Source organism: Rhopalosiphum padi, chromosome 4, assembly GCF_020882245.1.
Source record: "Rhopalosiphum padi isolate XX-2018 chromosome 4, ASM2088224v1, whole genome shotgun sequence".
Classification (NCBI taxonomy): Eukaryota; Metazoa; Arthropoda; class Insecta; order Hemiptera; family Aphididae; genus Rhopalosiphum; species Rhopalosiphum padi.
In genome coordinates, this window is record NC_083600.1 from 55,328,048 (window position 1) to 55,400,136 (window position 72,089).

Genomic DNA, 72,089 nt, shown 5'->3' on the forward strand with positions numbered 1-72,089 from the left:
AATTTGCAAGAATTGTTGAAGTTGAAAATTCATAAAATTGTTGTGAATTTTAACCTAAGGTTAAAAATCTAATACAAGGTTCTCCATAAGTTTTCATTTAAATAGGTAATATTGTAATAATATAACATATCCTAGACTGAAAAATCATTTCCGTTCAGAATCAGAAGTGTTTTATCTTTTATACCATTGTATACCCTAAATTATATTTTCATAGAAAAAAAAAAAAATAATAGTACCTACTACACTTAATTATGAGGTTTGAATTTTGAGGTGAGAAAACAATTTAATTTTGATGAGTCTTGCAGTCTTTAATTTTAATTTATATCCAAACCAGGGGTAGATTTTAAAGCGGCCTAATGGCCATGCCCCCCACGACATCTTACCCTTTATTTTGTCAAATCTTTTCATTGATTTAATTATGTATAATTTGTAATATATTAATTATTATGTGTTAATATTTTGATCCTTTTTAATTATAATCTGATAACGAAATCATAAAAATTGATAACGTGATAGGATATTATTATAGTTTAAATATATACATACCAAAAAATAGTTCCCGGCAAAGAACTAAAGCCGCTTCTGATTTAAACATTTATTTTATTGAAAAACTTCCTAAAGTATGTGGTTTTATAACTACATGCCATTTATATTTATTTACCTATAAAGTGAAACTTGTCCAAAAACTAAATGATGTGATACATAAGAATTTAAGGTTATTGTGACAAAAACTTTATTATAAGAGCCATATGCCCATATATAACAAATAAACAGAATCACAATGTCGGTTAATGTAATTTTAATAAAATATGGTTTTGGTATCTTTCCCATGACTTTTTATATGTTTGCAATTTGCTCAATTTAAAATGAAAATGTATAGGCGCTACAATAAATTATGTGTTTATTGATTGAATTGTTTTTATATACTCCAAAAAAGGCCAAAACTTTCCTACTTACGATTTACAAATTACAATGTTGCCTATATTTCAGATAATATAGATAGGTAACCTATAGTATGTAGTTAAATCTTAATATAGTACTTATAGGACAACAATTAATTGATTAATTTGGACCTAAATTGTTCTATTATCTTTTAATTTAAATTTAAAAAAATGCTTAAGAACTTGTATTCGAATTAATTTTATTAGATTTTTGTCCTTGATAATTATGTGATCTGTATCTAAGCTATATTCTGTAAACTATATATTTGTCATAATTAAGACCATAGGCGTTTACATAATTTGTTTATGGGGGGGGGGGTTAACCAGTCGGTACCCTACTAATTAAGACCCAATGTTTTTATTATTATTATAAATTAGTTGTAAATATTTTTAATAGGTATACATAATGCAATGTAAAATTACCATAATATTAACTATATCTACCTCCAACTCTTTACTCATAGAAAATTACTAAGGGCTATCATATAAAAAAAGAAAATCCAAGAATTTTTTAAAATAGGGGCTTAATTAAATAAACATAAATAATTAAAATCAATAATATCCCAAAATGTATTAAATTATTTATTTGGGACTTATATTGACAGTACATTAGTACAGTATCAATATTCGTTATGCATATTTAAACTCAAATCTGAAGTAAAAATTAATACTGGAATAACCTGTATATATATATAATTTCTGGTATAAGTAGTAAGTACCAATATATTATGTTGATTGAAGTTAATGTAAATATATATAATACGAATATGATGTATGCATAATGCATATAATTATATGCGATGTGTATATGTGTAAGTATAATCTTTTTTTAAATGGTTTAATTAATAAGTGCGTAAAAATACAATATATCACTACCATAATTGATCCCTTGTTAAACATAACCATATTTATTTAATAAATACTCATAAAATATAATTATTTTTACCAATGTTTATTTAATTTTAGTTATAATTTTATAATGATGCTCATGGGTAATTATTTGAAGATTTGTATTTATAAATATCTATATTATAATATTTACTTAATGTAAGAATAAGTAATATGTAGAATACAAATATATCCAGTATGAACTTAACCGAAGTGCTAAAATGAAGTATTTTAACTAGTTAATTTTATAAGCTTGTGTAAATGTACATTTTCATTTCAATTTTTAAACATAAGAATTTTATATAATACTTAATTACATAATCCAGCGGCTAGTGGTATGTAAATGGCAACCATTTATTTTTTTTAAATTTAGGTAGCAAATATATTTCATTATTTTTTATCTAAATTACCTTCACAATTTTATTTTTATCACTTTAAATATTATTTAATAGTTTTATGACTGCGAGATATTGTATTTTTAGTATGTGCTTTAGTACTTATATGGGTATTGGGTTCCGAAATGTACGCTTATAGAACTGAATACGACACAGTAAATTTGATGATAATAAATTATAGAATCCACCTAAAAATAATAAAAAATGATAAGGTATAGTGTATTTCTTCTCTATTTTTTTAAGGTAAAAATTCATACCTAATAGTGATAATTGATAAGTATAGGTCCCGGATTTCAATGCAAAGTGCATATTTTTTGGTTGATCTTAGACAATGCTTTCCAAGTAAATAATTCATTTCGTGTAATGAGTGTTTTAAAGCTAAAATGTTATTTCGAATTTTTTTTTTATTGAGCCATTTTGTTGGTTTTTAATGCATATTTGTTCAATATACTATACAAATACTTTCATATAATAGAAAATCTTTGGTATTTGAACATTTAAACAATATATAATTCAATGCAATGCTCAAAATTTAGTAAGTAAAATAGGCTTGTTTAGAATTTTAATTTTACATAAATCTTATTGTATATTTTGGTATGTTTATAATGAATAATATTGCCCCCAAGGTCGGTGGTAGCAAATATGTATGGGGAGGGAGGTTATAAGTATATAAATTTGCTAACTACATTCTAAAATTAAAAAAAATATGTTGTGTCTGTCAACTATCTCACACACAAGTAATATTGAAAATGTTGCGTTCAGAATAATTCAATAATTAGAATTATCCATTTAATTATGTTATTTTAAAACTACAGTAAATTTATATATTGTAAAATTTAAAGATAAAATTATTATCCGGGCATACTGGAAAATTTTATTGATATTTTAATTTTGAATAATTTAGAATTTTAAAATTTAGGTAATCTTTTTGTAGATTTTCAAATTATCATAAATTGTTTCATATTTAAAATATCAATAAAACACTCCGAAATGTCCTAGATAATAATCTTAACTCTAAATTGTACACTAATTATACCTATGTACTAACATTATTAATTAATTTATTCTAATTTAAAAAAATAATAGAGTGAAATACATACTGAATGTAAAATTTGTTACGCGTATGTAAAACAGAGTCAACACTCAAGTACTCGACACATGCCGGTGCAGTAGCGGCTTCTTAAGAAGATGTCAGCGCAATATTTGTTTTCTCACTCAGAACCACCCGCAACATAGACACTTTCACCTAAAAATTTTATGATTTGAGTAATCTTAGAACTAAATCACTTATTATAAAAATTATAGAGGATAATATTTTTGAGGGAATGATGAATCGGTTTTATATTTTATTGTTTCAATAATGTTTAAATTGTCTGAGACAATATTTAGACAAATTGATATGTCATACCCTTAAAAATATTATTTTCTATCGTTTTTGTAATAGGTGATTTTACTCAAAGGTTAGGTACTCAAAAAAAATGATTCTGCATAAATGTGTTTAGTCTATATGTTGCACATGGGCCAGAGAGACAAAACAAATAGTGCACTGACATCCTCTTAACAATTTATTGGGTATTAACTAAGTAAAATAATAAAATAAAAATTATATTATTAGGTATATTCTATAAAAATACAACAAATATAACTTTATAAATAATTCAATAAATCAAATTTGAATCTGATTTTCCTTTAATAAGTTTCGACAAATTGAAACTTTCTTTAGTTTGCGGTTGTACCTATTTATAAATTATAAATCACCATCAGCGTAGAAAAAAGATTATATAATATACGTGGTATACACAAAATGAGTTGATGATGGTGCATAAATAATAAAGGGAATATTTTATAAGTTTAGTTAGGTATGTTGCTGACAAGCAGCAGGCAGTTCATAGTAATATATAAATTCAAGTATCAACTATAAAATCAAATATTTTTGATTACTTACCTATTTTGCTATATTTTGAGTTATTATTATCTTTTATATCAAATATTATAATAAATAACATTTGAATATTCATATATAATCATAAAACATAATAAAATCATAATTGCCGACTTGCTAACTAGCAACTACTATGTCAAAATGAGAAATGAACCAAGTACCTAAAGGGGGGGCAGAGCCGGATTAAGGGGGGGGGCTAAGAGGGCTATAGCCCAGGGCCCCCAAAAAAATTATAAAATTGTAATTTTTGTACAATTTTAAAAAGAAATTATAACAATTTATATTGTTAGATACATTCATATAAATAATTTAAAATTGCCTACAATAGTAATATTCGAATTACATTATACACAATATACTTCATTATTTCATATGTATTATTTTATAGCTCCAGATATGAGGGTTTTTCGCATAAAAATAAACCTGGAATTACAATCATTTATCGTTAATCATAATCGTATCATTTAAAGATTATATCTAATAATTATATCATATATTTTATGATTAATTTTATTATCTTTTAATTTTCTATTATACATATTATACCAATATACCGTAACTGTATTTACCTACTCAGTAACAGTTTGTCGTTCATGCTCGTAAGTAACGTCGCGTCAATCTGTACACCGTGTTATACGTTTATTTTAAAAGTAAATGTTAATTTTAAAATAATTTAATAAAATAAAATGTCCTCAAGAAAGTATCTTTCTGGTGCAGAGAAACGAAAATTAAAACAACAAAAAGATGACGAAGTAAAGAATCATCCAACTATTTTTAAATTTTTCAAACCACAAAACGATACAAAAAGTAATGAAACAATTAATTCTTCTTTTAATAGTAATACTATAGTTAAAGATCTTGAAGTAGAAATTAATTTAAACAATTTAGACGAAATCTCATCAGAATCAATATTAATTAATAACAGTAGTGCTTCCATAAATAATCTATCTATATTGCATTCCAATTAAATAAAAATATCAAAATATCCTGGTCTTTGGCCTGAAACAATAAATACTAATTTTAGAGAAGAATGCATAACATTAGGATCTGTGTATTATCAAAACAGAAATAAAGAATATCCGGCTTCGAAACGTTCGAATTTTACATAATCTTCTAATTGTATAGTTATTTGTAATTTTTGTATTATTGCCTTTTTATATATTAACATTTTAATTAAATTATATTTTAAATAAATAAATAATTTAATATAAATTTACTTTTTAAGGGAGAATGTTTTTTTATTGTTGTTGAACTACTAAATATTAATAAGTATATGAGTATAAAAATGTATTTTTAAAATTAGGGCCCCTAATAATATGTTAGCCCAGGACCACTCATTTTATTAATCCGGCTCTGGGGGGGGGGGGGTGTAACACCCGATCCCCGCCCCACGACAACTACTAAATCCGGCCCTGATTGCCCCAAAACATATGCGTGTCTACATCATAGCTGCATTATCAAGTCAATTTTTCCAATTTTCAGTTTTTTTTTTTAATAAATAAATAAATAATAATTATATCTTATTTATACATTCCAAATTAAAATACCAAATTGTATATAAAAAAATTAAATGCTATTTTTAGGTCATTTTTGTGGTGAAATGCATTTTTTAAGGGCATTTACGGCTATTTTTTAGAGCACATTTGTATGGTTTACTACTTAGTGTATGTAAATTTAAATTTCTAACCCACTTTTATTCAATTGTGAATTTAATTATTTTACCACACTTTAGATATTAATTTGTTTTTTACTTTTTTCTGAGACTACCGATAAATATAAAGGCTGCTAAAGGTACTATTTTGAGGTACTTTTTTCTTTGTGGATTAATTTATTGTTTTATTCTATATATTTTGTATATAATATAAAAATATAATAGTTTATTGACCAATATTACACAGGAAATTTTTCGTCCGCGTAATATAATAATAATTTATTTTTTATTTTAAGTTCCTTGAAAAAGCTTTTTTACTTTTTAGCTTGGTGAGCCTGAAAAATTTATTTTTGTCATTAATATTGTTCATATAGTGGAAATATTGTCAAAAGAGGCAATGTTAGTCAAGTACCAATTATAGAAAAAAAAAGCTAATTTAGATTATTCTGTAAGAAAAATGATTTTAATGAAAAAATATTTAAAAAAAAAAACCTAGAACAAAGTTTTTTAAATTAATACAAGTATTTAATACAAAATCTAACAGTGCTTAAATAGTTACTATACAATTTTATTTTCTGAATAAAGTGAAATATTTTCTAATTTCAATAATATTTTATCTCAATATTTAGTGTTATATACTTTATACTTATATTAATTCCTTGTATTAGTATTTAATGTACCATTCATATTGTATTGAACTACAATTCGTTTTTATATATTAAGATTAAAAAATAATAATTTATGACAATTAATACTATCAAAAGGTATATATGTATTATAAAAGTTTTAAAATTTAACAAGAATAATCTGAATTTAACGTTCTCGGAAATAGGTTGAAAATAATTTTGTTTACATATTTTTTGCTATAAATTTGTCAAAATTGTTCATAGCTATTATTTAAACATGAAATCTAAAGTACGAAACTATAAAAGCATAAAATTAAATTGTATTGTTAAATACTTTATTCGTTTTTCTCGAAGGTGAGCTTAATATATCACTATACATATTATACGAAAAAATATAAGAATTTTTGCAGTTTAAAAAAAATATAAATGTTTATTATTACAATAAAATGTATAGTAAATAAAATATATACATAGTAAATATTATCTACCTGTCATGATAAAATTGCACTTTTTTAAAAGTATAATTTTTTCAAATACTGTTTCACCTTTAAATTTTAGATCGGCTTTGGCATTATCATTTTTACAATTTAATATTTTATTAATTCTTCTTATTCAATTTTATATTACATAGCATTTCATTTAGGAATTTAATTTTGGAGGTTAGTGGATAGTGGATGGAAAATTATAGTTCTTCGTTTTCTGTTATAAATGTATCTTAAAATCCACCAATATATTCCATACCCAATCTACATTTGTTTAATTTTAATGTAAGTAGTTTTCTAAAAACTTAATCATTTTAAATAAAGAGTGGAAATAGGTGGCCAAAATAGTTTGTTTATTTATATGTATTTTTTTGTAAAATGTATAGACATTTTAGATTTTTGACTTTTTTTCGATCTAAATATAATCAGTGATCACATTTTTATTATAAGTAATAATTTTGATAATTTTATAATACAAAGTAACTCATAAATTCCTAAGAATTAATACTAAAATTAATGTTAATAATTATATAAGTCAATCATTATTACGTGATCTGTAAAATATTTGTAAACCATATTATAATATAATAACTATCTTTATATAGTTAATTATATCTATGTATTCATAACTAGACATAACGCTGTTCTTTTTCTTCTCTTTGTTTTCTATGATTTTGCTGTTTTATTTGTTTATTATTGTATATTAGATATTAATAATATTAATACAATTTAACTCAATTACCATAATAACTCTCTACCTCCAACACAAATTGTTCTTATAGGAGGTAGATAAAAGGTTAGGTTTTTTTAAAAAAAAAAAACATTCTAACTTCATATTCGATGTTTCTTACGCTTTCCCAAATAACTTTTTCATTTTTTATTTTTTCTATAAGGTAAGGGATTTGTAAATATGTTTAATAATATAGTTGTTTTGTTTTTATCATAGACCTTATAGAGCGTATCATAGATAACGTTTTTATTATTTTATTTTTCAAACTTAACAAAATACTTAGGTTTCATTGATATAGATACATATAATATATTATATATATTATATTCAAATATTCTATTCATATTATAATTCTAGGTGGATCTCGTTTGATTGTAGTTATATATTTATATAAATGTTGTATATTATCTTGTTCTTCTAGTTAATACTTAATTCATAACTAACATTAAAATTGTTATCATAATAAATCACAAAAAATTAAAATACATAACATTTCGTTCATCTTATTTAAGAGAAGACTACACATTTATGTAGAATAATTTATAATTGAATTATATATAGATAAGTCTATTGCAATTGGATAATTGCGAAATGCGAACTACCTACCTAGGTTTAGGCCGTCTTATCATTGAGTAATTACATTGTATTATTGTAACTATATTTGGTTGCGTGTGAATGTCATTAAGTGTATAGGTAGCAGCTGGCCAGCAGTGCTCCGACAAAATTGTGAGTTATATTTATTATATATATTTAGTATTATATTATTGTCACATTTACTCTGTTGAGCCAAAAGGGCTTTCTTTTTTTGATACCTATTTAAATTTTATTAACGTAATTGTATACGAGTACAGTTCTAATAGCTGCACTTATTATTATATTTTATTCTGTTAGGCGGCCAGAAATGTCTCATATTATATATATATATATATATATATTATTTTTAGTATTATTTTATTTTATTCGACCATAAGGGCAGTGCAGCTATCTTTCACGTTTTATTATTTGTATTTTTTTTAATTTGATTGTTTATATATATTTGCACTTTAACATATTTATTTTGTTGAATGAAAATTTCCTTGTTTTTTTATTAATGATATTACTATGTTGACTATCTATCTTCTTACAATAAGATTTCTGCTTTTACGCATTATTACGCATAATATATTTTTCTCCAAGCTGTTACTTTTGGTATAATTTCTTTTTATCGTTATTACAACACAAAGTCGTTAAAAATCATGTTGTAAGTGGTCTAGTAATTGGGTTGCAAGGAAATTGTTGTTTTGTAAATGTGATATCACAAAGAATAGTTGTGGTTTATTGAACCGTATAAACAAAATTGAGTTTATAAACATAAGTAGTTATTGTTCAACATTTGATTAAAAAAATAAATTACATTTTCTCAAAAAAAAAAAAAATGAAGAAATTGGCATAATGAATTATAAAATTATTTTAAGAATATCTTTTAACTTTAATTTTTATTTCCATAATCTGTTACTTATAATTTACTATGACATTTTAGATGGATTTTATGTTATTATTGAAGTTGTGAAATAGACTGATTAAAGAATCATCCCGTTAATAGACTTTGCCAAATATAAAAGGATAATAATATATATTTTATCTTATTAATATATATATATATATAATAGTGGATAATTTTTTATCATTTTAATGCGTATTATGTTTTTCTATGGTTTTTCTTCTACTCCCATGCTATTAGCAACGCTCATTATTTCTTTATTTTTATTTGTGTTAATATAAAATTAGTGATGCTTCTTTTTATTTAAGTTAAGTAAGTATGACAAGTATACATGTATCTAAGTATATATCTATACTGTTATTTTAATATGTACGCTCCGGTACTATTTATTATGAATTAAAATATTGTATTGTTGTTATAAAGCTGATATATCTGGTTGTGTTATAAGAGCTAATATAATTAAGTGATTATGTATGTATGTATGTATGTATAACAAATAAAGTATACAGAATTACAGAGTGATTCTTTTATAATGAACCACTCATTATTTCAAAAAGTATTTATGTTTTTGAAAACATTTTTTTACATGATAAAAGAATCACTCTGTTTTATAATTTATAATCATGTAAATTCATAAGTTTACAACTAAGCCATTTGTTATTTACTATGTTTAAACAGTACACGATCTGAAACACAGAAAGGCATACTCAAATTATGTCTTATCGGTATTGTCACAGCCCACAGGATAATGAAACAGGAAACTATTGGATGTAAATTACCATACATTCTACTTAGTGTTAGGTAAATATAAACCCATTCGCAGGGTTACACTTCCATTATAACAATAGATGAAACACGTTTAATGACTTTTGATAACACAGTATTTATCGTTTTAGAGATATGAATACTGTAATTACAATATAATTAGGTGCTCGTGAAGAATAAATATCTACTCGTGTTACCTAAAACCAAAATATAATTTTTCATGAATTTAACTCAATATATTATTATATACAATACAAAACAAACTATCACATACTTTTCCCGAAGATTATGAAATCGTTTTTAAACAATGATGTGTGTTTAAGTAAAAATGTTTCGATTTTCAACTTTAACGGAAAATTTTTGATAAAAATTTGTTTTAGTATATATTTACTTTGGATGGTCTAAAGCAGGCATGTCAAACACGCGGCCCGCGGCTCATTTTTTTGTGGTCCTCGGCTACCAATTTTAATGGGAAAAATATTTATTTATTTTTAATAATATTATTTGTGTTACAACTGGTCAGAATATCAGAATGGTTTATTTGGTATACATTATTATACTGTCTTATCTTCTGATAAACTATAATTATATTATTATATTTATATCTATATACATTATAGATTAATATAAATATAATCAGGGCTTGAATCGTAAATAACGTACAACGGGATTTTTTTTTGAAATGCAAGCCATGGTTGTAATATTGCTGTATTCGTGAACATATAAAGAATAAAATTGAAAAATTTTTACAAAACATTTATTTTTTCGCTAAAATTTTATGTGTGGCCCGCGTAGTAAACTATATATTTGGCCCACTTGATACTTTGAGTTTGACATGCCTGGTCTAAAGTAAAAATATATATCTTACCCAACTTAACATATTGTTTAATTTTCAAAATATCAGCTCTTTTGATATAAAAGATAGATAGACATTTAACATTTAATTTTTTAAATTCTTTTTAGTTATTTTTTCTATACATTTCAATAAAAAAACTCATTACTATTATTCATATGCCAATTATAAAATATCAAATTTAAAGGTAAGAATATAATCTAGACAATGACATATGCTTTTATTGATATTATCATTTTAAAGTGAGTTATGAACATTTTAAAGTTGTAATATTGTACATAGCTATAACTCACTTTGAAATAATAATATTAATAAAAGCATATGTCATTGTCTAGATAATATTCTTACCTTCAAATTTGATGATAGGTAAATTTACTCTAATATTAAAGCTAACATCATAAAATGTATTCTTCTGAACGAAAATTTGTTATGATTTACGTTAGTAAGACAGAGACAACACACGCGGGTATGGCGTCCTCTTAACCTGACCTTACGTTATATACAAATACAAGTTACAAGTTACAGTTGTAGTTTATACTAGAAAAATTGTATTTTAATATAAAAAAAAAAAAAGAACTATACTGAAAGAACTTAAGATAATTTATTTAGTAATAAGTGAATGTTTCAAGAGTTGAGATTTAGATGATCATTTAGTTCTAGATATTGATTGTGGAGATATAAATTAGAAAGACATCTCGCGGAAGAAGATATTTTGTTTCAGTCTGCAAAGTTTTGTTCTTTTACCAATTTCATAGCGAATGGCTTCTTCAATCGAGTTTAGTCGTAAGTGAAATTTTTTAAACATTGGTCTTGGATCAATATGTCCAAGTAAGGTATTTTACTGTCGTTTTGGAGCTGGTTGTAACGTGTGAACCAAGGTTCTTTATGAGCTATTCTGAAGGGTGTCATCACAGCTTTTTTAAACATTTCATTATTTTCTACAGTTAATAATTTTAAATTTCTTAAACAAAAAAAAAAATTACTCATGTCAAATTATTTATTTACAGTATTTTTTTTTTATTTTAGTGGTTTCTGATTACCAATTGGATATAGTATTTTTTAAGGTCAAAATTGAAAAATTCTTTCTAAATTTCTTAATAATATGGAAAAACAAAAAAAAATTGAATGAAAAATTAAAATATTTACATTAAATCAGTTTTCAACAAAATTATTTTGTTTGAATTGAAAACGAATAACCGTAGAAATTTGAAATGTTCATAGTGTTTATATTGCTATTTTCTCGAATCTTTTTACAGTATTTTTGAACAGTTTTAATTTTCAATTTTTTTTTTAGTTTATGATGTTATATATTATATAATAATATGTAATAAATACACAATTTATAAAATCTTAAATTCAGTAATTTCTCATGTAGACTTGCTTTTATTTAAATTTAAAATCTATTATATTTTATAACAGAAGAATTAAAATGTTTGTAATTTTGGTAGGTATAGGTATATCTTGACATTTCATAATCGTTTAAATGAAGATAAATCACAATATAATTTAAAACTGATAATGATATTAAATTTCACTAATATATTTATTAATCAATGATGATTTAACAATTATTCCATTAATTATTTTATTTTTTCCATTTTCATATTAATTATCTTATTTTTCTCACCTGAACAAACAGATATTTGATGGACAGTACGATACAAGTTTAACATACATAGAATAGCATATAAATCATGCACCAACTTTGATACCAAAGTAATTTTGTGTGAAAATGAAAACTGTAAAACTTTTTGAAAGCTGCTGTTGTTGTTTTATTTTTTTTTTTTACTACAGAAAATGCTATGGTTATTAATTTACGAGGTCCAAAGCCCTTTAATTATTATTGTTATTAAAATCCAACGCAGCAATGAACTTTTACCAAGCCGCCACGCTAATTTTTAACCAAAGCTTCGGAAGTAGTAATTAAAGTAATGTTCTTACACTCGCTGCTACTACTATGCTACCTCAACACTACTTTCACGCCATTTTTGGCAATAAATATCATGTAAGATTCTTGATTTAGGTATTTGTTAACAGGCTTCAGTTATTTAAACAATTTTAAGTTAACTATAATAACATGTATAATTACTTTTAAACTTATTTATTACAAATTAATGTTATAGTTTAATAAGCTATATAAAAAAGTTTAATTTAGATTTTGAGCTGAGTGATGAATTTATCTATTGATTTAACAGCGACATGTGCTTTTTGTCTTTTACGTGTGTGTAATGTGTGTGTATAATGCTTACATGATAAATAGTTGATAAAATGCTTCAAGGACGAATTTGGATATCAAACTATATCTAGTATTTATTTTATGAAGGTCAAAATTAATAATTCTCAGTACTTTTTTTTAAACAAAAACAAAAAATAAAAATAAAATAAATAGTAAATTTTACACAAATTTAATTTTTAGTAAAATATATTTTGTTTTTTAGTGTTCAAATTAAAGTTAAAATTTTTATGACATTAGATATTCACCAGTAAAATAATTATTTCTCCTTAAATAATGTAGGATATTATTTTATTGTAAAAATAATAAATAAATAATAGTGAATAGAAACTAGAAATTTTCACCAAATGTTCATATTATAATTTCCTATTAATGATAAAATATTCAAAACTTTTCAATTCTTTTTAAACTATTTATAGGAATCAGACATTTTTTATTTTATTTTGTTTTTTATAAATTTAAATTAAAAATTATTCACAGAGTAAAAAAAAATCATGAAAATGTATGTATGATCCTACATTAGTTGATTTTAAATCTGTATAAATATATAAAAAAATATTATATAAAATCATTTTTTTTTTATATGTATTTAAATTGACGAAACTCGACAAAATACGTCAAAATCGCAAAAAATAGCCAACTATTTTGTAGTTAGAAATTTATAAAAGCTTTTCTTTTTACATCTAAGTTTTGAAAATTTAATACAAGATTTCTCACAATTATTTCATACTGGAACCATAATGTTTAGATAACATAAAGTTCAAATTTTGACGAAATTACTTATTTAAACCATAAATAATAATGTTAATTATTTTGTCACAATTTAAAAACATTATTTATAAGAACTTAACAATTGTGCGTGTATATTATATTATTATAAATTTTACTATTCACAATAACATTTTTTATTTATTTTATTATATTATCTATTTATACTATAGACCTATTTTCACAGTATTTGTAGGAAGATGCTGAGTTACATAATTTGGTATAATATGGTATATATGTATATATATATATATATATATATATATATTATAATAATCAAATACCAAAACATAAAACGATTGCCATATTTTTGGAAAAAATTTATCAACCTACCGTAATACTAATAGTAAAATAATTGACTTCAATAGTTATATCAAAAAAATATGTTATGAAATATAATTGGTGATGTAATTTAAAAGACCGTTTCCGTAAGAATCATTTTCGTATACACTATAAAATATATATCGTTGAATTCAAATTAAATACACCCATAGGTTAGGTAGCTTTTAGTGTCTTAATTTTGTAAATATGTAAGCTAATAATCTTAGTTATTGAGGCTTAAATAAATAAATAAAAAAATATATATAATACATAGATTGCAATCAAATAACGATAGCAATGTAATTGCTCCTTTATTTTGTTTATATTGAATATAAATGGCAATAATAAAATATATACTGGCATACACAGTTGATTGTTCCCAAATGTATCAGCTTATAAACATGCAAATGTATAAGGCAACTATCTATAAGGGATAGTTTATGCGTATATATACTTGAAAATAACCCCCATAGAATTTAATCTCAAGTATGGATGTAAAGACGAATGACAAAAGCTCTCTTTTTGGTATAGAATACTAAGTGTGCTAGTGTATGTTCAATTTTGTGTGTATTTTGCGTAGTTAAATATTATATTTAAAGGTTTTTTTCTAAATAAACTTGTTTAAAAATACATTTTTTTCGTAAAAATAGAAAAATCTTAGAAATCATTGATAATTTGAAATGTATAACTCTCCTATTATATTTGTATATAGTTTTAATTATATATTAGTAAATTATAACAACAATAATAATTTTTACTATTATACTTATGTTTGATATTCATAATATGTAATATCTTATTATTATTTTCTTAAATTATTAGATTCAGAACGGAGTGATGAATGTATTGATTTTACAATGATGTGTTTTTTTTTTATTTTTGTGTCTGTCATTATTTTTTGGAGTAGTAATAATGCTTCGATTTTTGACTTCAGCCCCTCTTTGAAAAGGAAAATTTAATTTCCAATAGTTTTCAAGAGCGTCGGGAAAAACCCTGAAAAAATTACGGAAAAACGGGAATTTTTACGCATAACAACTTTTTGACAAAATCGATTTTTTGATTTTTCTGTAACTCAACAACAAATCATTGTAAATACTTGAAATTTTCACCAAATGTTTATATTAGCGTTATCTATTCACGATTAAATTTTTAAAATATTTTGACCTTTTTTAAGCTACTTATAGACAATTGAAATTTTCGAATTTTTTAAGTTTTTTTTCTTAAAATGCCAATAAAAAAAATTTGGCTCTCCAAAAAATCTTTAAAATTTAATACAAGGTTTATTATAAGTTGTACTTATCGTAGTAAAAAAAAAATCAAAAATCGTTAGTCAAAATTTTTGTTTATAAGCATTTAAAGTTCAAATGTTTACAAAATATATCAAAATCGCGAAAATTTGCAAAGAATTTTGAAGTTGAAAATTCATAAAATTTTTGTGATTTATACTTAAGGTTCAAAAATCCAATACTAAGTTATCCATAAGTTTTCCTTCAAGTAACTGTAAAAAAAAATTCCATTGTCAATATAGAAAACATTTTATGAGCGTATGAAATTTAATTTTTTACGAAATCGCGTAAAATAACGATATATTACAATTTAAATATAGGTAATAATATAATATATCCAACTAATTATCATTGACTGACAAATCATCTCCGTTCAGAATCGTTTTTCGTATACAATGATACCCGTCATTGCATTCAAATTTAACACATCCATTATAGTGACCTACTATCCATCTCTACTATATAGCAGAGCGATATCCACTTGCCCACCTTTTTTAAATTTGTTCAGTTATCCTAATCTCGCAATAAGTGACCCTCGCCTGTAGCGACTTACTAAACCAGTACCTATACCATAATATTTTGATCAAAAATATGAATGTTTATTGATTTATCAACGATCGAAGATGCTTTTTACACTAGCAAAATGCTTCAATATTGAAGAAGATTTTACGTATCAAATTGGATTTAGTTAGTAATATTCAGTACTATTGAAATATCAAATAATTGAAAACTTTTGATTAAATTCGGAAAACATGAATATTAACATACAGTACTATATTTTGAAGAATTCAATTCATAGTCAACACTCAACACAAATTCTCAAAAATTGTTTTACTCATATCGAAAAAAAAACAATTTATAGAGACTTTTTAATTCAATAGACTAAGCTTGGAAAAGTAATGCAAGGTTCCTACATCGTGAGTTATTCTTATAACAATGTGTAAATATCGAAAATAAATGTGAATTTTTAAAGAATTTTAAGTTAAAATTTTGATGAGATTGAATATAATTTTAGTTATCATTTCAGAATTTAAAAAATATTAATCATAATAAGGACTCGAAGTTTCTCACTATTACGTTTAACGTATATAATTATTTTTCATACATAATTAAATGTAGACTAATTAAATATGAAATAGACTTATACTTAAATCATAAATCTATTCAGACTATTCTACGTTGGTATATTGATTTATAAATTAATAACAATAATATATTTAATATGATATAATAATTATATTATAATAGTTAATATGAAATATATTATTTAATAACTGCATACAAAATAAGTCAAAATATCAAATAACTAAAAAAAAAAAATTATTTTCACGTCATGATAATATAAATTTTTTTGTGATATCAATATAAACAATATAAAATATAAATAAATTTGTTAACAATGATTTATCATTAAATTCAAATTAAACACACATACACAATATCCATTACGTTGACCAGCCACATTCAAATAATCAATACCTTCTATTTTCTTTTTTTTTATTATTATTTTAGTTTTTAATGAAGTATTATTGGTTATAGTATGTTTTTAAATTTTTAATATATTAAATAGTTATAAGAATAAAGTATGGGATTAGGGTTATGTTAGATTAGGTAACCTAACCTTAATTTTTTTTATAAAAACATATTTTTTAGTAACTTTATACGTATTAATATACTCATGCTGTCTATGTAACTAAAATACATAATCTTACAAAAACACGGAAATAATTTTTATACGTAGTAAGTAACAAAATAATATTTTCTTGATCCATCTGTGTTAATTTTAATGATGAAAAATCTAACTTTAATTTATTTTATATATTTATATTTATTATTTTTAATGTATTTTAATTTTTATAGTTTACATTTTTAAATAACAATTTATTAATAGCCTACAGTTTTAATTTTATTTTTTAAGCAAAAATATTTTTTTTTTCGTTGTCATGATTTGTATGTGTAATAACAAGGTCTATACAATATTATAATAAACTTAATATATTCAAATTTCAAAAATCAAGTATAAATTAATTCATTTTAGTTGTATGCTGTTCGTTTTCTTTTGACATTAAAATAAAATTTAAGGATGGAATATTTTCTAATGGAGTATGGAAAGGATAGCAATAACAAATATAATAAAAATAATAATAATACTATAGTATATTTGTGAAGCAACAGCAGTAGTATAAATAAAACTGATTTATTGTGTCCGTTTGTCATTGAGCTTTACAGGAAGAGTAGGGTACCCTTTTTACGTCGCAATGCATACATATATACATGTATACTAATAATACAGAGTGATTTGGCTGTTGTATGTCTACATAACAATATATTATATTGTTTTGCGTGTGTCTGGACTCGCGCAGAATCCCTTTCATTTTATTTTTCACCCAACGATTCTCTTTTCTACTCAATACCAAAGAGGATGATTTATATTAATTTTATCACGGATTCTATTTTACATAGTCTTTACCCTATTATAAATATTTGACACAATAGCATAGTGGCGAGTTCTTCGAAAATGTGGTAGATACACCGTACACGTAGTAGTATGGCGGCAGTCTTGTGTGTATGTAAACTGTAAACATGACGGTAAACAAATAACGAAATGATCCCCTTCACTTTATCATACTCTACCAATGCTTGTTTTATAGAAGAAGAGTAGGATGGGTAGTATTGGTTTTCGGTCCCCAAACTTCCGGTGTTGGCTGCAACCTTCTTTAAGCCGGAACAAACAATACGCCACCCGTTTTCCGGAACAATGAGGTGACACTGTGGATATACTAAAACTTTAAATTTTATAATATTCACAAACATTCCACCACGGATAAAACAAAATATGAGAAAACACACTGACAATTTATTATCCTTTACCTTGCCGTCTAAATGATATATTACTAATGTGGTTTACTTCGATAAATAGTTAAATATACCTATATGATAGTCAATCAATGTAGATTTGAAACAATTTAGTATTCAATGTTATTTTGTGATCACAGAGGTTATAAATTACCATAATTCCTATAAATGTATGATATCATATTACGTTCATCGTTGTATTAGTATTATTATAAATATAAAAATAAATTAAATTTACAAAATATGTGAATAGCTTATATTTCTTGGTAATTTACAAACATAACAATTATTAGCTCAAATCATATAAACAAAAACTAACTAAAATGTAGAAATTGTACAATAATAAAATAAGATTGTATTATAATTTATAATATATTATTGAGAAAAATGTTTATATACTATATTTTACTATCTACATTTTTATTTATTAAACAAAAAATGGTCATATTTCTAAAATGTTTTTCTGAATTTTGTTTTCTTTAAAAGACTTTTCATTTATTTTAAAGATAAATGTCCAATATTGATTAACATCACGTGTACCTATAATAAGATAATAGGTACTTTATAAATTGAATTATTTATCCTATACAAAATTATGTGTATTATGTGTAATTATGTGTAACCAACTAATTTATTTTGTATAATTTAAAAAAAATGTTTCATTTAAAATATGCTTTTTAATTGATATTATACACAAAATAAATACAGTGGTTAGTCTTATAAGTTATGAATTCCAAATAAATATTATAATACCGTTTAATTAATTCCTCTGCATGCCTGTAATACTTTTTCCTACATAACGTACCATTATATAATTTATTGTATCACGCATAACAATTTTATTTTAATAGGTATCTTAGTAACTCAATAAAACATTTTTATTAGTTTTAAAAGAATTATTAAATATTAGTTGTATAATATTTCATTTAAATACTCTAAACAACATTCGAGTATTTAAAATATTATCAAACTATAAATATATATATATATATATATATATGGGGTGATTTTGTCATCATTAACCACTCATTATTTCAAAAAGTATTCATGTTTTTGAAAACATTTTTTTACATAGTTTCAAGTTGTTAAAAAATCAACGTTTTTATTAAAAATTATATTTTTAAATATTTTTTATTATTATATTTTTTTACTTTTTACTTTTTTAAATGACAACATAAAGTTTTAATTTCATATTCCAAAGCAGAATAATTTTTTGAGTATTTTGATACATAAAAATCGAATTTAAGGCGAGTACTTTATGAGCTATACGTATTTAAAGTTTAGATAAGCGGAATAGTGGACAAATATTTTGCGAGGTAACCACGTACCACTCCACTCTGTGCATCAAAACTTTAAATACTTATTTCATATACTACTCGCTTTAAATTCGTTTTTTATTTATCAAAATACTCAGAAAAATATTCTGCTTTAGAATATGAAATTAAAACTATGTTGTCATTCAAAAAAGTAAAAAAATTAAGGATAAAAATATTTAAAAATATAATTTTAAAAAAAACTTTAATTTTTTAACAACTTGAAACAATGTAAAAAAAAATATTTTCAAAAACATGAACACTATTTGAAATAATGAGTGTCATCAAAAGGAATCACCCTGTATATATTAATAATATTGTAAAAGTTTTTCGTCAAACGCTTTCATGTACAATATTATACATACAATTATGTACACTTTAATTTAAATTTATTGTTTACATATATAAGTATAATAAGTAAACCTTTGAACTCAAAATGTTTTAGTTTAAACAAACGAATTACTCATTGTTTAAAAAGTTTCCATTTATATTTTATTGTATTATATTATGTATATATATAATATTAAAAGATAGAAACAAAATATATTTATAAATATAATTATACTGTTGAAACTTTTTTTTTGTTAATTTATTTTAACGTCCATTATTAAATAAAAATATAATACAAACGTGAATTGAAATATAATATTTTTGTATTACATTACTTTAAATAAAAATATTCAAGTTTTTGCTGGATTTTATTAAACTTACTTGTAAAGATTTTCATGATGGTTATATATCAAAACTGTTATATTTTATTCTGGTACGTTCTAAACTTAAATACACAAATTTGATATGACGAAATAGCTCATTAAATCAGTCACTATGCTTCTCAAAAATTCAAAATAATATTTTACGACTTTTATGCTATCAAATATCAATGCTTGTTCTAGGAACACCTCATTCTGGTTATGACGTTGCTCATGGTATTTTTGCTATTATATCTTTAGATAAAATATATATGTTATTAACACTACAATTATTACATAAATTATAAATAATGTTTTGGATTGTTTTGAGCTAATTGAACGTTTTAATTTAAGAACCAATTTACCTAATGTTAGAAATAAATCTTTATTTTACTTGTCTAATATTTAAAAAAAATACATGTTTTTATCCCTGATTCATGTTTTAATGTCTATTGTTCATCCGGTAAATAATTTTAGTCTTTTTGATTCATCGCTTTTTGAATAACTCAAAATAACTTACTAAGCTCTTCTAAAATAACGTGTTTATCTATTAGTTATTTTTATTTATTTTTATTCGTATTGTTGTTTTTAATTGATTTAAATTCATTTGTTTCATATATTATACTGTTTTTATACTGTAATTATAATTTGTTTTATTACATTGTGTTAATAGGATTTTTTTTTTATACTTAAGATATTATTATTATTATATCATATACATATTAAATTTTCATGCTATTAGTTTTCAATCCTTAATTGTTAAATAAATTTAAGGAATACGTTGTTTCGATACTCCTGAGTACTTAAATATATAAATTTATTTACTCATTTTTTTCAGACCAGTATATATTTATTATTTGTTGAACTTTTCACATATTCTTAACTAGGTGAGACTGAATGCTACGGAAAAATGTTGCTTCACATAAAACTTTCCCGTGATTTATTGTTTCCCCGAGGCCGTATGTATAACGCCTCTAGACGAAAATATCTTTTTTCGCATAAAATAGTTGTACGAAAAACACATATAAAGTGTCAGTTTCAATTGCTCTTACATAATAATATAGTGCCTTAAAATTTTCGCTCAAGCTTGTTGACTATTGCTTTCTCGTTAAATACAAGTAAAACATGTTTTTGTAAGTTTTATCTTCAGCTGTTAATGTCATATTATCTTAATATTTGGATAATAACATTTAGGAACATAATATATTATTTACAAACTAAATGCATTATTAATAAATTTTTTTCTCTTAATTTATGGTAAATATTAAATATAAATCATTATTATTTGAAAGTTATTATAATTATATATAAAAAAAAATTATACCGCTCTGCTATGCATTGATTTTCGAGTGGGTCACTATTATGGGTGTGTTAAATTTAAATTCAACGATATAATATAATGATTGTATACAAAAAAACAATTTTGAACAAAGGTAGTCAGCTTAAATAACTAAGTACATTTTTTTATTCTTGATATGTTTTTTGATATAATAACTATTAAAGCAATTTATTTTTCTATTAGTATTACAGTAGATTGATATATTTTTTTCCAAAAATATTATATTCATTATACATATTATTTACAACGGTGCCCACTGGTGAAATTTCAGGTGGAGATAGCCTTAATTTGTATTAATAATCAAACACTTCTAGTAATGTAGTAATGTATAATGTATTAGGTTTATTTAAAAAAAATGTTTGAATGTAATATAATAATTAATATTATATTTTACACTTTTAGTAACTATTAACTAATTGAACACAAATTGTAATTTTATTTTATTTTTTCCAAATTCATCAATAACTTTTTCAGATAAATTAAGTTCTTCGATTTTACATAATCCGGATAAACGGTTCTCATGCATTGTTGAACGTAACTAGATTTTAATACGACGTAATGTGCTGAATGTCCTTTCTATACTACAGGGTGTTGGTGGAATAGTCATATAAATAATAATACTTCTCTTCAAAGTTGGATAAAATTCACAATTTTTTTTAAAAAAAAAAAGAAATATTTTCCGTTTCACTAATTGAAGAAGACTTTTTCTTCATCTTCCAATAATCATACCATGTTTGACCTTCTTCTACTAATTTTTCAATTTATAATACTTTTATAATTCTTGGAAAATCTTGATAAAATTTATTTTTGTTATTTTTAATATAACTAATGAATGTAAAAATCCCAATTTAAATGGTATTTCACTTATTGGACTAAATCGAATTTCTAAGGACTGAATTAAAGAGTCAATATAAGGTATATACATAGAAATACGAAAGTACTCATCAGGAGTAAACTCAATAATATTTTGGCAATAAGCTTGTTTTGACACTACTCGTGGAATTTGTATGTCCTGCAAGTTTATTATCAATTCTATTATCACAAAGTATATCTACCGACTATGTTATTATATAAAATATCAATACACCTTGGTACCAATAATGATTTTTGGGATTTTAGAATATTTAATTTGGATATAATTATTTTAAATAGCAGGAAAGCTAGGGGGGTTTCCCTCCCCTGCCTCATTTGTGGGCGTTTTTGATTATTTACTATTTAATATTTATAATTTTAACAAAACACATTTTGCTTTTGTTTTTTAATATTAAAATACAAACATTCAAAATAAATCAACAAATATCATTAAATCATCCCTTTTAGAAACACCGTTATTCAAATTCATTCATATAACTATAGAAGATAATAATTTGAACAACAATAACATGTTATTGTTATATATAAGCTAATCTGTTAATACTAAAATATTCATATACTACACTGCTATTGTGATAGAGATAATTTTGTTTGATCCTTTGAAGTACATATTATGTATTATGTATAGAATGTTCCGTAAGGATTTATTAATTGCAATAAGTATTGGTGTGAATGAAAATCAATTTAATTGTTTTAAATAATAACAAAACGATTCTTTTAACAAATACACTCATTATCTTGGAAAGTATTTAAGTTTTTAAACAATTTTTTTTACATAGTTGTGTAAATTACAAAGTAAAATTTCTAAAAAACAATTTTATTAATACTTATTAATTTTTAAATTAATATAATAATAATAATAAATAATATAACTAATAAAGTAATAACATAATATTTGTGATGTGGCTGGTAAAAAAAAAAAATTTTAAATATCATACTTCTAATGGAACAATAAATAACTTAGTAATGGAGGATTACACATTGTTTCCGCTCTGAATAGTTTTTCGTATGTATGCAATGAGTAAGGATTCTAATTTTATAGGATTCTATTATAGTAATATAATATACTAACGAGTCTATGTGAATAGAGATTCAATAGAGCGACATTTCTGGTTTTTATATTGAAATTTAATTATGATATTTATTCTAAATCAAAATAAGATTATGGTATTATCTATTGGAAACATTATATACGTAATGTAGTAGTTAGTTTCAGAACATTAATAACTCAAGGTAATAAAAAAAAATAGTTGCAGTTTCGTGGGTGAACATAAATGTATGCTATTATGTTATTACTTATTCTAAATACAGATATATTATTATAATATTGTAATTACTATATAAGTCATAAAAATAAAAATGTAGTAATATATTATTTGAATTTGTATAATTATTACTGTATGCTTATAACTTATAAGTATCAGTGTGTAGGTAGTTAAATCATTTTTAATTAATTTTATCATTTCAAACAATTTGGAAGGACAGTGAATATCTAATGCCCTAACAAACTCGATGCTCCCTAGAAATAAGCACTGACGCCTGAGGGGTTCTTTGAAGTAATAATTTGACTGAGTCGTTCTACAAACGCGAACAGCTGAATGATTAAAATACTGTTTCAAACTGAGTACTTGGTGAGAATTGTTTTTTTTTAATTTAAATTTTTTTTTTTTAGTTACGTTTGTAGCATACTTATAACGGCCTTTATTAAATTATAATTATAAACACCGTTGATGACAAAAATACCTGAAATTCGATTGTAGATTGTTATTTTTGTTAATAGAATTTTTTTTATTTTTTAATTACTTCAAAACATGATCTGGCAAATGGATCAAAAAAATTCCGAAAACAAAAATTGTTTTGGAATTTTATAATACAAATAGTAGTAGTAGATATATATTTCTTTCTTAATTTTCGTTCTTAAGGACTCGGATAAAATTATAAACTGTAAAATAGTATACTACAGTTTATAGAATAATATAATAAAAATAAGAATATTTTGGAAAATTAAACATCGTGTAACTTAATCATCTAAAATTGTTAAGTATAACCTTATAAACTATTAAACAAATCTAAAAAAAAAAAAAAAATAATAATAATTAAACATCCGATTGTGTATGCGATATTTTCTTAGAGGTAAATAAATAACAAAGTATCAAAGTTACAGATTAGATCCAAAAAATATTTCAAATGAATGACCAAGATACAAGATATTTAACTGGTATGACCAGCAATAATAGAGGAATATGTAATGTATATATTTTGTACAAATATTATTGACTCAATACTTGAAAACTACGATTATAATTAAAGTTATTTTATGTATTATTCATGTTTATTTTAGATTCCGAATATGGAGGAGTTATTATTATTATTTATAGTTTTATAATGAAGTAAGTAAGTACGTTTTATTATTATTATTGTTTTATGAATACTTTTTTTGGAAAATTATTTCGGAGTACCTTTAAATATTAGTATATGCTATTAATCGGTTAAAAGTATAATACATATTATTTAGAAAAGTACAGCTTTTAAATTTTACTATTAAATTTAAAAAAGAAGGATGGGAAATTGAGAGGCGACATTCAAAAATGTAAATTTTCAAAAATAAATTAAAAAATTAATTGTACATCATAACATATAGAAAAATCTAACAAGTTCAATCTAACAGTTTATCCAAAGTGTACTATTGCCCTTAGTATTTTAAAAATCAGACTATAAAAATATCTTAAAATTAACTATTTCATGATTATTTTCAAAATGTGCTATATCCAAAGTTTGCTATTACGTACTATTGCCTGTGTTAAGATGAAAGTTTAGTACATTAGTATAATATTAAAAACGCGTTATATACTATATACATATGTTATAAAAATACAAGTTCAAATGATTAACATTTTTAGTGTTGTTCTTTTTAAGTAGTCTAAAAATCATTAAGAACCTATTAAAAACATATTAACTAGTTATATCTTAAAAAATAAAAATGAAAACAGAAAAATTTAAGAAATCTTTTAAACATTTTTACAATACCAGATGATGCCAAAATATTTTACTCCGATATATTTCAAAAAAATATTGAATCAAATATTGAAGTTCAAGTTGATGATTATAATAAAAATCAAAACTAATTCAGAAATTTATTAATCAATATTTTAAAATATGACTAATAATCTATATCTTGTCTATGTGGATAGGAAAACAATCGTCTTGGCAATCGCATGGGAGGATTTTCAAAATTAAAATTAAGTATGGTATATTATATTATGTAGATTGTAGGTACTAATATAAAATTTAAATTTCTATAATTTAATAATGATTTAATATTATTGACACATAATTTGAAATTTTTATCAATCACAAATTGTTGTTTAAATATTCAGTTTATTTACATTCACCAAATAATAAAAATCAAGAAGATAAATATTCTTTAATTTTTTGTTAATTTATTGATAATGATAATAATAAACAGTATAATATTTCCATTTTTTAATTTTTATATTTTATTATCTGGGTGGTTACCAGAATTAACAGATTAATGGTCAATAATTAAAGATCTTTAAGTTTTAAAATATTTGAAGCGAATATTATTTACAGCGCGTAATTAGCATTATTTGCATATCTCTGTTTGGCAAATGAATAAAGGATTTCCTTTGTACTTTTTTTTAAAGAATATACAATTATTTATTTATTATATGAATATAATTTATTTTTTTATTTTTATAGAACTACATTTTTAATTAAAATCAATAAAATATAAAAACCAAAGAAAATTATCACCATAATATAATTTTAATAATAATAATTATCTACAACTTTATTTATTCTTTTTTTTTTTTAATTAGTAAGAGCTATCCCGTCATAAATGTTGGTGTTCTAAACTACTAAAACGTATACAATTATTATAATAAGCAACTATATTCAAACTTATTGAAAATATATTTTTAATATCTTAATTCGTTTAGTAAATCAATTTAATGAATACTAATGAATCTAAATCAATTAATAGCATTTAAACAAACTTATATAAATTGTTATTTATTTGTGAATTTGTCTCGATAATTATACTTATGTGTTTAAAATAATAATCATACATTCAATATTTCTATAAATCATAATTTATAAAAATTATAATTATTATAATTTATTAAAAATCTATACAAATGTAATCGAATTTAATTTTATATTTTGCTTGCAAACAATATATCTTATACAATTTGTATTGAGTATAAAATTGAGTATAAAGTATTTTAGAAAATAAATTTACAAATATACAGTAATATGCACAACAAGTAATAATAGTAATAAACTAATAAAGTATTTAAATAAAAGAACATGAAACTGCACGATGTAGGAGGTCACCCAATGAAGTCTACCTACTTTGATTTTTATTATTATTTTTTTTTTTTTTGAAGGAGTGCTGAGAATTTACTCGAGTAGGCTTCTACACCATTTTCATTTTAACTTTCTTATATAAAATATTTTTATCAATTAAGACAACTATAGAAGCCATAAGTGTTTGCAACAGGTAAATAGGTATGTATTTTTACAAGTAAAATTGTACTTAAATAATTAATCTAGGTGATCTATTAATTATTTTGTATGATAGAAGTTTATGTTATATTAATTTGTTTAAATATAGATAAAAATTATTTTAATTATTTTGAATTACGTACTTAAATATATATTACAAAATAAAATATATTTAATCAGTATCTACATACATATAAATGTAAAAAATTATAATACTATATTATAATGAAAATATTAGCTTGATAATTTATATAATAATAAATTCAATCATGTATAATACAAAATTTATATTTTTCGTTTTTAATGAAACAATAATACTTGGTAAAATACATGATTACCGTGATAATTTTAGAATGAAAGTAGACTATTCATTAAAACTATGAAAAAGAAATAAAATGTTCCAGCGTGGTAGAAGTAAAGGCGCAAATATTAATTTGCAATTATTTATACTTCCTAAATATAAATAACCTAACCTAATCTAACCTAACCTAAACTGTAATTCATTCTTCCTAGTTAAAACGAAATATGAAATATCAATTTTGCAAAAAAAAATAATAATAAACATAGAAAACGATAAAAGAAGATAAAGTACATTTTAGCTTACATCGAAATTATATGGTCAATACTTATTTTAGTTATAATATTTCTACGTATATTAATAAAAATACCTACCTTATAACTTAAATTGATTACTATTTTTCTTAAATGTTGAATATATAAATAGCCATAACAGTGATATAAAAATCTGCTAAATCTGCTTTAATTTATTTTTATTAATATAAAAATAATTGATCACGTTTGTTATTTTTCATTATTTTTAAGTATAATATTTATACTTATATACTATTTATGATAAATATTGAGTATAGTGAATCTAGTGATAATGTAATTGTTTAAGTCATTCGTCACTACACAACAGTCAGCTGTCACAGTTTAAAGATTCAAAAGTTAGAAGCAATAAGCCACAACTCCTATGAGGTCTCAACAAGATTTAAAGTATGATACAATGTAAAAATTATTTCATTATTATTAATAATTATACCTTGATCGTGCATTATCTAACCATTCTAACCTATCCATTAAAATATATAAGATCAACATTTAATGAAATATCTACAAATATACGGGCGACGAAATACACGAGGACAGCTGGTACCTATTATTTTAAATCATATTAATAAATTATACTTTAATATTTATTCCACTTATTGTGTACTGTAATATCTCGTATATTTAACTGTAGTTTGTAATATATAATGGATGTACGATGTACTAGCTTATATATAAATTATAACATGAAGAAACATACCTACGTGTAGTTTTGGAGAAAAAAAATATAAACAATATGTGTAGCTTGTGTTACCTACGGGCACACTAAAAATCTTAAATTAATATACCTAAACATATTCAAATCTACCAAAATCTGTCCAAAATACTATGTATTATAATAATATATATAAATTATTTTTAAGTATTAAATAAATTGTATTGAAACATATGTTAGCTTAGTATAAATCGTATTAATTTTAACTCAAATTATTTAAATAATACCACTAAGCTTGTTATAATGTAATTTTCTACTAAAATAAAAATCAATATTATTAGTAAGCATATTGAACATTAAATGTCCATATTAATTTACTTATATGTCTACATAATAACACCTACCTGAAAAATGAAAATACAATTTTTCAAAAAATTGCTGAGTACGAAAATTCGAAAATTCTCCCTTCTTCGTGTTTGTCGAATCAGCTTAGTATGATTAATGAGATAGTTTACATCATTTAATATCTTTCCTCTATTTTCATTGAAATTATAATATATATTATGTTTGATACCTATTGAAAATTATTTTAAAACGCTAACTATGTTTTGACGCCCTTATCCCTTTGTCCCTTTCTAACTCATTCCCTTTTCCCGACCTGTACCTGACTCATTAAACACTCTACACTGTCTGGCGGGTGATTTATGTATATTCCTGATTTTTATGTTCGTCCAAAATGTTTTACAATATAATAAATTAATAATATACATAAAAAAAGAAAGATATTAAAATTCTTTAGTATAGTTTTTGAGGTAACTTGATTTGTTACTTAAATAAAAACAATAGTTTTTAGTGATTATATTTTTTAAATACTTATAAAATGGGATTCAATATTAATTGTAATTATAAAATATAATAAAAATATAATGGGATATATTACATAATAATATTATAAGTAAGTTCCAAAAATACAAATCTTTCAATACTCATAGTCAAATATGAAAGTTGAACGTTTAAAATCTTTTCAATTAATTTAAGTTGTAAATATACTATTAATAATTTACAATGATTCGTCTTTAAGTTATTAATAAAAACATTTAAAGTGATTTATTTGATTTTATATTTTTATATTATTCTCTTATTATTCAAAACTTCATAAAAATGAATTCAATATTTTATGTACAAGTATAGTTATCGCTGATTTTATAACTTGACACTTTAATCATTCGAAAAATAAAATTGACTACCAGACCATATTTAAACGATAAATCATTAATGAAACTATTAATTACGATTTACGGGTTGAACAGAATACATTTAGATAAATATGCATAACTCTTAAAAAATCCACTGAATATATAATTAAACATCTTTTTTGATTTTTTAAATGTATATTCATAAAAATGTTATTTTTTAAATTAAAAAATCTCATGATTAATATTTATTCGACGGGTGACGGAGAAAAATGTTTGTTATTTCTGAGATAAAAAAATAAAAAATAAATGGGTTTTCTATATGCGGCTAAAGCTAAACCCGACAATTTCTCTGTCTACGTGACCTGGATAAGATGTGGCATTGTACTAGCTTGCGTATTATTGTAGTACAAGTATTATGTATATACGTAAATATATATTTTTGTATTATATGTATATACTCACACACGTATAAATTTTGTTCGCTTTCCTTCAGAGAAAGAACGGCAGGAGACATGAAATAATCAGACCCTGCCACCCTGGAAAAGTTCCATAAATCAACGCCAACTGGCCCCGGTAGTTGTCATCAATTACTCAACATAGAGGAAACAGCACCGTAACACTTTTTTATCATTAACAGTAAAGCGAAAAAATACGCGTAACTGAAAAGCATATACATTATACATAGATATATGAATTGAATATCCGTTGGTCGAATAACCCTATCCTTTGCGATATATTTGTTACTTAAAAGTCGATAATTAGTTATGAAATAATAATAATAATAAATAATAATTTTCCACATTTAATCTACTTAAATTCATATTTACACGTCAGGTCTATAATTAATAATAATGTAGTCGTACAAAATGTCAGTTATAATAATATATAATTTACTCCATAAAATTATATAATTGAAACAATATAATTTAATATAAGTAATCAAATACAGTAAAATATTATTATATATTGAACTTTGCAGCGTAGCATTAATATTCATACAATAAATGATTCAAAATTATGAACAACTAATTCATAATTACAAAAAAAGATGCTATAGGTAGGTATGAATTTAATATTATTTTTTAAACCATTTCACAACAATTCATAAAATTACATAGTAATATAAATCATGATAAATATAAATACAATTAAATTGACGACATTTTATCGAACAATATCCCATCAAGACGATGTGTTAAATATTATAACGTACATTGAAATTATTTATTATTTATGTAACAATAACAGTATTGAGTTTAGGCGATGAAAAAATTACTAATTTTTAAATAATACATTTTTGCTACGCTGCTCCATTTCAGCTTTGATTTCAAACATTGAAAATATCACAAAAATAAATAAATAAATACAAGTTTAAATTAGACTTAAAAATATTTTATTCTTCAGACTTATTTTACCACCTTTCTACATGACTTAAACTTTCTAAGCTCTTAATTTCAATACTTTGGTAAACCACATCAACTATATTTTGCCTCCAATGTAACCTCTTAAGTGTGTCTCCTCTCATTCCAACCCAAACAGTACCACTCGCTAAAAGTACCAACAGCAACACAATACACACAAAAACTATCATACCTGGATGATTTGATTTTGCTACAACGTGTGAATTCTTAGGATCATCTTTCGCTCTTAATCGTGCAAATACTGCTGCCTGTTCTGTTGTAATTGTAGTAACTCGATAGGTCGAAATCGTAGTTATCATGGCACAATATTCTGCATCAAACACTTGTTGAACATTTCCATTTTCTTGTCTACATTGCACACTTTCCACAGATGATTTGAATTTTTTCAGCTGATAGTTTCTAAGTCTCAACTCAGATTTACTGAACTTGTAATGTTTATCTTCAGACGCGTAGATTTCACATAGCCAATCTCTGAGCCAAGATTCGATGTACTTGAGCTCGTTCAATATTAATGTTTTAATTTTAGGCATGTGATAAGGTAAACGGTTGGGAAGTGAAATCACATCACATTCCGTTAAGTCTAAATATTCAAGTTGAAACATAGATGATAATACAGCACTATCGTTTAACAGAATTTTAGCGAGATGTTTGCTGTACGCCAATTGGATTCGATTCAAGTAACGTGTATCAGTAAATGGGAATGATGGCGTTTCTGGTGCTATTAGCCTCTCCAGCTTCAAGACTTTTAATTTTACTGGACCTGCTAACATTTCTCTAGTAATCATTTTAATTGGATTTTCAGATAAATCTAAAGAATCAAGAAATAATAAAGACGCAAATGTAAGGTCCTGTATGTGTCGAATATTATTTTTCCGAACATTTAATATTTTCAGTCCTTTGCAACCCTCAAAGTCTTCGACCCCCAAGTTCTGTATTCTATTACCTTCTAGATTTAATTTTTCTAAGCTTTCTGGTAAACTTTTCGGTACTGTTTCCAATAAATTATCACTCAAGTCCAATACAATCAGTAAATCGAGTCGACCAAATGCGTCGTCTTCTACAATTTTAATGCGATTAGCACTAATGTTAAGCAAGCGGAGAAGTGGAAAACCATCTAAATCACCACTATTCACTGTTTTTATCGCATTGCCACTCAAAATAAGTGAGCCTAATAGCGGAGCTGGCGTGACTGGAACTTCTGTAAGATTAGTGTGTGAAGCATCTAATGCTTGAAGTCTTGGACCCGAACCCAAAACAACGGGAGCTAATTCTGCATTTTTGGCAATGTTCAATTCAACTAGATTTTCAAATGGCTGAAATACTGTTGTACGATCAAGATCATAGTTTTCAGAAACGTCGAGATAACGTAACGTAGTACTTGGTAACGTTTTTTCTGATATTCTTGTTAACGCGTTACCTCTTAAGTCTAACCATTGAAGATCTGGCATTCCGATAAATGTATTATTTTCTATCCATAAGATGAAATTATTCCCAAGATCTAAAACTTCCAAAGAAGATGCATTTACCATATCAGTTTTATTTAATGACTTAATGTAATTCCAACTTAGCGTAAGATTTCTAATGTCTGAACACATTGAAAAATTGTATATCTTATTGAACGATAATATCATAGAATCAACGCTTACTCTATTACTAATAGCAACGTGGCAAGGACTTCGAATATTATTTCTGGACACGTCAAGCGTAGGTAACGTCATATTTTTATCACTAAAAATAAAAATCCCGTTTAAGTTATTTTGCGATATGTCTAGCTTAGTCATACCGTTAGTGTGATTCAAGTCAACTTTGTATGGTATAACGTCACAGTAAACATCACGAGAGCCGTTTGTAGGCAACTCCAAAACACATTCTTTTTGGATTTTTGCAACGACGATTGACAGCAAAGAAACTACGATAGCATTTAAAATCACTACCATTGTTCGTCCGCATTCACGACTTCACAGCCGCCATGATAAGTATTTTAATTTTCTTGATATTTCTATACCGCAAAAACACCCTTTGGTCGAAATCTTTTCATTTTATATATCTGTAAATATAAAATAATACTTTTAATTAAAAAAATGTTATTTTATGAATATTGCGTATTTACATTACAATTTTTATGTACAATTTTAAATAATAAATATATTATATAAATGTTAATATACTTTTATTACGTTAGCTGCGTAATACGCTCAATGCTCATTATATTATACAAGGATAATTATAATAGATTTCTGTTTTTATTTTTCAAAATATTGTTTTCCCTTCAATACCTACTTACATAATTTTCGTTCTCAGTATGGGGTTGGTTTGATTTGAACCTTTTGTATTTCGACGGTTATATTAGTATATTACCAGCTCATATATATATTAATGAATATATTATATAATTTTGTATTTATTATAGCTATATAACAATGGTCAAAATAATAAACCCACATAACATGAATATCATTTAATTTTTATTTTCAAAGTCCTATACGTAAGCTCGGGAAAATCATTGAAACCTAGCGGTTTCTTCTATTGTTCTGTATCCACATCGTTATCATCGTAATAATAAAGAGTTACATACATTGGAACAAAGCATGCAGTAAACCAACTTTTATACCGGATGTATAACAATGCGTAATTATTCATTTTTATCACTGGGCTTTACATTATATTTTAGTATCCCTTAAAAACTATATAGCTGGTAATTTTGGTTAAGGGTAAGATTGTCAGCTTTTCATTTTTGAAAGTATACAATTGTATTATAAATATATAGTGTGAAGACATACGTTAACGGGAGTGGTAATATTTTATGCGTTCATTTTTTTTATTAACTTCAAGCTTAAGCCGACCCCAATTTTATCGTTATAATAGCATTTTGGTAAATATTTAAGACACGTTCATTTAATAATATGAAATACAATATATAGTTAACATTCTTGTGTAGTTATAATAATCATACTATACCTAGATATTATTTAGTATTTAATTTTAATTAAAATCTCTTGGCTCAATTTTGTTGTAAACTCCATTCTAACAGCGAAGGATAGATCATAATATGTACATTACTCGTATATTATTATAGTAAGTACCTATAGCCATATTTTTAAGCCACGACATTTTCTGGTTATTTTAAAATTGTTTATGCTTAATTTAATCTCGATTACGATCACATTACATCAATTGAATTATAATTTGATCGTTGTGTATCAGTGTATTATGTAATTTAGACGCAGATCACAAAACCCCTACTCAGTTGGCGTATTAATATTCAAGACATAATATTATATTATCACGGCGACCATTATGTTGTATGGGACAACATTGGGTTTCAGGAATGACAGATTACAGGGGAACTTTTCTTTTGCGCTTGAAAAGTTTTTGCATAACTGTCGCTCGAAGGGTGCCTAGGGGTGACTGATGCGCGTGTTTTGGTGAAAATTTAAATTCAAAGTTTTGGTTGACTTTAAGTTACCGAAATACTTAGTCTCGTGATCCCGTCAACCCAACCTTCTAAAAATGTATAGGTACATCCTATGTATTCAGTGCCTATGTTAAGTCGCACATAATCTAGTAATATTTATGAACGTAGCAACACTGAAAATGGTATGTCATACGACACCCACATGTATGTCAACAAATACGTATAATAGAGCTAATTAAAACGATGAATTAATACGCAGATAATATAGTTACTTATTACCTACTAAATTAGCATTTTTATTAACATCTATATATAAATATTTTTATCGAAAGTAATAATAGATAATTATTGCATAATTTACCGTTATAAAATATAATTTATATAATTTACTTAAAATCAATTAATGAAAATTAAACATACTCTATTTTATTATGTATTTTGTATAATATCTGCAATGCGCAGCTAGTAAGTATCAAATTATATGCAATAATCTTTCATAAACTGAACATTGAAAAATGTGTACCTACGTATAATTTCATAATAAAGTCAGTCCATTTTGGGTACATTAAAGAATGAAATTAATACATAAATATACACTAATATTCATTAGTAATTTAAGAATTAAACATTACTTTACATGTGATTTTATTTGTTTTGTTCGCACAGTAAAATCTTGTTAAATTTAACGTATAGGTTAACGTATCATTGTAGTTGACCAACAACATTTTTTTTATTGCTTAAATAATTATTGCAAACAAACACTATTAAATTAAACCAATATTTAAATAATTTAAAAATATATCATATTTTAAGAACTAAAAATGCAACAAATATAAAAAATATATTAGCTTGAAAGTTTTCTCGTTTATTATACGTTCTATATTAAGGCACCTAAAATAATATGGTATTATAAAACAATCAATCAATCTTACTACTATAAGTCATAATGAAATAAATACGTCATTCTTATTATTATCTGTCGCTGGAATACTGGATGTTATTTTAATTTTTGTAACTATAATTTTCATTTGTTTAGTTTACGTTTGATAAATGAAGAACTTCAAATATTATTATTGATCGCTGCAGGGTTAGATATAACAGTGTAAACATATTCCTTATTTACAATAATATGTGGCACATTATTTTTACAGAGGTGGAAAGTCAATTAATATTTAAAAAAAATGTATTTTCATTTAAATAAATATTGATATTTTAATACTCGAACTTAAAACGGATCGTTCATCAAACTGTTTATTTTGAATGAACTGAACGAGATATAATTGAGTTTTATAGTATTAGGTATTATATACTTCTTTTTAATTTTTTTACCCTCTTTGGTGATACTTAAGACCATAATATATGGCACAGATGTATATGCATTTAAAAATACGATTAAACCAGAATTCAATTTCGCACCCGTCGGATGCAGACGTGCTATTCCAATACATTTTTATCCCATCGGTAACGCCACGCGAGTATACATTCCCATGCATTGCGTCAAGCTTAGCTTATAAGCCCTAGGATCGAGCGAGTTAGTACAAGAGAATGGGATGAAAATCAAGTAGGGGGAAATAAAGAACAATTTCCCACCTAAAGTTGAAAAATGAATTTCGTATGCAAACTGAGTAAAGGCGAATAGGAAGCACGACTTGGTTCCGGAATCGGGAAGACTCATCTTGTTTGAATGAGACATGGCGAGGGGAGAACGCATCTAGAGCAAGACAAATAAAAAAGAGAGAAAATTCGTGTCCCTCTCATGGGAATGCAAAGCTTTGTTGAGTAAAGGAGAAAAAATATACAAGGCGGAGGTATTACAAATCTGGTTATAAAGTTGGCCGAGCACGAAAATAATCCAATCAAGCATAAGTATGATTTTACGAGAGGATTGTACAATAATACATCATTTAAAAACAACAAACCCGTTTTAATAACATTTATTATATACGATTAACTCTTAATTAATTTCTCATTATACATTTTTAATATTTTTTTCATTTCTAATGCAAAAACTTTACTTTGCTGTATAAGTTTTATTGAATTAGTTTCAAATTATCATATTTTATTTCATGCTCTGTAAATATCAATATACCTACTACTTCATTGTATTATATGAATATAATATAAAAATTAAATTACGATGAAAAAAATATAAATATATAATACATATGTGTATATTTATAAAATGTATATTTATTCACGTATTATTATTACTATATACGGTAGGTACATAATTATTTTTACAAGAAGCTATGATAGACAGATATAATATTATGGTTTTGGAAACAAAATAACGTCGGCCAATGCTAATTTTCAGTCACGATTTATTACCACAAGAAAATTTTGTCTTAATTGGTTTTTACTGCTCCACAAAATGTTCACTCGACCAAAAAGTTACAACACTACTCGTTCAGCGACCATGGTCCCTCAGTAATTATTCAAATGATGAAAATATGAATAACTTTATAACCAAAATTCACTCACCGCTAAAAGTTTCCATAGTTATTTCAACAATGTTTTCTGATGTTTTCAGCAAACAGCTATGTACATTGCTAGTTGCTGTTTTAAGGATTCTCCAAAATGTATGATGTTCGAGTAAAAATAAAAATACGAAAAAAATAAAGCAGGTAATTTAATTTATTTTAATATTACATTCAAAATCATTGAATTAGGCTGTTAGGGTTAGGGAAGTAATGTCAACAGCAGTCCTTCCTCCGGTCATCAATACCACAAAAAAAAGGCTGTTAGGGTTAATAATTAAAATTCCGATTAGATAATCTTAGACTCCTAGATTTGGTTTCAAAACCATTCACCATTTGATACAATTAATGATTCGGGTCAAAAGAAGGCCACATTACCACATTCATTGTGCCACTATTCGCGTCTCTGTCATTTATTTATAGAGGCCAAAGATACTTTGGATTAACATTGGAAAGATCTAACAGCCGTTATACCATTACCTCCATATATTTACGATCGTCGTTAACTATCAAGCGTTTCAATGTTTTAGCACAAACTGTAAAGTATATTTATTGAAAACTTCAAAGTCGATTTGCTTGAGAAATAACTTTAAAATCATTGTGACTTGTGAAGTTAATTATTTAGAACTATCCGGATATATTGAACTAAATGTATAAGAAAAAAAATTAAATAGTTCCAGCGTAGAATATTTAATTTATTGATAAATAAATATATTTATATCCATATTAAATTATTAATTTATTATTATGTTCAACTATTTATTGGTAGAATTTTTTATGAAACATTAAATCATTTTAATATTTTAAAAAAATAACGAGACATGTAAATAATTTATTTTAAATATTATCCATTAGAATGCTGTCTAAATTAAAAAAAATTTCAAACTTAAACTTTTGAATAATTATTAAATTTGTTACAGTGGATATTTTAACAAATATAACTAAAATTTAACTAAAATTTTTTATCACCTAGTAGATAATATATTTAATTACTGGGCAACAATGATTTTTTGTAAAAATTACGATGTTTGAAATTATTATATTATAATTTATTTAATAATATTATTTCTTATGTTTAATGTTGTTATTTATTTATTTAGATATATATCATTTCGATTTTGGTAATTTTTAATTTAGAAGTACATATTTAATAATTATTGAGAATGGAAAACCGTGTGACTGCGTTCACCGTAGGTAGATACCTAGATAGTAGATACCCAATACGCAATAGTGCAATACCCACAGAATAATAATGCAAGAAAGCAATTTATTCCATGCGACAATGCGATAATGCGACATGTTTCATCTAGTCTTCAGTCGTCCCGGCAAATATCTACAAATTAATTGTTTTCGATTTTATTTTAGTCATTGTTTCTACAAACTATTAGCAAAATTTATTTCACTTTAAACCTTTTAATAGCTTAAATCAGTACCAAGGTTCTCCATCTTAAGGCCCGTCAACGTTTTTGAACCGGTCCGCTAATTTATGTTGTTAAAATAATATATTTGTTTCCATAGTTTGTAAATTATTTATAAATTTTTTCATTTTATGTTATTCATTACTTCATTAGTGCTAAATCATTACACTCCTGAATCGTGATCGACGGGTTTTTCTAACTGCACTGTAATATATTCAATTTCATTACCCCCTTATTCCTTGAAAAATGTTGGCCCGTGATGATAAAACAATAATCTCAGATTTGACCCGATGTAAAAAAAAAGGTTGGAGACCCTTGGTATGTAAAAATTAATTTATTATTCAATAACAATTTTAGTGATATAAAATTAAAAATAATTTTCAGTACTTATATTACATTTTTAAATGCTAAGACTATAATTATAACTAGTAAACTGCACTAATAATTAGTTAACTTTAAATAATAAGTAAATAATACAATTGTAATTAAATATATTTGTTTGTTTAGTTTTTTTTTCTTTTTGAAAACTGAATTAAATAATTGTTGTTAATATTTCTTATTTATTACAAAATGCTTAGGATATTAGTAAAATGAAATATTAACAAATAATATTAACTATAAATAATCCATTGTAATTATTATGAATATTCATTATATAATAGATCTCATTCATGTTATTAATAACTAGATCAGCTAAACTTAAATTCTGTATGATGATAATAAAATAATAATAATATTTTTTGCAAATAAAGTAAAATACAAAGATTTGCAACTTCCATTGTGTTTATAGAAACCAAACTTGTGTTGGGGAGTTTTACTTGAATTTAGTTAATGACATTTTATAGTAGTATACAATTTGTTTGTAATACAAAATAATTTTAAAAAAACATTAAAAAATATTAAAATTGATTTACAATATAATAATTAATATTTAAATACGTATAAATAAGTATATATTTTGGATCATTATATAATTATTTTTCAAGTATATTCAACATTTAAATTGAACTTATTCAACTACCTACGTTATCTAGATTTTAAAATGTATAAACCAGATAAAAGCTATACTGTTATATTTTTATATGTGTTTAACTAAAGTTTTCCGACTTAATGTTACATGCTACATATGAATATATTATAATTTTCATTAGCAGGGATGTAAAAATAATTTCAAAAGCTTTTTTCAAAAATAATGTATAAGTACCAATAGTATGATACGTACTATTCCTTTTTTTTATATAATCAAACACTATACCATTACTTGCTTTTATATTACTGGGAACATTTGAGGATGTATTTGGATACGTAAGATACATCCCTTGCATCTCTGACTGTAACTAAGTGTACTACATATACATTGCTGCAAGTACTGTAGATTTTAAAGCATTAAATCCGTATCGATTCATAACACTATTGTACCACTTTAGCAGAACTAAACTATTATTATTATTTATTATAACGATAGAGTTCTCACCTTTTCGTATATACGACATTACCGACGCGCCGAAAAGTGTCGAATGACCATTGACGTTTTTCTCGGAGCATCATGCTAAGCGTGACCCTATTTTCCAGGCCGCGGTAGCCTGGAGCGTTTTACAAACGTCGGTGGGTGAAAGGGAAAACGCGTCAACCGGGTGAGCGTGCTCGGGGTAGTACGCACGAGAACGTGGTCCGGAGTCGACTGATCCGATATTAAATCCTACGGGTACAGCACTACAGCGTTCGTTCCTGGTACGGCATAGTATAATATACTATATATATGTGAACGAGGTCCCGTTCACTGCCACTGGGTGCGCAGTGTAGCTGTTAGTTTACCCAGCGGTGATGGTTCCCTTAAGCATATACTATAAATTATATACATGTGTGTATGTGTGTATAGAAGATTTTGTATAATTGCCTTTGGTAACAATCGGATTACTATCGAAATAAGAAACATTAAAAAAACTAATTTATGTACTTATTATGTACCACCCTACATTTGGGATTAATGTAACCAACTACTTTCTTAATTCACAAATACCATACGTTTATATATTTTAATTTATATTAAACTTAGTTTGAATAACTTAAAATAACATTTCATTTTTAAAATATCTTACTTTTTTAAAATATAATAAGTAATAATTCATTTTAAATAAGTATTCTGCAGCTCTATAATATGCAATCGAAAATATTATATTGCATACAGGTACTCGCCGTATACTCGTATTATCATTTTAACAAAATTAAAAACTTAAAAATAATTGATTAACATTAAATTAATTATAAATATTTATTATTAATATAAATTCACCCAACTATTTAAAAACTTTTCTAAAATAACCTAAACTGATCGAGTATATTATTGTGTATTATATACATATAATAAATATGTATTTTATTTTCAAAATCTTAAATTAACCCTCATTACCTGTGCATTTTTAATGATTTAAATAAAATTGAATTTTTTTAAAATGTTGCTATGATATTACATATATTATGAATAATTAATGATTGAAACATGTAAGTACAATATTTTCTAAAACGGTACATAATATATTATGTACTCACTACTCAATAAATTTAATTATAATCAATCACTCCGCGTCCGCGGCCGCATATAATATCAACGGTTTAAAATATATATATATCCAAAGTGGAAACTAATGTTACGGGTACGTTGAATTCACATTTAATGCATTAAAATGTACATATAAATATTATGCATGTGTTTAAACCTATCAACATTTTTTAATATTATTAGTTATTACCATGACGTGTGTTCCGTAAAATTAAATATCCTAACACGCCCTGTATATAAATATTATTTTTTTATTTACACCCTTCTTGATTTCTAACGCTTTAAAATAATATAATATAATATATATATATTTAATACATATATTAAATATATACATTAGGTATACGTATAAATATACATTTCCACACAACAATATTACGCTTGATAATGGAATCTCTGTGTACACACCAAAAATGATGGTGGTTGACGGTGGAAGGTATACGTTTGTTTGTGTGTATAATATTCTATTTTTTCATCAGTAAATCGTTAACGAGATTTATGTATAAGTATATATGTATGCATCAGATAAATAAATGCGATTATAACGTGTACAACCGATTAAATTTATGGAAAACTAAAAATGTTTTTTTTTGTGATAAACGAAAAGATATCGAAATAATAATAATGTTTATACTATAAAATGTAAAATATATTTATAGTATTATACACCTATACGTATATATATTACGACAGAATCAATCTCTCGGGATAAGCAAAAAGTCCATAAACTTTTTTTTTTAACAAAAAAATACTTCTGCGGAACTGCAAGAGAGAATTATTTTATAACATTTGTTAACATAATATTATACCTGCAATAACAGCATGTAATATTTAAGATTTTAACTTTTTAGGTTTGTATTTAACTTTGCAAAATATTATTTGATTTAATATGTATAGGTATACAAAAATAAGAAATGTAGAACTTAATAATAAAAAAAAATTTTTAAATTTAACATTTTTGGTTAGCAATAATTAGTATATAATATTTACCATAAACTACTAATTATTGCTAACCAAAAATGTTAAATTTAAAAATTTTTTCTGTCTATAGACAGTTGTAGGTTATTTATAATAACATAAACATTGTACGTGAATAAGTATTTTGCACATATGCGTTGTAAAGGTGTACCTATAATATATCATTAGGGTGGGCATGTTAAAATTTAGAAAAAATACGAGTTATTGTATTCGAAAAAAAATTTAAACAACAAAATACCAAAAATAGTTTATATTTTGTATAATCGTTACAACAAAAATATATGAATGCATGTTAAAAAAAAATCCTGATCGTTAATTTTTAAAGGTTTTAAAAAAAAAATGTATTATAGTAATTCATTTCAAATTTATATCAGACTTAAAACCAGTAATACTTGCAAGTTAGTTTCTAGTTTTCTACACAGTTAAAAGTCGTTATGATCAAAATTATAATGTTATATTTATATTACCTATATACCTAGTTATATTTCAATATTCGATCAATAAAAATGATAAATGTCATAATACAGTTTGAACTTTTATTCTAAATTTTTCATTGCAGCCAACATATAATATATTATGAACCTACATAGTACATACATAATAATAGTATAATGGGTCATTGAATTTCTAGTCCATTAAACACGTGCTTCCACGTGGACGCCCGCGCCATTACGTTTTCGCTCACAATAATAATTTCTGAATAATAACATTAATAATAATGATCATTAGTCATTACTGATGAATATTATTATTATTCAATACAATTTACTAATAGAGTCGTAATTAAAAGACAATTGGAGTATTTGGTTTCAGGACGTCCAACACATTTTGACGTTTATAATAGCATACTTTGTTCAGTTCAGCAGCTTTACATGTTGTAGGTACAGTGTACACTCAAACCTGGTGTATAATAATTTATAATATAATATATATATGTATAATTATTTAAGCACATTCTACCAGCCAGACGACATATTTATGACTTGCAGTACCATATTAATATGATAGGGAACATAATTCATAATGTTCATATTTATATAAGATATAACCACCGAAAAAATAAATGCAAAACGAAATTAATAGTCTACATCAGTGCTTCTTAATCTTTTTTATTATGCCCCTCCTAAATTTAATGTAAAAATGTTAAAGCCCCCTAAATCAAAATCATTAATTATTTTTTCTTAATTATATACTAAAATTACAATTTCACGGCCCACTAGTCATATAGCCTCGCCACCCCCCCGAGGCTATACCTAAATTTTTCGTGTTATATATATTATGTGGTTGTAAAATAACCTATGCAATATTATAATACAATTAGTACACAATTTTTTAGCTTAAAATCCCTCCCGAAATTAATTTCCAGTTACGGCCTTGGGCCCCAGATTGAGAAGAACTGGTCTATATAATGGTAAGTAATAAATTCTTTTTATGTACAATTTTTTCTGTCTTCTGAGTAAAAATACAATTTTTTCCTCATATAAACTTGTTTTTTAAAATTTAACGTCCTAATAAATTTGTGTAATATTTTATTCTAACTAATTGCCAATAATTATTATTTTTTAAGTTATATTTTGATTGCGTGGAGATTAAATAATTAACATATTATTATATTGTAGTGTGATGGAGCCCGCATAGAAGCATAATATAACGAATCGTTAACTGTTGTACGGAAATGCTATGTTTTTCTATTTCGAATAATGTCGATTATCTTGTACTATTTTTAAATTTTCCAATTTAATATAAATTACTAATTATTATTACACATTTACACTATCACCATATATTATATTATAATATATAACTTTATTTTAGGTTCTTGGAATTTTTTTAGATATTAAGAAAGCTTTTGATTCAGTTGATCACACAATTCTTCTCGAAAAACTTTATTACTGTGGAATAAGAGGTGCTGCTTATAATTTATTTAAGTCAAAGATACAATAATTTTCATTGAAATCGAATTTATCACAGTGACTCACTTAACACTTATACTGTACAACGTTGAAGTACCCACTTGGCAATTGCCTACCCAAATTTTAAACATGTAATAAATAGTCAAAAATTTTATATTTATAATAGGTATAGTAATATCGTTATCGAAATTCATTTTAAAAATATTTTCATTCAAATTGAAATGGACTTAAAATCCATAAATAGTATATTATAGTTAGGTACTTAATAATAACTAATATTTATAATGTGTATACTCGTATTTTCATCATATTTTATGTAAATTAATCAAGTTAATTTCTAAAATGATATTAACCATTGTTACTTGTTATAGTTATAGACTCATTAAATAATAAATATGAATAGTCTTTGGTCAGGAGTAGTATAAGTCATCTAAAATTCAGTTCTTAAATACTAAATTATTTGAATTTTCATGTCCCACAATGTCAAACTAGCTCTACTAATACGTTTTATATCCAATTTCATAAAATTAATTAGGTATTTAATAAATGCTCCAATAAATATAATTATGAGGTTAGCCAATGATATCCAAATTGATTTATTTCATTTTAACTCTATTGAATCTTTTTATAATTATATTACTACTATTACTATACTAGATATTTTGAGTAAATTTATTATGTTTTATTATTATATTATACATTTTATGTTGAATTATGTTTTTATTATTATTTTATAAAATTGCATATTATGCTAATTGTTTTATTATTTTTCATTAATTGTTTAATGTTAATTTTAATTTTTGTATTAAATCATTTAAATCCTTATACAAATAGATCAACAGTTACATATAGTTAGGTCTGTATTACTAAATTATTTTATTTTTTATCCATCAATTTCTAACTAAGTCTACTAAGACTTTTTTTTATACAATTACAGATAACTAATTATTTAATCATAGGCGCAATTTCAATAAAAAAAAAAATGAGGGTGTTTAAGGCGCTTAAGCTCTTCATTTCCCGGGCTTAGCGTTGAATAGTTACTGAATGCCTGAATGTGATATTATAAAAAAAATATTTGAGGATGTTAATACACCCTAAGCAACCCCCCATGTATTTAATTAATATTCTTATAAATAGAATTACGAGGTTAGAAAATGACATCCAAATAGATTTATTTAATTTTAACTCTATCCTTTTTATAATTATATTAATATAGATATTTTTAGTGAATTTATTATGTTATTATTATATTGTTACATTTTATGTAGTAGTATGTTATATTATTATTATTTTATAAGATTTTTTATGTAAATTATATTTTATTATTATTCATTAATTTGTAATATTAAATTTCTAATCTATATTATTCTCTTATAGTATATTAAAACGCACCTTGTTATTATGATTATTAATGCAGTTATTGGGCTTTAGCCCGTTCAAATAAATAAATAAAAATGAATTCAATAAAATATTAAAAAACATACGTATTTTATTTTATTTAACTATCACAATCTCACTTTACTTGACACTTATAGTCTATCTTCACTTTAATATATATGTGCATGTTCACTCAACTGTATTATGAAAAAATGGCATTGCCAAGTTGAATGAATATACAAAAATGGATAATATAACAGTTTTGTATGTATAGAATACGTTTATGATTATTAAGGTTCTATACTGTGCACTTACACAATTTACATAAAAAAATAAAATAATCTATGTGATATAGTTTCTATAAATATATAAATATTATTTACCTACTCTATTCGTAATGAGATCGTACCTTGGTGGTCAGCTTGTGCGCATGGGCGTGGCTTTATTACACATCAGGCCTGCAGATAGTTGACTTGGTGGGTGGACAAACGAGTGTTGTCTGACTGCCGCTCGACGAAAACTGGTTGCCGCCGAGGTACGATCTCATTCCGAATAGAGTATAGATTAAACAAAAAAGAGAGTTTTTTTTTGACAGAACCTCTCATGAGGACGCGAGTTAAAAGGAAGGATGATTTTGTTATTTTGATATTACGAAGACGTTCATTTAAAATTTAAATTTAAACAGATAACTGATATTATATATTATTGGTTATTGTAAAATGTAAATTGGGTTATATCTATTAGTATATAAACATTATTAAAAAATAAACAAATATAACGCTCAAATCACGATTTTAATATGATGAATACATTTAATGTAAATTACTTTTTATGATCAATAAGACAATAACTGGCAAATATTATACATTTTAGGTATTTACTTACATTATATTGATTTTACAGTTGAAATAACTATGTATGCTGATATTGTATTATTATTACATAAAATATAGGTATATTCGTGTAGATCTTTCTTTGTAAATTACAAAAGAAATTTGTTCCAAAGTACTTGCCAGTAACTGAAGTATATGTATATTCCAATATACTATATACTACTAAGATAAGATAATTTAACGCTGAATAGGTACCTAGGTAAACCTACCAGTATACGGATTTAATTTCAGTGTTATTTAAAGATACGGCGTCGAAGACAATTGGGATGGGATTCACAATGTTCCCTTTAAGAAGGATTGACGTTCCTTCGCTTGCAGAGCAAATAAATTTAAATGCTACTAAGTCTGTTTTACACTTCTTGTGTTATTTTAAAGCCTATTAAACTAAATCAGCAGTCCATCAGAATTAAATACTTTAAGACCATTTTAATCCTTATACATAAGACGTTTTATGTATGTGTTTGAACTTAAATAAAAGGAAAATGTTTTAATAAAACAAATAAAAATATTCAAATAAAATAAAATATACATATTTTTAAGATACTTATGCGTTATGCCATTGAAAGTATTATTTTAAAATACTTTACTAATATAATTATTAATTAAGATCATTATTGTGAATGTAAGTATAATAAAATAGTAAAATGTAATCACATAATTATAAAAATAATATAGGCTCTGGATCTACAAATATAAATACAACTGCAGTATTTAGGTACTCCGCGTTCAGTATCATAAAATACAACGATTTGTTAGTGTAACATATTTTAGATCGGAACATTATCAGTTTTAATTTATTTACTTTTAAATTCTTAACGAAACCGCGAATCTTTAAGAATTACATTATAGTGTATTATTGTATTAATTAACTTATTTTATTAATTTATTTTTGTATTTTAGTGTAAATATTTTACGATACAAATCTAAATTATCTGCAGCATCAATAAATACTCCTAGGTAATAAACTTTTCTTAAGAGTAATAAAATATAATTAAATTGCGTTAATTCTACTGCAATTTACATTTATAACAATAATAAAAATAATAATTTAAGGAAAAAAAATCATTTTAATCTACAATAAATAAATACAATTGTTTATATACTGCAGTATAGAAAATAGTATTCTCAAGTGTAAAAAAAATAAGTATGCTTATTGATATATACCGATGTGGAGTATTCTTTTGTAAAGAGGTTAGGACGATTTAGCTGATTTAGGAAAGCTTTTAGAAAAGAAACCTTTTAATTATTCTTTAAGTTTTATTTATTACTGCACAAACTATAATTTTAGAAATTTACTAAACAAAAGAAAAAATATAGATGCTCTAATAGAATAGAAGTTCTGTCTAGTCTTCCTTACTTATATGACTGACGTATGAGCCATGACCAAAGGGACCTGACGCAAACAACCCGGTGGGAATCCTTTATAAATAGCTCACCCGCTCGCTGTAATATTCGCTGTAGAGTTAACCATTCATCCTCAGAATGCATTAAACTACTATGTGCTACTCCAGAAAAATGTGCGCTATGTTCCTGCAACCATCCTACCAATTACCGAGGATACAATATCTATTATCTATATATAGGGAAACATTTTTACACGATACTATAATAAGTCTAACTCAAATAATATTTATGTCAAACAAAGCCACCCATTATCATGTATGCTTAAGAAAAACATATTTGACTCCTCCTATGCATATGATCAGGCGACTTCCTGCCAATCATCTCAATATTCTATAATAGTGTCAAATATCTATCGCTCGTAAAGAAGACAGTGTACAATGTGCTACGTGTAATACGGTAACACATATGAAATGCTCAAAAATGGATAAAATATCGATCCAATAATTAATGTATGGGTATTCTAATTATACGCAAATAATTCATATAATATCATATACACACTATAATATGAACCGTTTAATCGGGTCAAACGATTTAACTTATGTTGCAAATAATCAAAATATTATGCTGATTAGTCAGTCATCAATTCTATCTATTGTTTGTATTATAAACACACATTCGTCACACTGCCTCATCATCATAATCGTAAAAAATAATAATATATTAAAATATCATTGGTATAGACTAAGATTCTATTTTCACTGCGTCAAAAATTCAGACTTCATAGACTCGTACATCACAATCAATGATGGAAATATAGTTAATTTAGATTTGTATGAATATTTGATGGGTATAGAAAATAACGAGTTTACCATATTACATATGAATATCAGGTCATATAATCGAAATGTAGATGAGTTTTTGTGCATGATAAATGACTCAATTAATTGATTAGACATTATTATTCTTAGTGAAACTTGGAACAGCACCGGGTTTACCCCTCAAAAGATAATCGGATTTTCAAGTTACAAAAGTGAAAATAATCTTAATCAAAACGATGTAGTACTAATATAGTAATATATACGAATAATAAACATAATATATCTATTAATCAACTGTAATTGTTCTCTGAAGCTAGTTGTATAAAAATAAACTTAAATGTAAATAATAAACCAACTACAATTATAGCCGCATATCGCTCACCACGATCTAATATAAACATTTGTCTATCTGAACTACCTACCTTAATGACCTCAGGTCATACTCACAATAATTGTATATGTATTGGCGATATTAATATTGACATATTAGAAAAAAGTACTTCTCTTACAACCGAAAACTATTTAAATATACTATCGTAAAATGGTTTTACTTCCCAAATCTGTACGCATACTAGAGTGGGCAACGATACTAGATTATGTATTGATAACATATGTAGTAGATCTTAATCCCGCAGTAAATACAACCAGTATGTAACGGAGTTCAAGTGTAGAAATATAAAATTTCTACATGAGAACAAAAAAAAGAGTTTGTAGTGAGTATAATATATTATAAGTTTTACATAACTGGCATATGTATGTACTATGTATACAGTATACAAAAACAAGAAACACGACGAAAAATATTAAGCACCGCAAGACGGGGGACTACAGCCTACCGAACGGTAAGACAGTTGGCGCAATGCCAGAATACTCTGACTATTGCACTATTGACTGATACCAATACCGTCTGATAGGTGTTTAGGGATGTCTTTTACCTTTAATGCTCAAGTCTGCTCTGGTGGGTCTTGCTACAGATCAGGTGAATGACTGTTGTCCAGTGGTGGATCGTACGGTCTTTTATACTTATGTTATCTGCGATTAACTCCGGCGGTCCCGTGTTCTGTGAAAGACTTAGACACCGCCGGTCTCGTGTTCTGTGACGGAACGCAAAGCACAATCACCGATAACGCTACAACATTTTAATAATATAATAGTATGCAATTAATATTGTGCGAGAGGCAGCACAAGAAGCCGGCGGACGAGTCTACGTGTGTATGTGTGTGTATGCGTGCAACAACGACGGCCTACACGCAAATCGACGTACGTGAATACTTACGTCGATGTCGATAACCTTGTAGGATGGGAAGAGTGGACTGCATAATATTAAGGTTGATTCAAATAAAAGTATTTAACTAAAAGATCGATTTTGAGTACGAGATCCCTAAGATGTCAACTCCAATATTTAGTGGTATATGTACGGGCCGGGAGCATAAGATAATAATACGCGCGCCCGGTTACCTAATTACTTCGTGCGCTGCACTAACACACCGACCGACCTGTGTAGATGTGTGTATGTGTGTATACTGTATAGCGACTCAAAGGAAGTGGACGGGGTCGCCGAGCAATACCAAAGAGTGCTAGTGTGCGGTGGTGTGTGTAGATGTGTATTATTGTGTGTGTGTACTTAAATGCTAAACGGATATAGGTAACTCTAGTAAAAATGGTAACGCAAATTGTAGGTATGGTAAAAATATATGATATAATAAAAATTACGGCCCTTTTGGCCCAACAGGTAAAAATAATAATATAATAGTTGCCGGTTCGGCACAACCAAATAATAAATAATAATATTATACAGCTAAGTATTAATAATAATGTATAATAAAATTGTAATTGGCACAACTTTAAAAAATATAAATAAGATAATAATTTAGGAAAAACTCACAAATTGTCGGTGCTCGGCTGGCCAGCTGCTACCAAATCTATCCTATATGAATAATTTCACACACACACAAACAATAAAATAAATAATATAATAAGTTAGACGATTCGCGTCTACGCATAAGTAAAAAAGACGGCGATTAGCGCCAATATAATATTATAAAATGCGGCGATTCGCGCCTATAAAACATAAAACAACTGACGGCGATTAGCGCCAATATAATATTATAAAATGCGGCGATTCGCGCCTATAAAACATAAAACAACTGACGGCGATTAGCGCCAATATAATATTATAAAATGCGGCGATTCGCGCCTATAAAACATAAAACAACTGACGGCGATTAGCGCCAATATAATATTATATAAATAAGTGGCGATTCGCGCTCACAATAATAATTATTTAAAAAGTGGCGATTCGCGCCCACGAAAACAGTATATTTGGTCCGCGTAACAATACGAAGGTAAGATCGAGACTGATCGTAATTACGGCGGCCGTGTTACACTGCGAGCAGATAACACGCCGCCCTCATTTAAATAATTTAATGTTATAAAACTCACGGGACAAATAATAATTATAATTAACAAAACAAACAATATAAAAATAGTGGATGGTTGCGCGTGAGTGTGTGTGTGTGTGTGTCGGCCGGCGGTGGCTATTGCAACCGGAACGCGCATATATAATATTACGTAAAGTCTAAATAAATATCTATTAGGCGTGAACATCCTCCCCCCCGTTGAAAAATGAAATTTTTAAGTTTTTCAACTTATTCCTTCACGAGCCATGCTTGAATCGCAATCACTCAAATATGAAGCTAACTCTTTCTGCGCTCCTATAAAGTTAGTACCATTGTCGCTGCGGATTGTTGTGCATTTTCCTCGCCTCGACATGAAGCGACGTAAGGATGCTAAAAACGCTCCACTCGTTAGCCCAACAACCGGTTCTAAGTGAATGGCCCTCGTAGAGAAACATACGAAGACTGCAATCCATGCCTTTATCCCTGTTTGGCGCCGTATACCACTTCTTATTGTCAGAGGTCCAGCGAAATCTACACCGCTGACGGCAAATGGTCTTGTTGGGGCTACGCGTTGTTTCGGTAACGGTGCCATTAAAGGGTACTCAAATTTTGGCCTTGCTCGGACGCAGATCACACAGCGTTTTATAACAGAGCGGGCCATGCTTCTTCCTCTGATCGGCCAGTACCGTTGTCTAACCTCTGCTAGCAGTGCTTGAGGCCCACAGTGGAGAAGGGCCTGATGAATGTCTTCGAAAATTAACCTGGTAATTTTGTGGGCTGCGGGCAGCACCATAGGGTGCTTTTGATTCTCTGTAATCTGTGCGTTCTCCAACCGTCCTCCAACCCGTATTAAGTTGTCGCTTTGAAGCAGCGGATGTAATCCCTTTAATTTGCTGCGTCCCGACACTTCCTTGCTACTGCTTAGTGCCGTATATTCTGCTTGAAATTCATGCAACTGTGCTTGCCTTATTAAACCAGTTTCAGCTCTCTTTAAATACAATACACTTAGATATTGTGTTACTGTGTTAGCTTTTTTTGTTCTTTGGAAATCTATAAACTTCAGAAACCAGGCGACGGCTCTCACAAGCTGGCGCCAACTCGAATAGTGTTCGATCAATCCGCTAGACTGGTTAGTCACGGCGAGTGTGAGCTTAACCGTTCGTATTTCTGGTAATGTATCGTCATCTGGTAGTATTGTAGTTGAGTGTTTCCAACCATCATCGCCGTTGCTCAGCCACTGTGGTCCGTTCCACCATAGTTCAGAGTCTTTTAGTTCTCTTGCCAGTACACCTCTGGACAGCATATCCGCCGGATTATCTGCAGTTCCTACATGTCTCCACTGCTGTGCATTCGTCAGCTCAAGTATTTGGTCTACGCGGTTCGCCACATATGTCTTAAATCTGGTGTCCTCACTACGGATCCAACCCAGTGCCACCATGGAATCTGTCCAAAGGTAGAAATCCTTGATATCCAATTCCCATGCTAGTGCCACCTTTTCTGCCAACTGCGCTAACACCAGGGCGCCACCAAGCTCTAGACGTGGTATTGTGGCCCCTTTGACTGGCGCTACTCTTGATTTTGAACATAATAAACGCGAACACCACTGTTCATTCTGACCTTTACTTCGCACATAGATGCATGCGCCATAAGCTTCTTCTGAGGCATCACAAAAACCATGCACCTCAACATTATAGTCACTCTTGAACGGCTTGCACTTCCTAGGAATCGATAATGACCTGAGTTCCTCGAACTGTTTGTAGAATCGGAGCCACTTCTCCTTTATGTGTTCCGGTATTGGTTGGTCCCAATCTATCTTTATTTGCCACAGCTGCTGTAGGAATATTTTACCTTTTATTAGTACCGGTGTCAAAAACCCCAGCGGATCAAAAATCCTGTTAAGGTCTGATAACAATATTCTTTTTGTACATTTTGGACTCTTAGCCGCGGGCACAGCCTGATATCCAAGCACATCCTGTGTTGGTTTCCAACATAAACCGAGCGATTTTACTATCTCATCTGCTTCTATCTTGATTACAAATAATGGCTCCTTATCGACTGAGTGAACGCCTTTGAATATCTCCGCCGAGTTTGAGCACCATTTTCTAAGCGGTAATTTGGCTGAATCTAAAATGTTGCTGATTTGCAATTGCAACATCTTGCATTCATCTATAGTCTCAGCTCCAGTCATTAGGTCGTCCATATAAAAGTCCCTACGTATTGCCTTCGCTGCCCTTGGAAATCTTAGTTTTTCTGCTTCAGCAAGCGACGCTAGACATTGAGTTGCCATAAACGATGCGGATGTGGTACCATAAGTGACTGTTGTTAACCTGTAGATGCGCAGCTTCTCACTTGGATTCTCTCGCCATACTATACGTTGCAAATCCTGGTCTTCTTTGGAAACCTCTACCTGACGGAACATCTTCTCTACATCCGCAGTTATAACATACTGATGCGCTCGAAATCGTATCAATATACTAAACAGCTCCTCTTGTACTGTAGGCCCACACATAAGAACATCGTTAAGTGAGACTCCAGTGGAGCTTTTGGCCGACGCATCAAAGACGACTCGTAGCTTCGTTGTTAAACTCGACAATTTTACGACTGGATGGTGAGGTAAATAGAAAATGTTTTCGGCAACTGGATCATTGCTATGCACCTCATGCATATGACCTGCATTTTCATACTCCTTCATAAAGCTGACGTAAGCTTCCTTTAATGATTCGTCTTGCTGCAGTCTACGTTCCACGCTTAAAAACCTTGATTTAGCCATACTTAAAGTATCTCCTATGTTTTTAACCTCAGATTTTAATGGTAATCGTAACACAAATCTTCCATTCTGATTGCGTTTCGCAGTCTCTTGAAAATGTCTTGCTGCTGCCTTTACGTCTAAAGCCTTTCTGCTCGTTTTAGACAAGTCATTGGCATTTGCGTCTTTACTATTTTCCACTGCAATCCATCCATCTTCTAACGACTGACCAACAGAGTTGACGTTTAGCAGGCATACTGCTCCAACCTCTCCGGTGATGACCCAGCCAAACTTAGTGTCCTGCAAACATAGCGACCCAACGCTTAACCGAACACGTCTAGATTCTAGTATGTCGAAAAAGACTCCACCTCCTATCAACATGTCTATAGCTCCTGACGAATGGAACAATGGATCAGCCAATTGTGAATCGAATTCCTTGGGTATTTTCCAGTCGACTATGCCACTCGGGTGTGGTGAAAGGTCATCTACAATGGTCGGTAGAACGTGACATACTAGAGCAACTTGAAATTCTTTTATTCTGGATAATACATCTATGGTAACACATGCTGTCGAATGCACCCGGTTGGCTCCTATCCCAGTTATCGGTAGTTCGACTTGTTCGCGAGAAAGATTTAACAGCTTGGCCATCTTCCTCGAGACAAAGTTTATCTGAGATCCGCTATCTAAAACTACTCGGCATGGTCTTTTTTCACCATGTCGGTCCAACACTGATACTATAGCGGTGGCTAGGAAGACATGATTAACTTTTTGTGCTGCCCAAAGCGACGTCGCTCCTGGATTGTCTTCCTTTTCAATGGTATCTCCTTCATTCCCTGCGACTTGATGTTCATGCTTTTCATAGTGCAGTAATGTATTGTGTCTACCATTGCACACGCGACAGTTGTATTTTGATTTACATGTATTTGCCATATGTATGTTCGAAAAACAATTAAAACATAACCTTGCTTCTCGTACTATCTGTACCCGGCTTCCCACTGGCATTTCTTTAAATTTGCTACATGCGTACACTCGGTGATCGCCTGCACAACATTCACACTTCACAACATTATGATTAGCTGTATAGAGAGCTTTTCTAGGATAATTATGAGCATTGTATTTCAAGTTGGAAGCCTTGGCTGTTATTTTCCGCTTATCTTCATCGACGGTGTTCTGGAGCGTTTCCGCACTCTCCAATGCAACGCAACGACTAGACAAAAACAACTGCAACTCACTATACTTCGGTAGCTCTGTGTTGGTTCTTCTAACTTGCCATTCATGACTGGTTGCATAATCCAGTTTTCTCAGAACAACTGTAACAAGCCAGGCATCCCACTGGTTGACAGGTTGACCTAGTGCTTCGAGCGCTGCGACGTGAGCGGATATATTTGAATACAGGTCTTGCAGCTCTCTTGCTTGGCATGCCTCCGCCCGTGGGGTGTCCAGAATTGCACGGATATGCGATTGGATTACCAGACTTTTGTTATCAAATCGCTGCTGCAGCCTTTTTATTGCAACATTATAATTAGCATCTGTAATTGGTATGCCTTTAATTATGTCCAATGCTTGTCCCTTGAGTGTTGATCTTAGATATGAGAACTTCTGAGCCGAGGGGTATGAATCATCGTTGTGCACCATTGCCTTATAGCAGTCAAAAAAGGACTCCCATTCTAATATATCGCCTTCGAAGCTTGGTAGAGATATTGGTGCAAGTCTGGCTCTTTGAGTATGCACAGATGAACTCGCTGAGACATTATGCGGCAACGAAGTATGGCCTTTTTCAAAATTAATTATTTCTTGCATTTCTGACCTGATGGAAAAGTAGTCACTCTCAAAAGCTTCTCTTTCAAGGTTAGACTTTTCGTCATCATCACAATTTATAAATTCAATTTCACTTTGAATTTCATCAAACTTTTTGTTGATATGCGGCAGCTCTTCTTGTCTGAACTCTAATAGTGTAATAGCATCTTCCCTAGGATTAAATTTGGTAACAAATGTACGAATACGCGTTAATGACGCCTTTATTACCCCTCTCTTCCTAATCAAATCACTTAACGTCTTTCTCTGCGTTTCGTCTAAGGGCATTTTATATTATATTCAACAAATAATTCGTTTTGACTACAAATGAGATAGCGACAGTGCAACAATATTCTGCGGCTTACACAAAGGCGTATGTTAAAATATACAAGATTAATAATAAAATAAGCCTGACCTTGTGATGGCACGCGCTGTCGAATAAAATATGATAATAACAGAAAGCAGGACTTTATAAATATAACAATGTAGGTAACAAAAAAAACTGATTGCAATTCGTGCAATGCAAATTATGTAACGGCAATGATGCGCCGTAAATTAATATTAAAAATCACGTCGAGGTCACCAAATGTACGGGCCGGGAGCATAAGATAATAATACGCGCGCCCGGTTACCTAATTACTTCGTGCGCTGCACTAACACACCGACCGACCTGTGTAGATGTGTGTATGTGTGTATACTGTATAGCGACTCAAAGGAAGTGGACGGGGTCGCCGAGCAATACCAAAGAGTGCTAGTGTGCGGTGGTGTGTGTAGATGTGTATTATTGTGTGTGTGTACTTAAATGCTAAACGGATATAGGTAACTCTAGTAAAAATGGTAACGCAAATTGTAGGTATGGTAAAAATATATGATATAATAAAAATTACGGCCCTTTTGGCCCAACAGGTAAAAATAATAATATAATAGTTGCCGGTTCGGCACAACCAAATAATAAATAATAATATTATACAGCTAAGTATTAATAATAATGTATAATAAAATTGTAATTGGCACAACTTTAAAAAATATAAATAAGATAATAATTTAGGAAAAACTCACAAATTGTCGGTGCTCGGCTGGCCAGCTGCTACCAAATCTATCCTATATGAATAATTTCACACACACACAAACAATAAAATAAATAATATAATAAGTTAGACGATTCGCGTCTACGCATAAGTAAAAAAGACGGCGATTAGCGCCAATATAATATTATAAAATGCGGCGATTCGCGCCTATAAAACATAAAACAACTGACGGCGATTAGCGCCAATATAATATTATAAAATGCGGCGATTCGCGCCTATAAAACATAAAACAACTGACGGCGATTAGCGCCAATATAATATTATATAAATAAGTGGCGATTCGCGCTCACAATAATAATTATTTAAAAAGTGGCGATTCGCGCCCACGAAAACAGTATATTTGGTCCGCGTAACAATACGAAGGTAAGATCGAGACTGATCGTAATTACGGCGGCCGTGTTACACTGCGAGCAGATAACACGCCGCCCTCATTTAAATAATTTAATGTTATAAAACTCACGGGACAAATAATAATTATAATTAACAAAACAAACAATATAAAAATAGTGGATGGTTGCGCGTGAGTGTGTGTGTGTGTGTGTCGGCCGGCGGTGGCTATTGCAACCGGAACGCGCATATATAATATTACGTAAAGTCTAAATAAATATCTATTAGGCGTGAACAGTATATAAGATATTAAAATTGGTTTATTGTCATTCCACAATTATAATAAGATAATAAATTATAACTAGTGTTAATCAATTATGTAATTAGGTTAGGTTAGGTTAGGTTAGGTTCCCCCCCAACGGGACCCACCTTGACGTGGTGGGGGGGCTCACCGACTCCGGTCGGTGCCAAGAGGTACCTAAAAATCCCGGTACTGACTTTAATTAGTTGGTGCTGGAGCCTTCAGCGCCGCTCTTGACCTTAACCGGTTGAGGGTGGCAGGGATCGTAACCACCTGCTCACACCAGCAAAAGGGCGGAGAAGGAAAACTGCAAACCCCCTGCCAGCAGGGTGAAAATGGCAGAGCACACTGTAAAGCCAATATGAGTTCGACGACAACAAATATTGCTACTTCTTCAGGAGGTTCGGATATCCTCCAGGAGACTACTTCATTGGGTGAGCAAGGGAGCTCAGTGGGGTCGAGGGACAATTCCAAGACCGCCGGCGTTCCTTCACAGGCGCTGGTGGGTACTCACGTGAGTGCCATGAGATGTGACACAACTGCCTTGGAAACTGGAAAAAAAATGGATTCAACGAAACCGACTGGAACTGAATCGGAACGTGAACACAGGAGGACGATTGACATAGCGGTCCTCAACGAATCGGAACTTTTAACTATGATAAAAGGATATGTGAACTCCATGAATGATTTTGCAAAAAAAACACGAAATGTTCATAAAGAACTTCAGGATACACTTGCAAACACTGGATTAGTTCTTAACCAATACCTGAAGATCAAGAGTTCAACATCAACTGGGAAAAAGGTCAATGATAGTAGTACCCAGACAGAGGACATTCCCATTGACAATGCACAGTCAGAGACTATTCAGAGCAAGAAGACGAGTTCTAGAGAAGCCGCCAGGCGAGAGTGCAAGGATGCGGCCACCATCACAGAAGTCCCCAGAGCACACGTCGGCCGAGACGCGAAGGACGCTGCCACGAACACTGCTTCCCCGCAAGCGGCTCCGGAGCAGCAGCGAAAGCAACTGCAACAGCAGCAGAAGCAACAGCAACAGCAACAACAGCGGAAGGGCAAAAAGCGGCAGCGGCTACAGAAGCAGCCTCAGCAGCAAGAGAGCCCGCAACAATTACAGCAAGAAAAGCAGAAGCAGCAGCCTCAGAAGCAGCAGCCACAACAGCAACAGCCCCAGCAGCGGCAGCCCCAGAAACAGCAGACCTGGAGCGAGGTGGTGAGGAAGACGAGGCCATCGAAGCCGGCCCGACAACCGCGCTCGACCGCCGACCAAGTGGCTCTCCTGCGGAAGCGGACTCCGCGATCCATGGCGGTCACCATCGACCGCCTGGCTGAAGGAGGCTCTCTAGCCTCCGTGATAAAGAAGGTGTCGGGTTCGATCAACCTTCAGTCTCTCCGCGTCAAGGTGCTGACGACGAGGAAGACCAGAGCGGGTGGAATTCTCCTCTAGGTTGAGGGGAATGAAAAAGCCACGCTGCTAGCCGAGAAGATCCGGGAGGTGGTGGGAGACGCGGCAAGGGTGAGGTTACCCGAGACCCGAACACCCGTCCTTCTAGGTTAGGTTAGGTTAGGTTAGGTTAGGTTAGGTTAGGTTGACGGCATGCCTGAAGACGCTGATGCACGACACAGACTCATAACACAGGCGGCCGTCAACCGGCGTGAGCTAATCGGCATGGTTGAGTCGATATTGTCAAGAAAGGAAATCGACGAAAGGGAAACAGAGGCTGGAATCAGGCTCGAAGCAATCTGAAGACAGAGCGCGACGAGTCCTTTCTTAAAACTACGGGCAAAGATGAAGAACGGCGGTCATCGACGAAGGAAGGCAACATGCATACCATTGTCAACCGTTGAACGTCGGAGGTGTCACCGACCACCGCTCTTCTTCATCTCCAACGATGACACCACGGGAGGGAAGGACGATCACTGCATACGAGGAAGGACGGACAGGGCGGCAGACGCCCACAGGACGACAGGAACAATACTTATACTAGCATCATAATTATTATTTTATTGTAAGGGGGTTAGTTGGGGAAGTGTCCCATCAACCCCCATTGTACGATGTTTTGTTTTATCAATAAACGATGGCGGCCGGGAGGAAGTAATGCGCAAGCAGTCCCCTCCCGGTCGTCGGTTCAAACTGGAAAAAAAAAAAAAAAAAAAAAAAAAAAAAAAAAGGTTAGGTTAGGTTAGGTTCTCCCCCGACGGGACCCACCTTGACGCGGTGGGGGAGCTTGCGGTCCTTAATTGGTCCTACCAAGCGGTCCCATACCCGGCTGTGACCTTAACCGGTTGGAGTCGGAGCAAAGAGAGCCCGTCCTTACCTTCATTGGTAGGGACCGGCAGGCCTGGAGTCAGCCTGCACACACCTGCAAAGACTCTGAACCGGCCTTGACCTTAACCAGTTGGGGCCGGCAAGGTCGGAGGTAGCCTGCTCCCGGACGAGCAAAGCCCTAAGGGAAGGAATCCCCCGACAGAAAAACCAGGTTAGAACTGTCCTCAACAGTCTCTCTGGAACGCGATCAACTCTAGGGAAGCGGCAAGATCAGGACTCAACGGACTGGACAGGACGCAACGGGGGCCCGGAAAACCCCCGCCAAGGCATCGGCTATCTGTGGGGAGCGGCGAACCCACAGATTAACAGCTGTTTGAGAAATGGAAACAAAACAGAAAGAAATTAGTACCCCAGGTGGTGAACCGGCTATGCCGGGGAATCCACTCTCCGCGGAGACAGGCCCCACGGATTCTGGGGGGGGCCATCCATTTATCAATCCAGAGAAGCAGAAGCAGACTGCAGGGAATCTGGCGATGAAGTTGTTGGCCTCGTCAACTTCAAGTCAAACTAGCCTGAACGACGTAAATATGGATGAGGCAAATGCACGTTTTTTCAAGCACCTCCAGCAAACATACTCGACATCTAAGAGCCTGGATGATGAAGTTGCGGTTGCAACCAACACCAAGAGAGAGATAAAAACTCTCATAGCCCAGCTATCGGCCAACGTCAAAGGGCTGATACAGTGGGGAAGGTTCACGGGTAAAATTAACGTCAGTACCTCGAGTAGAGGAAACCAAACTGACCTTGGACCCTCTGTATTCCCCCCCACAAAAGAAGTGCCTCCTGAGTCGAAGACGGCAGGAGTAATATCAGATTCCCCTCCAGGGCCGGCCCCGGTAAGCAAGATCCCCTCTCCGGATCGCACACGCTTCGAGCTCTTTGCTGCCATAGAGGAACTCCGACAACAGCTAAAAACTCAGGGGGAAGCTGTTGGGAAGCTGACAGAGCAGGTAGAGAGGTTGCAGAACCAAAATCAACTAGCCCGGGAGGGTATGCCAACGGACAGTGCATCCATACTGAACGGCATCAACATGAAGCTTGATGCCCAGCAAAAGGCTATCGACGCGATAGCAAAGGTAAAGCAGTGTTCGCCAGCTGCGGAGGCACGTGCCCCGGAAAGGAAGCCTAATGCCCCTAACAGGAGGCAAAACGCTGCCACCAAGATGTCAAGAGCTACCAGCAACAGACCATCTGTCGCACCTGTGACCCACCCAGGTCCTCCACAGCCACCGTCCCCTAACGGGGGCGCAACCGGAGCGCAAACGGCACAAGAAGGGAATTCTGGCAACCTAGGCCCTGATGATAACCGCCACAAGGCCAACACCCAAGAAAGGTTGACCGAAGTTGCGAGGAAGGAAAGGAAGCGAAAAACCCAGCCTTCCAGCCAAACTCAGCCACAATGGACAGAGTTTCGGAGAAAGAGTCCCAAGCCCAAGGTGGCTAACAAGGAGGCAACGCGGGTAACGTCCACCAAGAAAACTGACGTGGAGGCAACAGTGAGGAGGCGTATCCCCAAGACTGAAGCGGTGACAATTGCCGAACCCGCAGAGGGGGAAACATATGCCAGCGTAATGAGGCTCGTAACCAGCTGCATCGACCCCCAAGAGCTCGGGATTCAAATTGGGAAGGTGCGCCGCACCAAAGCCGGAGCGATCCTTATGGAGGTCAACGGAAAGGAAGCGGCCGACAAGCTAGCCTCCCACCTAAGGGAAACCATTGGCCAGAGAGCCAAAGTTAACAGATCCAGGAGAATGACCCCGGTCCTGATCATTAACATCCCGGACTGGGTGGACGATGATAAGGTGAAGAACGCGGTTGCGGCGGCAGACCCTAGCCTCGAAACTGCAGGAATCAGCATAAGGGAGAATGCTGGGGGTGGCAAGGTTGCCAAACTCATGGTCGACATGGAGGCAGCCCTGAAACTATCAGCTCTAAAAGGCATCAGCATCGGATGGAACTTATGCCGCGTCAAGCTCCTGGAAGCGAAGGCACCCACCTGCTATAAGTGCCAGGCGAGAGGCCATGTCGCGGTAGCATGCCAAGCTGCAGAAGCGCAACCGAAAAAGTGCTACCGATGCCAAGGAACAGGCCACCTTGCAGCAGCGTGCCAGGGAGTAAAGCCCCTGCAGAAGGGGAGCGGGGCTTCGGGACCCGCAGAAAGAGTCGGAGATGATTAAGTTCATCCAAGTCAACCTGAACCACTGCAAGGCGGCTCAGGACCTGCTTCGGCAACACGTGGCCGAGCAGTGCGTGGAGGTCGCGGTAATAACCGACCCACATTCTATTCCCGAAGGATCTTCTTCATGGCTTTCCAGTGCCGGAACCAAGAGAGCAGTGATTTGGCTCTCAGGCAGAGGAGTCACCGCAGCGGAAGTCTACAGAGACCCAGAATTTGTGTCTGCCCGCCTCAATGGTGTCCAGACGTTCAGCTGCTATGCATCGCCTAATAAGTCGCGGGCTGATTTCGAAGACCTCCTCCAGAGGCTGGAGAACAAGGTCAGGGCCGTTGAGCCTGGGGTCCCAATACTCATCACAGGAGACTTCAACGCCCGATCACCGGCGTGGGGTGACTGGTGCCGCGACACCCGAGGGGACGATTTGACCGCCCTGTTTAACTCTCTTGGACTCCAGATCCTTAACGAGGGGTCAAAGCCAACATTCGTTGGTATAGGAAAAGGTTCCATCGTGGACCTTACAGTGGCATCTGAGTCTCTCGCCAGGCGAGTCTCAGGCTGGTGTGTGTGCGACGAAGTGGAAAGCATGTCTGACCATCAGTACATCGCTTTCTCACTGGAGGTCACCAGAAACAGAGCGCCCGCAAATGCAGAGGATTCGAGGGGCTGGAAGACAGATGGCGTCATTAGCGCCGAAGATATTGAAATTGGGCTGCTCCTGGCGAAATGGACCAGTGACCGCGCACTGTTCGCAGCATCCGCCAACGCCCACCAGCGAGCGCGTGCCGTCCAAGAGTCCGTATCCGCGGCCTGCGATTTTGCCCTCAGGCGTATCGCTCCCACCCCCCGGGGGAAACCTCCGGCCCACTGGTGGAACGCCGAAATCGCTGCTAAGCGAAGCGAGTGTGTGGCGGCAAAACGAGCTAAAGCAAGGTGCGCTGCGAAACTCCACCGCTGCCGTGCCTGCGGCCGAAATTCAACGATCGAAGAGGAAGCCTCAGTCGCAGCTAACACCACTTACAAAGAAGCCAGGAAAGAGCTTAAAATAGCTATCGCGCAAAGCAAGAAGAGGTGCTGGAATGAACTGCTCGAAACCATCAACAACGACCCCTGGGGAAAGCCCTATAAGCTTGTTGCTCGGAAGCTTCATGGTCCCCCTCCAACCAGCATGATGGATTGTGAATCGGTGCGGCGAATCACTGACGTGCTCTTTCCCCTCCACAAACCGATGGGGATGCAGGCTTTCCACAGCAACGAGACGCCTCCCCTCTTCTCAGCCGAGGAGGTAAGCAGAGCGGTGGCGAGAGCCGCGAGGAAAAACACAGCCCCAGGTATGGACAACATAAACGGCAAGATTATACAAGTTGTCCACCAGGTATGGCCGTCGATGCTACTGGGACTGTTCAACCAGTGCATCAAGGAAGGGGTGATCCCAGCAGGCTGGAAGAGAGCCCGTGTCATCCTACTGAAGAAAGGCAACCGCCCAGAAGGGGACCCATCCTCGTACAGGCCGATCTGTCTCCTGAACGTTGTCGGGAAAATTTTCGAGTCCCTGTTGGTGGCAAGATTGGACGAGCACATAGCCAACGCCGGTGGCCTGTCACAAAACCAATTTGGCTTCTCCAAACAGAAATCCACGGATGATGCGGTGCAGAAGCTGATGGGAACGATCTTTTCGGAAATAAACTTTCCATCGAGCAAGTTCTGCGTGGCGACCAGCCTGGATATCAAGAATGCGTTCAATTCCATTGGATGGAACGAGATTATGTTGGCGTTGGACCACGCGCAGATCCCAGTGTACCTGAAAAACATTTTACAAGAATACTTTTCAGGGAGGTCGGCCGAAACATTAGCCGGTGACCAAACGGTGGAAATACAGGTGTCATGCGGCGTCCCGCAAGGCTCGGTTGTCGGTCCCCTCCTTTGGAATCTAACGTACGACCGGGTTCTCCGACTCCAGCTTCCATCTGGGACAAAGATCATCGGCTTTGCGGACGACACCTTGATCATCTGCTCGGCGAAATCCATATCAGAGCTTGAAGTCGTGGCCAACGAGTCCCTGAGGCTGGTCTCCGATGAGATAAAGAAGCTAGGACTGTCACTGGCGGTGAACAAAACAGAAGCGGTTCTGTTCACCAACAAGTACAAGTTTGACACCCCTAGGCTGGTACTCGACGGTCAAGTCATTCAGCTGAAGGACGACATGAAATACCTAGGGATGGTAATCGAGCGCAGTCTTCTTTTTAAAGCCCATATAAACGAGGCGGCATCCAAGGCAGAGAAAATGGCAAGCGCACTAGGAAGACTCATGCCAAACATTGGAGGACCAAAAGAGGCAAGGAGGAAATTGCTAGTAGCAGTGACAATGTCCATCCTTCTATACGGAGCGCCCTCCTGGGCGCAAACATTGCCGCTGGTTCCGAGGAACAAGGCTATCGTCAATGGAACTCAGCGAAAAGCGCTCCTTAGAAGCGTGTGCGGCTATCGCACGGTGTCGGAGACGGCTACTAACATCCTGTCCGGCATTCCACCGGCGGACCTTGTGGCCGAAGAACGCAGGGCCACGTTCAACGCGAAGAGATTAGGCCCACGCAGAGAGCTCTCCCCTCGCGCTTCCACTATGAGGGCGTGGAAAGCCCGCATAGCTGAATCTGATAATGGCAGCTGGACTAAACGATTAATCCCGGACGTTGAGGCATGGTGCTTAGGAAAGAAAGACCTAGACTACCACACTACCCAAATCCTTTCTGGTCACGGCTGTTTCGGGGTCTACCTACACAGGATTAAGAAGGAGGACTCGGACATGTGCCACCACTGCGACATGGGCCCAGACAGTGCGGAACACACGCTTGTTGAATGCCCGGCCTGGGTCGAGGAACGACTACAACTCCGTGGGGCTACCGGTGTCGCGATCACCGTGGACAACTTAGTACCCACCATGTTGCTGTCCGCAGCCAACTGGCAGGCTACCAAAGACTTTGCCAGGGCAGTGATGTCAAAGAAAGAGGCGGACGAGAGAGGCAGAGAACTCCAAGGAGGTCCAAGGACAAGGAGATAGAGAACCTGCAATGAAGAAATGAAGTTAACCTAGTTAAGTTTACCTCTGTAGGCCGAAGGCCAATATCTTGGGCGGTTAGAGGCCCCCACATTGTTGTACCTAATTTGTTGATGACAATATCTGTAAATATTTTGTACTTGTTTATGTATTTTGTACTTTGTTTGCAGAATAAACGATGCCGCCGGGGAAGTAGCAATGCTCACGCGATTCCTTCCCCGTTGGCGATACCGTAATAAAAAAAAAAAAAAAAAAAAAGGTTAGGTTAGGTTAGGTTAGGTTCAGTCTCGCGTCGGTAGTCGTTCAAGACACACGTCCTTCGTTCGTCTTACGCTCCGAAGCCCGCCCCCAGTGGCAGTATACCGTACTATCCCGCACACCGAGTCAAGTGGCCACGCCCTCTGTGACCCGCTCCCTGTGGCAGCTGTGCGCGTAAACAGTGTCTGAAGTGGCAGCATCACAACCGCACCCCTTATAAAAAGTTCGCGTTCAGGCCGGTGTCGCTTTCGAGTCGGCCTGACTAACATACCCCCCGTGGGGCACCGTTGGACTCTGTACAAGGTAAGAAAGTCGTTTCCCCCCCGAACCGGCTTCTCGCCGCTATCTCGGCTGGGAGAGCCCGTAGCGGCTCGGGAGCAATAATTTGCCCCCCCAATCCCCCCGACATCGTCGATCAACACAGTCAAGCACCCGAAAACCCCAACCCTCTAGCCCCACCAGGGTCGGAGATAGGGCCAACGGGCCGCAAAGGACCCAAATCGGTTTTTTGCCTATAACTCGGCAGGGAGCGCCCGGAGCGTCTCGGGAGCAAAAATTTGCCCTCCTGAAACCTCTATCCTACTAGGGCCCCCACTGATAGCTCACCGAAAACCCCAACCCTCTAGCCCCACCAGGGCCGGAGATAGAGCCAACGGGCCGCAAAGGACCTAAATCGGTTTTTTGCCTATAACTCGGCAGGGAGCGCCCGGAGCGTCTCGGGAGAAAAAATTTGCCCTCCTGAAACCTCTGTCCTACTAGGGCCCCCACCGATAGCTCACCGAAAACCCGAACCCTCTAGCCCTATCCAGGGCTGAGATACAGGGCCCAGAAACCGACAATCCGCCAAAAAACGGAAAAACAAAACACGGGGACTGAGGGGACGCCCAAGATGTCGGACCAAGAATGGGACGACAGTCCGGAGGAGATCACGGACGTAGAGATGATGTCCCCCACCAGTCGTTACTTAGCGACGGGAAAACTCGACCCTTCAATAGAGATGCTCGGCAAAAGGAAGGGCGGAGTGAGTCCACCGGAAATGTCTTCTAAGGGCCCCGCTGATCTAGTGGCTAGTCTGAACTTAATGAAGGCGACCCTCAACTCAGCGGTAACGGTCACAAGGATAGAATTCTCCAAGTCAGACGTACCCCCAGGGATGCACAGGCTCTCGACGATCCTGGCTGATCTCTCTGCGGTACTCGATGGTATTTTGGCGGACAAGGGGAACCTCGTCTCCTATTCGACGTCGCCGTCTAAGAAGAAGCCAAAAACCACAGCAGCCGAGCAATCGGCCCGAAAGCCTGTCATGGCTGACGCGTCCACGGACACCATTTTGACGCCCAGCTGGTGGGACAGCGACAGCGTCATAGAGGCTAGGGCAGCCTCCAAACGCAAGAAAGCGGCAAAACACGTAGGAACGGGCATGCAAAAGCCAAGGGACACAGAGGCAGAGTCTGCTATGGAAACGGACGCCGAAAACTGGTCCATGGTAGTAAAAAACAAACATCCGAGAAAGAGAGCTTCGCCGGCCGTCGAGCCACATAAGACAACAACGCCAGGGCAACCACAGAAGACGAAGACACTGTCGAAAAAGCCGGTAGTGCTCATTAAACCGTCGGAGGGAAAAACTTTTGCGGACACGCTGAGAACGTTGAGGTCTTCCGGACTGTCAGCGCAGGATATAGGCGCGAACGTTACCATGAGGCAGACGAGAGACGGATGTCTTCTCATGGAGTTGACGAAGGGCGCCAAATCTGGCGCAGCGGCCAAGAACATCGCATCCGCTATATCGGCCAAGCTGGGGGATTCTGTCGGAAAGGTCATCCAACTTGGCGTTCAAGTCGAGGTCGAAATCTTAGATTTGGACGCTGTTTCCTCTGCGGCCGAGGTCCTCGAGGCTCTTCGAGCCGCCATTCCGGGCGACGACCCGGCGGCGGTAGCTGAACGTGAAGCAATCAGCGATGTCAGGATATGGCCAGTCCGCTCGGGTCAGCAGATCGCCACAGCCAAGGTTAGCAAATACGCCGCCTCGCTGATATCCAGGATCCCGGTCGGGTGGACAATGTGCAGAGTGCGTCCGAGGACCCTTCCGCCAGAAAGGTGCTTCAGGTGCCAGGCTTTTGGCCACAATTCTAGGAGTTGCACCGCGGCCGACAGATCCGGAGCGTGTTGGAGATGTGGCTGCACCGATCATCGGATGGCAAACTGCAAAGCTGATCAAGACCGTTGCTTGGCTTGTGATACGGCGGGACTCCCAAAAGTCAGCCACAAGCCAGGCTCGGGCGCATGCGCCGCTAGAAGGATGGCCGCTGGAGTGAAAATAACCACCAATGGTTAATTTCCTTCAGATAAATCTCAACGGGAACTGGTCGGCCGAGCAGCTGATGTTTCAGACGGCCGATGAAACGAAAACGGTTAGGTTAGGTTAGGTTAGGTTAGGTTCCCCCCCAACGGTACCCACCTTGACGTGGTGGGGGGGCTCACCGACTCCGGTCGGTGCCAAGAGGTACCAAAAAATCCCGGTACTGACTTTAATTAGTTGGTGCTGGAGCCTTCAGCGCCGCTCTTGACCTTAACCGGTTGAGGGTGGCAGGGATCGTAACCACCTGCTCACACCAGCAAAAGGGCGGAGAAGGAAAACTGCAAACCCCCTGCCAGCAGGGTGAAAATGGCAGAGCACACTGTAAAGCCAATATGAGTTCGACGACAACAAATATTGCTACTTCTCCAGGAGGTTCGGATATCCTCCAGGAGACTACTCCATTGGGTGAGCAAGGGAGCTCAGTGGGGTCGAGAGACAATTCCAAGACCGCCGGCGTTCCTTCACAGGCGCTGGTGGGTACTCACGTGAGTGCCATGAGATGTGACACAACCGCCTTGGAAACTGGAAAAAAAATGGATTCAACGGAACGGACTGGAACTGAATCGGAACGTGAACACAGGAGGACGATTGACATAGCGGTCCTCAACGAATCGGAACTGTTAACTATGATAAAAGGATATGTGAACTCCATGAATGATTTTGCAAAAAGAACACGAAATGTCCATAAAGAACTTAAGGATACACTTGCAAACACTGGATTAGTTCTTAACCAATACCTGAAGATCAAGAGTTCAACATCAACTGGGAAAAAGGTCAATGATAGTAGTACCCAGACAGAGGACATTCCCATTGACAATGCACAGTCAGAGACTATTCAGAGCAAGAAGACGAGTTCTAGAGAAGCCACCAGGCGAGAGTGCAAGGATGCCGCCACGAATACTGCTTCCCCGCAAGCGGTTCCGGAGAAGCAGCGAAAGCAACAGCAACAGCAGCAGAAGCAACAGCAACAGCAACAGCAACAACGGCGGAAGGGCAAAAAGCGGCAGCGATTACAGCAGTCTCAGCAGCAAGAGAGCCCGCAACAATTGCAGCAAGAAATGCAGAAGCAGCAGCCCCAGAAGCAGCAGCCACAACAGCAACAGCACCAGCAGCGGCAGCCCCAAAAACAGCAGACCTGGAGCGAGGTGGTGAGGAAGACGAGGCCACCGAAGCCGGCCCGACAACCGCGCTCGAACGCTGACCAAGTGGCTCTCCTGCGGAAGCGCACTCCGCGATCCATGGCGGTAACCATCGACCGCCCGGCTGAAGGAGGCTCTCTAGCCTCCGTGATGAAGAAGGTGTCGGGTTCGATCAACCTTCAGTCTCTCGGCGTCAAGGTGCTGACGACGAGGAAGACCAGGGCGGGTGGAATTCTCCTCGAGGTTGAGGGGAATGAAAAAGCCACGCTCTTAGCCGGGAAGATCCGGGATGTGGTGGGAGACGCGGCAAGGGTGAGATTACCCGAGACCCGCACACCCGTCCTTCTGCTGGGAGTACCAGAATGGGCAGAGGCAGAGGACGTCGTTGCCGGCGTCACGCAGGCGGGAGTCACCGGAGTCACCTCCGAGAACCTGATCATCCGCAAGAACTCCGGAGGAAGAGGGGAGTTCGTCGCGAGCCTCCACTTGCCGCTCAAGGACGCAATCACACTGGCGGAGAAGAATGCGGTCTCCGTGGGGTGGACCAGGTGCAGGGTCAAGCTGTTGACTAACAACCAACCGACCTGCTTCCGGTGTCAAGGCAAAGGTCATCTCGCGGCCGAGTGCCGAGGCGAGGCCAAGCCCCGTCGCTGTCACAGGTGCAGGAAGGATGACCACCTGGTGAAGGACTGCACCCAACAAAAGCAGACTCAGCAGAAACAGCAACCGCAGACCTCTAGAAGCGAGACGCCTGCAGAAGTGAACGGAGCGGTGTGATGGCACTCAACTTCGTGCAGTGCAACCTCAACCACTGTCGCGTGGCACAAGATCTCGTCGCGCAGTACATGGTTGAGGAGAGAGTCGACGTCGCACTGATCAACGACCCCTACAAGGCGGACCCGAACTCCAGTGCCTGGCACGCGAGCGACGGACAACGGAGAGCAGCCATCTACGTGGCGAATGCGGGAGTAACGGTGGCCAACGTCATCAGCGACCCCGAGTTCGTTTCGGCTCGGCTCAACGGCGTGCAGGTGTACAGCTGCTACGCGTCGCCCAACAAGCCCATCGAAGATTTCCAGGACCTGCTCCGCCGTCTCGAAGACAGCATCAGGACCGTGCAGCGGGATTTCCCCGTCCTCGTCTCCGGGGATCTCAACGCGAGATCCGCCGCGTGGGGCGACTGGGTCGACAACAGAAGAGGAGAAGAACTGGAGTTGCTGATCGAGTCCCTCGGACTGGTCGTCGCGAACTCTGGCTCGACTCCGACCTTCTCGAGAGGCGCCGGATCCGTCGTCGACGTCACCCTGTCTTGCGACTCCTTGGCGGGTCGCATCACAGACTGGAGAGTGCTGGAGTCGGTGTTCAACAACAGCGACCACCACTACATCAGGTTCTCCCTGACTCCAGGACGCGGCCAGGACAGAACCAATCACGCGACCACCGTCGCCCCACGCGCCTGGAACACTGCGAGCGGCGTCGCCAACGACACCTTCTTCGCCGGACTGATCCTGGCCGAGTGGCTCGAACGAGACGGCCACCAGGACTGGCAGGACGCAGAACGGGGGGCCTCCACACTTCGGTCGAGGGTCTCTGCCGCCTGCGACTTCGCCTTTCCCGCTCGTCGGACGCCGAACCCGAGGAAGCCTCCCGTTCACTGGTGGAACGCGGACATCGAGGCTCTCCGCGCCGAATGCACCAGGACAAAACGCCGGAAGACGAGGATGACCGCTCGGGTGTCAAGACTCCGACGTCGCCAAAACCAGGAGTTCGATGAAGAACGGGCGGAAGCAGAGCTCGTCGCGACCAACGACGCGTACCGAGAAGCCAAGAAACAGCTGAAGATCGCCATCCAGCGCAGCAAGAGAGCGTGCTGGAAAGAGCTCATTTCTTCGGTGGACGCAGACCCGTTTGGTAAGCCGTACAAGCTGGTGATGCGCAAGCTGAGAGGTCCCCCACCAACGGCTTCGATGGAACTCGCGACGCTCCAGTCGGTCGTCGACTCCCTGTTTCCGAGACATCAAGCCAGAACGGACGCCCCGCTGGTTCCTGCGGATCCAATAGTCCCGTTCACGGCGTCGGAAGTGGACTCGGCGGTGGAGAGGGCGGGCGGAAAGAACAAAGCCCCAGGCCCGGACGGACTCACCGGCAAGATTCTGCTGGCGGTGCACAAGGCCCACCCGAACATCCTGCTGGACCTGTTCAACAGCTGCCTTCGCGGCGGGACGTTTCCGGCGGAGTGGAAGACCTCCAGAGTGGTGCTGCTGAAGAAGGGGAACAAGCCGGACGGAGTGCCCTCTTCCTACAGACCCCTGTGCCTGTTGAACGACGTCGGCAAAATCCTCGAGTTCCTGCTCGCGCGAAGACTCGAGGACCACGTGTTGAACAGCGGCGGGCTCTCGGTCCATCAGTTTGGGTTCAAGAAAGGCAAGTCCACGGACGACGCGGTGCGGGAGCTGCACAACGACCTGTTGGAAGGTGTCGACGGAGGCAAGTTCTGCGTGGCCGTCAGCATCGACATCAGGAACGCGTTCAACTCCATCAAGTGGTCGGACATCATGGACGCCCTGACGGGATGGAGCGTCCCGCAGTACTTGCAAAACATGTTCCGGTCGTACTTCTCCGGGAGAACGGGAACGGTTCACGCATACTGCGCGGAGGGCGGTTCGCTAGAGATCGAGATCTCCGGAGGCGTACCTCAGGGTTCCGTCGTGGGCCCCCTCCTGTGGAACGCCACATTCGACGCCGTCCTGAAAACTGAACTGCCAACCGGTGCCAAGCTGCTGGGATTCGCGGACGACACGATGTTGGTCACCAGGGCCAAGTCGACGCAGGAGCTGGAAACCGTGACCAACGAGGCACTGTCCTTAGTGGAGCAGCGAATCTCCGACCTCGGCCTGCAGATCGCGGTGGAGAAGACGGAAGCCGTCCTATTCACGTCGAGGTATAAATACGCTCGGCCCGCGATCAAACTGTGCGGCAGCGACGTCCGACTTTCGACCGAGATGAAGTATCTCGGGATGGTGGTGGACAGGTCGATGCTGTTCAAGGCGCAGGTCAGGAAAGCGGCAGTCAGGGCAGCGGAGATTGGGAACCAGCTTGCAAGGATCATGCCGAACGTGGGCGGACCCCGAGAGGAGCGACGTCGGCTGCTGTCGTCGGTGGTACACTCTGTGCTGCTGTACGGAGCCCCTAGCTGGGCACACACGCTCGAGCTCGTGCCGGGGAACGTCAGGGCCCTGAACCGAGCTCAACGGAGAGTACTCCTCCGTTGCGTGTGCGCGTACCGCACCGTCTCCGAGGCGGCCACGAGCGTGATCGCTTCGACGCCGCCCGCCGACCTGCTCGCCAGGGAGAGAGAGGCGGTGTTCGAACGGAGACGGTCCCCCGCGGCGGCCCCCACAGGAGACAACGATCCGAGAAGCGTCACCATGGAGGCTTGGCAGGAGAGGTGGTCTTCGGAAGAGAAAGGGAGATGGACAAGGCGGTTGATCCCGGACGTGCGGGCCTGGTGCGCCAGGAGCCACGGGCTGACGACCAACTTTCACCTGACCCAGTTTCTTTCGGGGCATGGATGCTTTGGCCAGTACCTGCACCGGATTCGGAAGGCGGACACCCCCAGGTGCGTGGATTGTCTGTCGCCAGTGGACGATGCGGAACACGCGTTCTTCGTGTGCGACAGGTGGTGGCGTCGGAGAATGGAGCTCAAGGCTGCAATCGACGACCCATTCACCCCCGAGACCGTGGTGGGCAAGATGCTAGAATCCAGGAGCAACTGGACGGCCGTGGATCAGTTCGTGAAGGAGGTGCTGACGACGAGGGAAGCGGAAGAGAGAGAACGGCAACGGCAAGAATAACTGTGTAGTTAAGACTGATTTGTTGTGGGCCGAAGGCCGTTTCTTAGACGGTGTAGGGCCGTCTACTGCATGTAAATAGACTGTATATAATGTAAAGTCTATTAATATATATTAATTGTACATTTGTTTTTTCAATAATAAACGATGTGGAGGGAGCTGACGAAATGCCCCATGGTGTCTCCGGCCCCTCCACGATACCGTCAAAAAAAAAAAAAA

The 72,089-nt window shown here is 33.0% G+C and overlaps 3 protein-coding genes across 3 annotated transcripts; 1 reads left to right on the forward strand and 2 right to left on the reverse strand.

Moving 5' to 3' along the window:
• Positions 1-30,197: 30,197 nt before the first annotated feature.
• On the reverse strand, positions 30,198-39,865 carry LOC132929953 (leucine-rich repeat-containing G-protein coupled receptor 4-like). Its single transcript, XM_060995605.1, has 2 exons — positions 39,624-39,865; positions 30,198-32,886 (listed from the first exon to the last, which is right to left on the reverse strand). The coding sequence occupies exon 2, from the start codon at positions 32,774-32,776 to the stop codon at positions 30,830-30,832; it is 1,947 nt and encodes a 648-aa protein (XP_060851588.1). The 5' UTR covers positions 32,777-32,886; positions 39,624-39,865; the 3' UTR covers positions 30,198-30,829.
• A 10,813-nt stretch (positions 39,866-50,678) lies between these two features.
• On the reverse strand, positions 50,679-55,262 carry LOC132930052 (uncharacterized). Its single transcript, XM_060995707.1, has one exon. The coding sequence runs from the start codon at positions 55,260-55,262 to the stop codon at positions 50,679-50,681; it is 4,584 nt and encodes a 1,527-aa protein (XP_060851690.1).
• An 11,950-nt stretch (positions 55,263-67,212) lies between these two features.
• Positions 67,213-68,796, forward strand: LOC132930053 (uncharacterized). The gene has a single exon (XM_060995708.1). The coding sequence runs from the start codon at positions 67,213-67,215 to the stop codon at positions 68,794-68,796; it is 1,584 nt and encodes a 527-aa protein (XP_060851691.1).
• The last annotated feature ends 3,293 nt before the right edge of the window (positions 68,797-72,089 follow it).

Bases quoted from the DNA above. Each gene is read 5' to 3' on its own strand.
- LOC132929953 (XM_060995605.1), bottom strand. From the start codon at position 32,776: ATGGTAGTGATTTTAAATGCTATCGTAGTTTCTTTGCTGTCAATCGTC.
- LOC132930052 (XM_060995707.1), bottom strand. From the start codon at position 55,262: ATGCCCTTAGACGAAACGCAGAGAAAGACGTTAAGTGATTTGATTAGG.
- LOC132930053 (XM_060995708.1), top strand. From the start codon at position 67,213: ATGAGTTCGACGACAACAAATATTGCTACTTCTCCAGGAGGTTCGGAT.